The sequence below is a fragment of the Galeopterus variegatus genome, unplaced genomic scaffold, assembly GCF_000696425.1.
Source record: "Galeopterus variegatus unplaced genomic scaffold, G_variegatus-3.0.2 Scaffold529, whole genome shotgun sequence".
NCBI classification, from domain to species: domain Eukaryota; kingdom Metazoa; phylum Chordata; class Mammalia; order Dermoptera; family Cynocephalidae; genus Galeopterus; species Galeopterus variegatus.
In genome coordinates, this window is record NW_007726640.1 from 405222 (window position 1) to 467354 (window position 62133).

The following is a 62133-nucleotide window of genomic DNA, read 5'->3' on the forward strand; positions in this document are numbered from 1 at the left end:
GTGAGACCCGGGCCCGCCGCGCCAGGCCTGGGCCGCCGGGCGCCCGCGCCGAGGACAGCCCAGCCGGGGCCGCGCGTTAAGGGCGAGGGGCGACATCGCAGGGGCCCGGAGACCCCGCGGTACGAACCGACCTGGGCGGCCGGGCCGCGGTAACAGTGCGGGAGACCGTGTGTGCGGTGTGACCTCTGTCTGGGGGAGGGACTGTTCGTGTGTTTATTGGGACTCCCATCTGGTGACCCCTGTCTGAAGGAGACTGTTCGTGTGTTGGTTGGGTCTCTCATTTGCGGGTGACTGCGAGTGTGACCCCCGTTTGGGGATGACTGCGGGAGACTGGATGTGCGACTGGGACTCCTAATTGGTAGAATATGTATGTGACGCTGGTTCTGAGATGTGTGACCCTAGATTTGTGGTAGGTCTGTGCCCTTTTCCTGCGTACCTGGCTGTGTATATGTGAGAGTGTGTGTGGCTCTGTGACCTGTCTGCTGAGAACTGTGCCTGTGTGATGCTGTGTGAGGCAGGCCGCGGGGGGTGGCCCTGTATACATATGAAATTGTTCCCGTCTGTATGCCTCTGGAGTTCTAGCTGTAGGAGTGTGTATGGCTGTGCCCTTTGGGTGCCTGTGTCACTGTGTGACAATGACTGAGCATGCCCTGAGCTCTGTGTCTCACGTGCGTTCGCGGCTGTCTGGGTTTTTCCTTTTCGGAATATCACTCAGGGTTATATGTTTATGTGCATGTGTCGGTGTAGCTGTGGCCCATTCTGGTGTTTTTGTGGTTGCATGGGTGCATGCCGGGGCTGAGAATGCATCCATGCACTGAGCGGGTTTCTGTGGGTCTGTGCAGGACCCGACAATGTTTGCCTGTCTCCTTCTTGCCTTGGGGCAGATTTGGGAACTGGCACTCTCTGAATCTGCAGAGCAGTCTTGACTGCCCTTGGCTGGGCTCAGGCCTTTGAGCAGGTCCCTTCTCTGCAGCTGCAGGGCTTACCTTCTTGTCCCGCAGTCTTGCCCACTTTCTCCTGGAGATCCCTTTAGGGTCTCTGGTATAAACTCGTACTGGAGTAAAGGCTACTTGTTGGCCTGAAGATAGAGCAGCTGGAGGAGGAGACCCTTAACTATGTTTAGAGAAGGTGGGAGGAACAGCCCTGCAGGCCCAGGAAGTTTCACAGCCAGCATCTGGGCTGTTCCAGCCCTTTCTGTGTGGGAGAGATGGGGGGAAGGGAGAGGGGGGAGTTGACCGGTAGCACGGGAAAAGGTCTGTGTGACACAGAGAAGAGGACTTGCATTGGCTCACCAGCCCTGTCTCCTGACAGTGTAGCTCTTCAACCTTATTTTGGTGGGCTGGGCAGGAACATTTTCAGAGTGACTGGGAGGTTGAACCTCCACAGCCCCCTCCTTTCCAAGAAGAGGCCATTTATGAGTTATCTTGCCTACAGACAGAATGTTCTAGTTTCCCCTCTGCACACTGATTAGAAGCAAAAGAACACTGGTGGCCAGTTGCCTGCAACTGAGAAGTCTTTCCTCCCAACAGAGAGGACTGTTCTTCTAACATCATTCCTGTTACTGCTGTCTACGGTTCACAAAGTACTTTCGTGCACTTAATCTCATTCTCTTCACAAAAACTGTTTGAGATGAAGGGAGAGCTTGGCTTCAGGAAGGGGTTGTACAGAAAGCCTCTCAGCTTGGATTTTTTATTCTATACCCCACATTCCTTGTGTTACTTACACCTGATCTATCCTGTCCCATGCAGATGTTTAAAATTTTATTATTTTTTAGTTGATATAACTCATATACCTTAAGTTCAGCATTTTAGAATGTACAATTCAGTGATTTTTAGTGTATTCACAAGATTGTACACCACTGTCTAATTCCAGAATATTTCATCACCCCCTAAAGAAATCCCATACTCCTTAAGCCATCACCTGTAGCCTCCCGCTGCCTCATCTTCCCCAACCTTAGGCAACCACTGACCTAATTTCTATGGGTTTACCTATTCTAGATATTCCATGTAGAATCATGCAATGTGTAGCCTTTTGTGTCTGGCTTCTTTCACTTAGCATGTTTTCAAGGTTCATTCATGTTGTAACGTGTGTCAGTACTTCATTGTTTTTTGTGGCTGAATAATATTCCATTGTAGATGTACCACATTGTGTTAGACATTTGGGTGGTGTTTCCATTAGACACATTTTTAATTATTATATAAAACATTATTTTTACCAAGCACTAATGACCCAATAAACATAGAATAAAACTCAGCCAGCTTTTAATTGACTTGAGTAAATCTGCACTGCGAGGGAGCAGAGGCTGGGAGGTTTCTGGGAAGGCAAGGCTTTCTTCCAGATGTGTTGAGGCAATAAGCAAGATGGAATGGTGAGGATGGCCAGTTGGCTCAGTTGGTCAGAGCGTGGTGTTGATAACACCAAGGTCAAGGGTTTGGATCCCTGTATTGGCCAACTGCAAAAAAACAAAGCAAAACGATGGAAAAGAGGGAGCAGGTGCACGTGGAGTCTGGAGACCTGGGTCCAGGGGCTCTGCTTCTGTCTTCCCTAGATCAAGCTGCTTCCCCTCTGTGTGCCTCAGCTCATCAAAAAGGACTGGATTACCTCTTAAGTGTGTTCTTTGGCATGTGTAGCTTCTCTGGAATAACTGACCTTCTTTTGCCTTTCATCCTGAAAACCTCAGAGAGGGACCAGGAATTAAATGGTTGCAAAGTCTGTGCCCCTGAATCACTTCATCACTCATCAGAGTGCACCTCCTTCCATGAGTCAGAGACACTTAGGGCAGTGGGTTCCCGACACAGCCAGGCATGCTGCATGGTGTGGGAAACGGAGGGGAATCATAGCCCTAACCCTGAAGCAACTCTCTCCTCTTTCTCAGTTTTTTTCTTTTTTTTCAGTCTTCGATTATCTCATTTATGTCATTTTACTGTTAACTTTATCTCAACCCCTTTGTGGGAACAGGCAGAGCACAAGAATAGATAAATCAATAATTTTCAGGAGTGGGTCATAATATTGTTATTTTTGACAAACGTTCAAGATGACTAATTTTCATGGGCAGATCTCCAGGCACTTTTCTGGGTTGGACCAGGGTTTCTTAACCCCGGCACTGTTGATATTTGGGGCCAGAACATTCTCTGTGGTGGGGGCTGTCCTGTGCACTGTGGGATGTTTAGCAGCATCCTGTCTTCTACCCACTAGGTGCCAGTAGCACCCTCCAAAAAAAGTCTCCAGACTTTGCCCAATGTCCCCTGTTGAGAAGCTTGCCCCCGGTTGAGAACCACTGCGTTACACCCACCATTGTCTCCTAAATTTGTTGTTGTGGGAATTGTGTTGTTTGTGCTTCACTGCAGGTCAGAAGCTCATAGGCCTGTGGTCAGCAAAGCCTTCCCTGGTTTTTCCACTTCTCCTTCTGTGTGGGGTGGGGAGCGGGAGAATAAATGGGTTGGCTGTTATGGTATGCCTCTGCCTAATGCCATACGTGCCTTATCTTAACACAGTTAGGGACTGCGGGCCTTCTGGTGTGCTCATTACTGGTTGAAATTGCTACTTCCCGTGTGTGTCCCTTGCTGCCCAGGCTGCTCCCTACATTAGCTCTGGACACTGTTCCCAGCCCTGCTGGCTTCTGCCTCATTTCTGTTCTCGACCAACCTTGCATCTCTCCCAGCCATCACAGCTTTCCAGGTTTCTCTTTCCCGTTCAATGGGAGCTTCTGTGTAACATAAAAAACATGCCAAGTCCCAGCAGTGCTGAACCGTTTGGTATGTGTGTGTTTTCTTCTCATTTCAGTTTTCTCTCCGAAAGAAAAAAAAGAAAGAAAAAGAAATTGTACTTACTTTTGGAGTCCAACCTCTTAGTATTGTAGCTTTTAAAAAATATTAAATATCTCTTTCTTTCATTTATATAAATAAACCAATAATCTAGATGGTTTCATATTAAACATTTAAGTCTTTTTGGGAACCACCAAGAGCTTTTGAGACCCCCAGACAGCCTGATTCCTGGCCACCTTTCATGGTGAAAGACTTGCCTGGAATGGTTTTTTGTTTTTGTTTTTGTTTTTAAATGGTGTTTGTCACTCAGCTGTTGCCCGGCCTGACGGAGGAAATGGCTTCTCTTAAAGCATAGCCCCCTCCCTTAACAGAGAAAAACAGGATAAGGTCCAGAACAACTCTGGAAAGTTGAGAGCTAAGGGCTACAAGAGTGTGTTGGGTAACAGTGCCAGACAGGGAATGTTCACTTTGCAGGAATCGACCCACTAGGCTGGGGCAGGAATGTGGGTGAACGTTTGGAAACCTGAAAATTCCTCCGTGAAAGTTACTCAGAGGAACAGCAGACCAGGATTGGTAAGGAAAGGGTGTGGCTGTTTAGAAGTCGCCAGGTTTCCTGGACATCTTACTTTATCTTTTTCCGACGCCAGGATAGAAAACGTGAGACCGCTGGCTGAGGCTCGTTGATAGTGGGTGTCTGCAGTGTGACATTCTCTTTCTTTCTCTGTAGTTGGAGGCTGGCAGTGAAGAAGAGCGAAAGTTAAACCTCAGGTAAGCAGATTCAGTTGTTCTCCAGTCTTTCTTTCAAGCAGGTAAGAAATACTCTTCCTTTCTCAAAGGAAAACCCTCAAAAAGAATACACTGATTTTTTAGTGCCTTAAAATTTACACATAAGGCATCTTCAAGAGAAGTGTTTTAAAATTATAGATATGTTTAACTGTAAACAGCTTTAATAACATTATGTAACATTTGGAAAAGAAGGAAAATAATTGCTGTTATTCTACCACCCTTTTGCATTACCATGATAAGCATTTTTATGTATTTTATTACAGATTTTCCCTCTGCTTTTTTTTGCGGGGGAGGCAGCTGGCTGGCCTGGGGAACTGAACCTTTGACCTTAGTGTTTCAAGGCCAGGCTCTAACCAATCCTCTGCTTTTTAAAAAAATAAAACCCTTACTTTTTCATCCTGCTTTTGGTAAGGCATTCCTCCTGAGGTAAGCACATCGTTGATTTGAAACGGATACCCAACCCCCTAAGTTTATTAATTCAAGGTGGGTTTTTTTGGAGCTTGTGAAATATCTATGTTCATTTAAAAATTTTTTTAAGATGTAGTCCTCAGTTGCTGTGTTCACTAGTGGACACCAGAAGCATTTTCGTTTTTCATTGCGAAACATTAAGGCCTTCCTGTTGAATATTTTGTTGGTTTACAGAAGATTTATTCCTTCATTATATAATGTATTCCTTTGCACCAAGGAGCCAGTCTTAAACTCTGACCTCAGTTTTAAAAAAGCAAACAAACTGTCAGGGATATTGTTCTTAAAAAAAAAAAAGTCTGTTTTATCTTGTGAGGAGGAGGAAAAATACTTGGAAAAGGAAATATGTGTTCAGACCCTGGGGTCAACCATTCCTTACCAAGAGCAGGACGTTCTCCTGGTTAACCTCTCCTGAAGAAGTGGGAGAAATATGTTTAGCCTTTCTTTGAAGTTTCCATGTGTTTGAGTGAAGGGAGGGAAAATATTCACTTTTATTGTGGCATACATTTCTAAAGATTATGTGAGTAGGGAAATACTAGCCTGCAAAAATCAAAGAAATGTCTTCTTTCAATTGCTGGATTAAAACATTAATCGTATTTAATGTTACGCTCAAGACAAGGACAAATTTACTCTTTCACCCTGGGGTTTTTGGTTGGCCAGGGTCAGGTCAGGGTTCGCAGGCTGGAAACAGCCGGTCTCCCGAGTGGGGGCAGTAAGGGGCTATGCTGCAGCTGAGGCTCTGGTTGGAGGCCGGGAGGGGAAGTGGAAGCCTGGAGTCTATCTGAAGGAGGAGGAACTGAGCAAGGGGCTTGCTGACCACTGTGTGGGGCCCCAGGAACATCTGCAGCTGCAGGTGCCCGGCCCCTCTCCCTGAGCCCCCTTCCAGCTCTTTCCTGGAGTTGGAATCCTTTCCATCCCTTGACCCCATTCTTTTCTCTCTGGGCTCTTGTCCAGGAGATAGAACCGAGCTCTCTCACTTAGACTGTCTTTGGGTCAAAGAACTATTTTTGTTTTTTAATTACTCTTAATTAGCTAACAGCATAATGTTATGTGTTGTTTTTGGTTATTAAGAATTTATAAATGGCAGTGATATGAATACGTAAATGTGGCCCTTTCTCGCTGCTAAAAGGCCCCGTCTCTGCCCAGTTTGGAGCTGGAAGTGACCTAACAAAGAGACAAGAAGTATCATTAGAGCAGCTTTATATATTGCCATGTTTAATCCTCAAAAGAAAATCCCTAGGAAGGGTATTTTCTCAGTTTACAGGTGAGGTACCTGAAGCCCCAGATTGCATGTGGGAAATTCTATATGCAAAGTGAGGCCTCTATTGCCTCTAACACCCAAGTTTACTATACCAGACCACCTTTCTGGAGACCAGTTAGTTGTTCAGGTAAATCAGCTGTCTGGGACATACAGGTGAGGGCACTTGCTTAGGCGCATCCAGGTGGTTAGAGGCAGAGCCAAGGCCAGAGCCAAGGACTCTGGCTGACTGGTGGTGGGTGCCTGCCTGATGTCAAATCATTCTGACTACTGTGAGGCCCTCTGCTGCTCTCAGATGCACAGCACTGTTGATCCAGCCCTCTCTCCCCGTTGCCTGCTTTCTGCCGTTGTGACCACTGGGAGACCATCTGCTGCTCTCAGCAGGGCCCCACGCCATTGTGATACTGGGAGACTGGGCTGGAGTCTGGGACCTTGGTTCTCATTCAGGATGGGGTGCTGGGTTCTAAGCGTGTCCCCTCGGGTTCCTTTTCAGTCCCTCTTCACTTGCCTTGATGTTTCACTCCCCTTTCTTAGGCCAAGGGCGCCATCCTGCTTTCTAACACTCCTATCCAAACAAGAAAAGTTCTCGTGTCCTGGGTTAAGCTTTGACTGAAACTCATTCCCGTCCATCTGTTAATTTGCATTTTCAGGCCTTTTGTCTCTAAGCCTCTCCTAGAGGCAAAAATCATGGAACAAATTGTTTTCGTTTGGCAGCAGGAGAGTTAGGGAGAGGAGATGTCTCTGCTTCAAATTGGTCCTGAAGGTAAACTGCCATTATTTAGTCTCTGCGGGCTGCTGGGAGGGAGAAAAATTGAGGTAGCAGGGTATTCCTCTCTCCTCTTTTCTCTGCTCCATCTATCCTTAATTAATAGTTTCATCTTTTGGGTCATCCAAGAAGTCAACTTTGACTCATCCATATCCAGTAAATTGCTGAATCCCATGGATTGGGTCTTCCAAGTCCCACCCGCGCTCTTCTTCCGAGGTCCCCCTGGTGGCGCCATTGCTCAGGTCCTCATGCCTCCTCTATTCTGTCACGAGTCCATCAATCCCTCTACCTCCGTGGATCTCCCCCGTGGGCCCTTTACGCTCCTTCTCCTGGTCCCAGAGCCTTCTCTGCATTCCGCGTTCACACTGCATTGCCAGCCTTTCCTCCCACCTCGCCTTTGCGGGTGCTGTTTTTCAGTCTGATGGGAGTACTGCCTGCTTCCTGACCATGCTCTTTCCACAAGCCAATGCCTTTTAAGTTGGCCGCAATCCTCACAACCAGCTAAAAGTGCTCCCAGCCGAGCATTGTGACTTCCCTCCCTTCAGGGAAAGCAGGGAGCACTTGGTTCCTCTCTCTGTGACAGGTACCACACCTGCCTTATGTTGCAGGTGCATGTGCTTTTGTGGTATCCCAACTGTGATGCTTCCCTGAGTGACAGAGCCTTAGTTCTCTGCACATAGCATTTAAGCTGTTTAAATAGATTAACTTGTGATCTTGCAGTAAGTTGTGGACGTGTATGAGAAATAGCAAGGTATAGAGGAAGAGCACGGGGTTTGGAGTCAGGCAAACCCAGGTTTGGCATCTGGCTCCTGTACTAGGAGCTGAGTTTCTTTACCTCTGTGGGTCTCAGTTTTCCCACCTATAAAACAGAGATAATAAATACTACTGCCTTTCAGCGTTGTTGAGTAGTTTTTGTGAAGCTCCTTGCACAGATTCAGGTCCACGATGGGCTTGGTGGCTATGTTTGACCTTCATAAGGTGTTATTCACATGCAGTATTAGTTCACAGCATAGAAGAATTAGAGGAGTCAGCTCCTTGAGGGTGCTGTGTCCATGGCTGAGAGGGCCACCACCTTGGACACTCTGTCACTTGGAGCAAGCAGCCTGCTTCCTTTACCCAGTTATATTCCTGTAAGATGCCAATAAGAATGCACACTTTGAGGAATCAGTGTTGTAATTCAGACAGCTTCTCTGAAGGCCTTCTGGGAAATATCTTAAGAACTGATCATCTCCTGCCCAGAATGAAATGATTGATGCAGAGCAGTATAGATGCAGCTCTCTTTCATCCCTGCTTTCTGCATGTGCAGACTGCTGCTGGCCCCTAGCAGTACCTTTTTGGAAGCCGTGCTGTTCCGACTGTGGGAATTGGTGAGCAGATGGCCCTGCTGGCAGCAGCTCCTGGCTCCCTTGCTATCCTGGGAGCCGGCTCAGTCTGGCATGAGATGTAAGTGGTTTTGTGCCAGGCAAGGCACCGGGGAGATAATATGGTTGTGTTGTCCCCAGAGTGTAGCTCAGGAGTGAATGTTGTTGTTTTTTATGTAGCGTTTCCAAATCAAGCTCATGAAAATGTTCATTAGAATTTTTTGATTTTGTTCTTTTCGATTGCCTGCCCAAGTAAATGTTGGGGCCAGAGCAACAGGATTTTTGTCTTCTCTGTTTTATTTGTTTTCATTGGTAAACTGTAAATTCTCTTCCACCTCTGCCTTTCTCTCCACACTTCCTTCCCCTTTGGGTCTTGACCTGGAATTCCCCAGGGGACCCCATTCTCCTTATAGCCATCTGAAGTGTGGTTGTGCCTTCTCATCCTCCCCTGTGGTGTCAGGGTGGGGTGGGGGCTGGCATGTCCTTGCTCTGCAGACCACACTTCCCCATCTTCGTTGAGCACCCCTGCTTTTGCACCTGTTCACCCTCTGGGATTTCTCTCTTTCTTTCTTGATGGTTTGTCTTAGCCTGGGCTTTATTGTCTCTACTGATAGTCCTCCAGTTAAGTCCTGCCAAGAGATGTTAGCACCCGCTGCATCCAGGTTCTGTGTTCCGTGCTGGAGAGGATGGACGTGTGTGCAGGTCACTGTATGAGTAACCATTGCTGCGTAACAAGTTATTCCAAGCTTAATTGTTAAACAATGCATGTTTATTATCGTGCAGTTTTCATGGGTCAAGAACCCAGACCTGGTTTAGCTGGGTCCTCTGCTCAGGAGGGTCTCACAAGGCTACAGTCAGGGTGTTGGCCAGAGCTGAAGTCTCATCTGAAGCTCAGGGTTTTCTTCCAAGCTCATGGGGTTCTTGGTTGAATTCATTTTCTTGCTGCTGGAGAACTCATGGTGGCTTGCTTCTTCAAGGCAAGCAGGAGTGTCTGCTGCTACAGAGTCTTATAATGGAATATAGTCATGGGAATGACTGTCCCATCACCTCTGTCATACAAGGCAACCTAATTAAGGGAGCAACTGTCCCATCTTGTCTGCTGGTCTCATCCACACTCAAGGATAGGGGCTCACCCAGGCATATACCAGGCAGAATTCTGCCTGACAATGCAGTCTGTGTGTGGTCTTGAGATGCCCCAGTCTAATGCAGAGAAAACACAGATAAACAAAAGGTTTCCATTCAGTGTTGCAAATGTAATGGGTGTATGTTATGTGATGGTCAGGATGCTCAGTGCCCATGGGAAGAGGCCAGGAACCAGGGGAGCCCCACAGGGTTTGACCATCTCATCTGTGAATGCTTGGGACCCACATACCTGTTCCTAAATTGAGGCTTGGCATCTCTTGGATTTGCCCCCACTTTGAATATTTTGGCCTCATAAATACCATCTTCGTTGATCCTTACATTTTTTCCCACAAGCTTTGGCCTTAGGGAGGGATAGGCCTAGGTTTGACTCCTGCATCTGTCCTTTGTTATCTCACTAAGCTATTATATGACCTTCCACAGGCCTCAGTTTCAAATGGGCAAAATAATACACAGCTCGTAGGGTTGTTGTCAGAATTAAATGTGATAATGATATGAACCTCTTCTTCCATAGTCGACATTCAACAAATGCCCCCTGTTGGAAATGACCCGTGATTCTTTCTTTTTCTTCCCACAGGCATTTTTCTCTCCTTAGTGTTTCCTTGGGACTTGGGATTGCTTTGTAGTGTATTTACTTAAGTACATAAATGTTCCTACCATAGGACCAGCTGTATAATCTGTAGAGCCCAGTGCAGAATGAATATTGTGGAGCCCCTTGTGAAATAGTTATTAAGAATTTCAGGATGGCAACAGCATAGTATTAAACCAAGCACAGAGTCCTTCTGAGCCCAGGCCTGGAGCGAGAAACCCACCCTGACTGCTAGATGTGAGCCACCCTGAGAACCAGGCCTGCCCTGCCTTGAACCTCACAGTGCCTAGTGTGCGCTGGATGGGCCAGAGAGGACTCATAAATTGAATTTTCTCTGTTGTGTTTCACATTGAGCAACTAAACGTGGTCTTGGGCTACATCCAGGAAACAGAGGACAGAGAGATGTTTCCCCCCCTTGGAGTTTGGTGATATAGTAACTGTTACGTCAGTCTCCGTACCCCTCTGTCCTTATCTGTCTGCTTGTGAGCCATTCATTCAGCAAATATTTATTGAGCTCCTGTGCACCAAGCACTGTTCTAGAAGCTGGGAACATAGCAGTAATCACAACAAATAGAAATCTTTGCTATTGTGGCTGATATTCTGTTGGTGGAGACAAGACAGTAAGTAAGGCAGTCAGGTACCAGGATAGTGTGTGTTTGTAAGTGCAAAGGAGAAAAAACAAAACAGAGACAGAGGAGATGAAAGCCAACACTTAAATCATGCTCCCCTCTGTTAGTTGCCTTATGTGCATTATTTCATTTAGTCTGTGCAAAAGACCTGTAAGGAAGGCTCCATTTCTATTCTCATTCTCAGGGTGAGAAGACTATGGCTCAGAGAGGTAACTGGTCTGATTTTATATAGTAGTAAGTGGTACAGCCAAGACTCCCGTACTCGAGGTCTCATTAACTCCCAAACCTGTGCTCTTCACCCCCAAATTCCAGAGCCATCTCTTTCCCCTCCTCCTGATGTTCCACCTCTCTCACTAGGAGGCAGGGTGGAGTTTATCAGGAAGAACTGGGGCTTTTCAATTCATTCTTCCTGCTCGAGCCCTTGGTGGTGCCACTATGAGCTGTGTGCTTTAGGCAAGTCTTGTCACCTCCCTGAGCTCTACTTAATGCAGAAGTGGTAGTATATCTTCCTTCGCGTGCCGTGACTTAGAGCATCAGGGGGAATAGTGAGGCTAGCTTCTGTTTCCTGGGTGCATGTTGGTGCAGGCATTGGACTTGGAACTTTGTACACTTGGTCTTGTCTTTTCATCATGATGAACCTGCAATATGGGACTGTTCTCATTTTAGGAAACGAGTTTGGAGAGGCTGGTGAGAGGCTGGAGCCAGGTTTTGAACACAGGTCTCTGTGATTCCCTCCTCTCTGCTGCACTCCCTCATGGTAGACATGCAGGTTGTGTTCAGCTTGTCCCTTCCCCTGCCCACCCCCATGGCTGTATAGGCCGTGGCTTCCCATTGACACCAAGTTTAAACATTGGGGTACATGAACTTTTAAATTCTGGAACCATTATACTGTTTTGCCATTCCTTTTGGTTTAACTCAGCTATTTCAGGCAGTTTGTTGGAATATCAGATTTTAAAATCAGAATTTATGTTTAGTATGTATTAATTTTTTTTTTTTAATTAGAAAACTCATTGTAGAGTGGGGAAAAATGAGGACGAGAGGTGAAGAATTAATTTGATTCTGTTGGAACTTAATTAAGCTTATTACTAAGGTTAACTTAAAATGAATTTTGCTCAGAGTCTAGTAGGTTTCATTAAACTTCTGAAATACCAGTACTTAGACTTCAAAAGAATGCCAGGGGGCCTGGTCTCATTCTTCCTACGCGTTGTGCACACACCCAGAATGCTTTTGCAAGCTCCGATCATAGGTGACGAAGGTACCAGTAATCAGCTTCATGAATGGGACAAAGCTATGAGAGGGAGTCAGGAAACCTAGCTTCTGTCTCAAAAAGTGTCATCTGCTGTGCAACCTTAGGCAAGTCACTTCACCTCTCTGGGCTTCTGTTTCCTCCTGTGTGAAGTGAAAAGACAAGATTACATTATGGCTTCCAAATCCAAGAATGAGACTCCTCAGACCCCCCAGTCTGGTTGTGTGTTTATATTGGGCGTCTCATCATTCCATTAGCTTTGTAACAGACTGTCAAGGGTTTTATTCCCATGGTGAGAGCAGGGTCATATACTTGTGGGGCCTGTAGCTGAGTCAGGGCTGCAGTCTGACCCTGAGACAGAGAAAAGTAGTCTGGCCACTGAGAGGAAATGGATCTTTTGCCTGGACCCAGCTGCACTCCCCGCTCAGGAACAGGGCCACATGCACAGCAGCGGCTATTTAGAAAGAAAGGACTCGTCTCTGGCTGATGTTGTGCTCTGGGCAGATCTCTGGACTTGGATGGTTTTGTAGAAAATTCCGAAGAAGAGGAGAATATCCAAACGGATTGCTCCGCCTAGCAAGGAAGGCTGAAAATGAGAAAACAGGATTAATTAGAACAGGATTAATCAATATATGGAAGGGCCATTTTCAAGGCGAGCTGGATGATAGGGCTCAGGGGCCAAGGCTGTGCATCTGGCCTGTGGGGCTCCCACTTTGGGGTCGTAGCAAGTGTCGTTGATGGTTCCCATGGTGGGGGCGATGTGCTGATGAGAAAACCACACTGGCCATCACCACAGTGTTGGGCAAGAATCACAGTGAGATGGGAGGAGCTGCTGCGTAGAGGGTCATGCAGGTGGGGACTGGGTGTGGACAGAGCAGGGCCTCTGGATCAGGTACAGGTCCCACCACTTAACTCACCTGTGTAATTGTGACTTTGGGCCAACCGTCTGCCCTCCCCAAACTGAGGAAAAGCTCTCTTCACTCTCAGGACCCTTTTGCGGCCTAGAGAGGTTCTTGTCTTGTGTGTGGGGTCTGGCCCTTGCCTCATACACAGTAGCCATTATTTTGGTTGGTGGTGGTAGGTGAGGCCACTCCTGCTGCCCTTCCTCCCCTCTGTAGATGGACTTGAGGTGAATTCACCACAGAAGACCTAACTTAACCAAGTGGTACCAAAGAGGAAAAAAAAACACATGTGACCTATTTCCTTCCAAATTCCAGTGAAACTTGTACTAGGTTTTTATCTGGGAAACATCATTCTTGTGTGCCTTTATTTTTACAGATTTTCTTTCTTCTTTCTTTTTCTTTTTTTTCCTGAATGGCTACTTTCGAAGCTATTTTTAAAAAGACTTTGTTTCACAGAAGGCTGTCAGGAGGTCCTATGTTATGAAATGTCTGGTCCCTCCCTGCTGGGGCCACCCTGTGCCTGCAGAAGTCATTCCCAGTCAAGGCTTGGCACATGCTTATGAAGCGTTCTCAAGACGTCTTTCCCCAAATCTGGTCCAGTCAGAATTCCCACAGGGAGGGGACCATTGGTGTGGTCTAGAGAGAGCCAGGCTGGCTGCCATCTGGAAATCATGGTCACTTCCCAGATGCCCAGGCCCGCCTCTGCTGTTCTGTGTCTGTTGCAGATGGAAGTCTGGGAGTGGCTCCTTAGGTCTGGGGTTGAGGCTACTGAGCTTTCAGCTGCCCCTGCAGCAAGAGGGCTCCCTAAGGAACCTGCTCCCCTGGTCTTGGGAATGCCTGGGCAAGCATCACCACGTGGGATGGGAGGAAGAAGTATCTCTTGTGAAGCAGCCTAGTAATGGAGGTCGTTTTAATTTAGTTATATGTCTTACTTATCAATTCAGCCAACATGTATTTAGTGCCTGTATATGGGTTCTGTGCTGAATGCAGGGGATTCCATGTTGAGTAAAAAAAGAGTCCAACGTGTGTGCTGTGTCCACCATTGTTTTAGTCCGTTTTGTGTTGCTATAACAGAACTACCTGAGACTGGGTAATTTATAAGGAAGAGAGGTTTATTTGTCTTATCATTCTGGGACAGCTGCATCTGGTATGGGCCTCAGGCTGCTTCTAATCATGGCAGAAAGCAGCAGGCAGCTGGCAGGTACAAGCAAATCACATGGCGAGAGGAAGCAAGAGAGAGAGAGGAGGTGCCAGGGTCCTATAAATAACAAGCTCTTGCAGGAACTAATAGAGCGAGAACTCACCCATTACTCCCTCCTCCCCCAGGGAGAGCATTAATCCATTCGTAAGGGATCTGCCCCCATGACTCAATCAGTTTCCAACACTGCCACATTGGGGATCAGATTTCTGCATGAGTTTTGAAGGGGACAACACATCCAAACTCCATCAACCATGGTGTCTTCATTTAACATTAATGAGAAAACTGGGGGGAAAAAAAGCAGAGGGAAATAAGATGAAGTCAGGGGAAGGTTTGCAAGTGGAATGTGTGGCCTAACGTTGATAGAGTTATCAGAGTTTGGCTACAAGTCTGACTTTGAGCTTCCTAGTAGTCAAAGTAAAGAAAGAAACAAGATCAACTGCTTGATTCATGGTGTCCTTGAAATACCAGCAAGTCAGTTCCTCTGAAGAACTCTTCCTGCTGAGTACCTGTGGGTGTTCTTAAGGAGATGCAGCATGGTGAATGGAAGAGAAGGTTGTCTTAGGTCTGGCCCTGAGGCCCACAAAGAGAGCTGATGCTGCATGCCCATCCCACCAATTACCCTGGGCAGTTGTGGTCTTAAGAGGTGAAGTCAGCAGTGGTGCTGGTGCCAGAGCTGCTGGCCGCCACAAACATTGAGAACAGGATGCTGAGTCACATCCTGTAGGGCTGCAGCATCCTGGCTTCGCGTGCCCTTCACAATGGGAGGCCCACACAGGCAGGTTGGCCCCTGCCGTTCCAAACATGTGATCTCAGAACAGGGAAATGCTAAAATTAGGTCTTACAAGGGTCAGGGCTATATATGTGAGGGGCCCTCAAAATCAAGACACACAGACCAAGAAGAACTGGGAGAGCAGATCCTGCCGTCATTCTCTGCTGCTTTGTGCACGGAGCAAGTCCGCTTCTGTTCTGGAAAATGCAGAGAGGGAAAATGGTCTTAAGGCGGGGAAAGATTGCTCAGTTGGTGAAGGTAAAAGTATCCAAGAGACACAAGGGGGAAGCCATGAAATATGCCAACACTAACCATCAGTAAAATGAGCTGAAGTTTTAACTAACTACCAATAAAGAAAAATTACAAGTAGTGTTTGGCCAAAATCTAAATAAATAGAATTTTTAAAAATAATTTTTAGAATTTTGAGATAATTTCAAACTTACAGAAAAGTTACAAATAGAGTGCAGAGAACTTTTTTTCTGAACCATTTGAGAGTAAGATGTTAACCTGATGCCCCACCACTCTTTGAATACAGGCAAGGCCCCAGAACCACAATACGGCCAACACAGACCATCAACCTGGTTCATTGCCACTGTCTCATCCTCCACCCCATTCAAGATTTGCTATGTGTCCCAATAGCATCCTTGGTAATGAAAGGATTCAGTTCAAGGTTGAATGGTGTGTTCAGTTATTCTATCTTTTGAGGCTCCTTCAGGCTGGAATATTCATCAATCTGAATATTCCTCAGACTCTCATGACCAGGACTGTCATTTTGTAGAATGTCTCTCCGTGTGGTTGTCCCTCATGATTAGATTCAGGTTGTGCATCTTCGTCAGGAATAGCACACAAGCGTGCCGTGTCCTTCTTGTTGAATCCTGTCAGGTGGCACGTGGGTTTGGTTTGTCCCATTATTGGTGACATTAACTGTGGTCACCAAGGTGGGCTTTGCCTGGCTTCTCTACTGTACAATTATTCTTCTCCCCTTTATCATTAAGAAGTATAGTCAGCCCTCTTATCTGTCGGTTCTGTATGCATGGTTTCAACTAACTGCAGATTGAAAATATTCAGGAGAAAAAAAATGTGTGGTTACGTCTGTACTGAACATGAACACTTTTTTTCCTGTCATCATTCTGTAAATAATACAGTATAATAACTATTTACATAGAATTTACATTGTATTAGGTATTATTAGTAATCTAGAGATGATTTAAAGTATGTGAGAGGATATGTGTAAATTATGTGCAAATACTATGCCATTCTATATAAGGAACTTGAGCGTCCATGGATTTTGTTATCCAAGGAGGGACCTGGAACCTATCCCCTGTGAATACTGAGGGATGACTATATTTCTTGGGGAGATCCTTTAAAATTATGTTAATATTCTGTTCCCCATCAGTGTACTTTTCATTGTATTTGTATCTGTATGAACTCGAGTTTTTCTGGTTTATAATCTTTTAATTATACTATTGATTTCCATGTTCAAATTGTCCCTAGTTTGGAGCCAGCCCCGTGGCTCACTCGGGAGAGTGTGGTGCTGGTAGCGCCCAGGCCGCAGGTTCAGATCCTATATAGGGATGGACAGTGCGCTCACTGGCTGAGCGTGGTGCGAGGGTTGCGATCCCCTTACTGGTCAAAAAAAATTGTCCCTAATTTGGCCCATGCAATCTCATTCTGGCTGGTTTCTATATCCCTTTAACATGTCTTCATCATTATTTAAGCGCTTCCTCGCTGTCTTGTACCAGATGTTCGAGGCCTTATTTTTCATTTTCCCTATCCACCTCCAGAATTAGTCATTTCTCCAAAGAGCCCTGGTTCCTTCCAGTGGAGAATAGAATTTAGGAGCCAGTGTACGTATGCTTATTGCTATTGGGGTCTTGCTAGCCTCTGGCATTCTCAGTGGGCAGAATTAGTAAATATGTCTATGTACGTGCATGCATGCCAGAAGACAGAGAGGCCAGGGAGGCCCCTGCCCTTATTCTCATTAGGCTAAAATCTTCAGGAACATTGCTATCCTATACTATAGCTGCTAGCCCTATGTGGCTAATTAAGATTAAATTTAAATTAACTAAATTTAAATAAAATGACAAATTCAAATTCACACTTACCGTATTTTAAGTGCTTAGAAGACTCATGTGGCCAGTGGCTACCATATTGGACAGTGCAGGTAGAGAACATGACTATTCTCTCAGACACCTCTGTCCTGCAGGAACATTCTGAGCACCCAGCACAGAGCCGGGTGCACAGTGGGGCTGAGTGGGTGTTGCAGGGCTCATGGGGGTGAGGAGGGCCAGAACTGGGTGGTGACAGAGAGATAGGGAAGGAAGGGGCCCCTGAAAAAGTTAGGACTTGGTGACTAATGAACATGGGATGGGCTACGTACCAAAGAAAGGGCTAAGAACCTGGGACAGTTGAGATAATCTGTTCTTGGAATTTTTGAGTTGTTTCAAAACATTTCCTTTGTGTGCCTGTTATTTCTGGCTGACTAGGTTGTCTTTGCTGCCATAGCATTTCCCGCACAATGCAGCCTTTATACCTTTTGCCCTCATTAAGGGGGCTCAGATCCTGGTATACCAGATGCACAGAGAAACACAGCACTTTGGCTTCCATGGGGCCTGAGGGCTCTTGAGGACCATCAGGGAACTGTCCTAAGGTTTGCCGAGCTGATTCAAGGCATACCATCTGCTGTCCTATGTATACAGGGGAAAAAATCCTTTTGCAAGCTTGCTGGTAGATTCAGCTGCTTGCTCCTACCCGGTGGTTGAAGGAGAGCTGTGTAGCCAGCTCAGAGAATGTCTCTTACTGTCTGAAATACTTTTGGACATTCCTTCTCTTTGAGAGAAGCCCACGCCTTCTAGCCAAACAATACATGCCCCAGCAGCAGCGACATTTGTAATGAGCCCTGCCAGCATTTCTTGCCTGTGACCTCTTTCCCTAAGTATAATACCCTGCACAGCTGGAATTTCCCTGTGCATTCTCAGCATTATGTGTTTTGGGGAGCAATTTGGGAGCTCTGGTTGACAGGTGTGTCCCCAGAGTTACTTGTTTTTTTACACTCTGAAGAATGGCGTTTGGGGCAAGGCCCAGCCCAATTGCACGAGAAAGCACAAAATTAAAAAGAACAAGACCTTGTTACAACTCAAGGTCTCTGTGACTTTTAAACATGAGTTCAAAATGAGGGAAGAACCTGTGGGAGAGCAATGGAAAGGATTTTCCATTCCACTTGCAGTCTTCACTGAATCTCTCTCCATATACAAGTAGTAAGTCTTCGATCTCCTTTCCGTGTTTGTAAATTAACTTTGCTAGGAATGGGGTTCTGAGTCTGTCCAAACCATCACCAGCAGTGGTTCTGAGGTCATGGTGTCTTCATCAGCTTTACCTGCTGCTACAGTCAGATCGTCCTGCCCTCTGACCTAGGGATTCAGCAGGAAAGGTGCTAAGCTTGGCACCTTTCGATCCTGCTCTGCCTCTTATACACCGTATGACCACAGACACACCATTTATCTTCTTTCGGTCTTGGTTTTTTCGTCAGAAGAATGGAATTGTAAGAATTAAGTGAAAGTATACAGGCAAGCTCTCTGTAGACTATAAACTACCATTTAGATTGAAGCTGTCATTTACTTGTTTAAAACAGTATTCAATGAGTGCCTACAGTATACCAGGCGTTTGGGTGCTGAGAACTTGTGATGTTGACAGCTTGATGGCTCAGCCACAAGCCCACAGTTTGGTTCTTAGCTTTGTATATTCTGAAACTTGTATTTATAAGGTCACTTAGGGATAATCAACTTCTGAGAAACCAGCTTATGCTAACTAGACTTATAAGGAACTGATGTATAGAGCAGAATTTATGAATTTACATTTGTGAATCCACATGGGCCTTTTGTGACAGAGGCCAAATCTTCCTCTATTCACTGTGGGGTGCATGTGATGTAATCTCACTCCCTTGCTCCCCACACCCCCCCATTTACTGATCCTTCGAGGTCCAGCTCAGCATCATTCCTTCCAGGGAGACCTCCCTGACTCACGTACAGCACTGTGTACGTTCTTCTGTGTGGAACTTGCTGCATTATATTGAAGTTATTGGCCTGGGCCTGTCTGACCAATAGACTGCAATGTTGCTCCAGGGCGGGAAGCGTGACTGGCTCATTTCTGAATTCCCAGGGCTTAGCACTGACTGGGCACAATAGAGACTTAGTAAATATTTGCTCATCTAAGCAGAATTAACAGAAGCTCCTTATTGGAATGCATGTTGGCACCCATCTTTTCTGTGATGACAATGTAACATTAGTTCCTTTCCGTAGTCACCATCAAGTCTGCTGGACAAACCACAGTCTCCTCCATTATCACCATGCAGAGCTGAGTACAATTAAGGGTTAATTCTATCCGTGTCAAAGTAATTCAGTTTGTTTCAGCCAGTTGAGTCAATGTGGGACCCTTTCTAGGAGCTATACTTTAGGCTCATATTCTCTGATTTTTTGCAAGATATAGCATCAGAAATCCTAAAATCATTCCATTTAAGTAACTTCCTGTTTCCTTAGGTATAAATTAGTATAATAATGCCTGCTTGGTCTGCCTCAGAGTTTTGTGAAGATGAAGTGAGTGGACGTTTGCCAGAATGCTTTGTCAACAGCAGAGCTTATCAAGGTCTGATCTGTTGTTATTGTTCCTGTAATCATCAATATTGTAATGCAGGGCCTCTGTTAGAGGTCAAGAACATTTGTGATTCTGAAAGTATTTGGTAGACTAACCTCTCTTTTGCTGCTTCCATAGAGGGTATTATTTTGTTTTTTGACCCTAGTAGGACCTCTCTTCATTATACCTAGTCATGCTACTCCCCTTCTGAAGGGACCATGCATTTTTATTGGGGTTATCTTTTTACCAGGAGAAAACATTTATATGCACCTATGTGCAAGGTATTTTTACGAAGCTCACGGGGGGTGGGTGGGTAGCCAGTTTTCTCTGTCTTCTCTTATCAATTCAGGGGTTTTTAAGTTTAGTTGTGCATCAGAAGCACCTCTGTCTGGAACAAATCTGATGCCCAGAACTCATTACAGATCTTTCCAATTAGACTCTGCTGGGGTTGGACCTGGGCATGAATGTGCTTTGTAAGTTTCACAGGTTGTTTGGATGTATAGCCAGAGTTGGAAATCAATAATATTCTGTAGTGCCGTGTTTCTACACCTACTGTTTTTGTTCTTCAAGGAATTGTGTTTCTAAGTGGCGTGGCACCCACCCAGATCACCCATGCGTATATCCCTTCCTTGAAAAGGATACTTCTCTTTGCCCCTACCAATGCGTGGGCTGGCTTGGCTTAGCCCTGTACTCCACACTCTGCAGATATTTCGCAACTTCATTGAACAGAACCCTGTAAGGGAATATCAGAACAGTCATTAGTAGAACATAGATTAGAACCCAAAATATGGATTCCCAGACCAATGCTTTTTATTTTCTTAAACTTTGATGTGCATCAGGGTCACTAAGGGAGTTGCCCAGGCTATCCCTGGAGATTCTGTTTCAGAAGCTTTGACTGGCTTCCTTCATTTGCCACATGGAGAAAATAATACCTATTCTGCAGAGCTGCAGGGATTCGATGACATGGCATAGCTAAGCACAGTGCAGTCTCTGCCACATGGTAGGTGCTTGGTAAATAATAGTCTTGTTGATGAGAAACACACCCTGAGAGTCACTTCTTGATCAGTCTGCCTATACTGCTCACAGAATGCCTCCTCAGTATTCCCATTCAGTGCAGAAGGACCAAATGATGTATCCTGTCCCATAACTGTAATGGTGGCAGTGGGTAGGGGAATGCCATGGGTCCCTCAACCCTTCTGATTGTGCCTTGGGTAGGTGGGAAAACTCTGACGCCAAGTCTTCCTGAAGTTCTGTTGAATCGTTCCTTCTCTTTTTCCTGTGCAAAATGCATTCAGATGTTGGGAAGAAGGACTGGAGACGTGATCCGTATTCTGACTTCTCATTGACATGTGTTTTAGCAGAACCAAAGCAGCCAGAGCAGGGATGCTGGCAGCAGAAGGGCTCTGATTTCCACTTGGCCAAGAAGGAATGGCATTCCAGGGGTTAAGGAGGCGGGCATAGGACATATAGACATGATTCTAGTCCCATCTTGTAAAGATGTGTTCTCCAGGGCAAGCTGTGGTTTCCTCATCTGCAAAATAAGAATAATGATTGTGTGTGTTTCCCTTAATCCTTTGGGGAGGATTAATTATCATTTGGGAGCTGGGGGAAGCTTCCAGACAAGGCCTTCCCAGAAGCCCCAACTCAGTGCCACCTCCTTCATGGAGTGTTCCAGAATCCACAGTTAAACCCTCTGTCTTCCCTATTCTTATCCCTCGCAGGGATCCTTTCTTAAGGTACTTACCCCATTCTGCTCTGCGTTATGGTTATCTGCATCCTTAATTTGTTTCACCATCTGAAAGTTAAAAACAGACAGCTCTCGACTGGCTCCTGCCAGGCGGGTTTCACCCTGGGCCTCCTTTGCCTTTGCAGCCTGACCTGCCCTAGGCTCTGTGCATCTCTCAAAGCTCCTCTTAGGTGCATCTGTGGGTCCCTCCACCTGGGATGTCCTCCTGCAGCCGGTCACCAGGCCCTCCAAGTAGCTATTAGCACGACTGAAGAATTTTCAGAATGTAAAAGTACTGTTGAAAATGCAGAATAAGGTGGCAGCTGCCCACAATACTGTTGGGTGAATGGATGGTGATTTGAAAGAAAGAGACATCCTTCCATATGTTGATTTTAACCAGAATGGGGTCCTCCTAGCTTGGGGTTTGCTACTTGGTGGCCAGCTGTTTTCCCTCACGATTTCTAATGCACATCCTATTGCTCATTCCTAAAGCCTACAGGGGGGAAAAAGCCCGTAGGAGTAAAGTGATTAGAGGAACTTCAGCTGTTTTGCTCCCTCTGAATGGAACTCTTTCATCAGGATATGCTGGGGACAAGGGCCTTTTTAAGACAAAATATCAGGGGAAGACTGAGAGTTCCACAAGAGCCATTTGCTCTTTGGGTGGGAACATCATCCAAGGAGGAGGACTCCAGCCCTCATTGAAGGACTCCCAGCCTCTTCCTGGCCTGTGTTGTTGTCTGTTGGGAGAGGACGGCAGGAGCTCGGCAGGCAGGTGGAGGGGCTGGTGAAGATGTGAACACAGCAATCATGAACCTTTTTTATTTTACTGACTTCTGCATCTTCCTTCGGCCGACACAGTACTTCTGCTGTTCAAAGGTTTCCAGCCCAAATTAGTATGTATTTCCAGCACTGATTTCTATTTTCCTACCATGTATTGGTTTCTGGATGACACTGGCTGTTTATATTCTGAGGGTTGGGGTTTTTTGAGGAACACTGATTGAGGTTTTTGTCTGTCTTCAATGCTTTGTAGAAACTTTAATCTTATGAAACCTTCCCGAATGGCAGTAATCAGTGTCTGAGAACATATTTGTATTGTGGAGATAAAAGCGTTGAGCATGGAGGGGGGGAGGGCGGTGGCTTGGCCTTTTTTTTTTTTTTTTTTTAATCTCTTGTCAAGTTTTCTCTGAAAGCAGTGGAGGAAAACGTTTTCGCTTTGTCTGGGTCTGACCTTCTGAACTTAAGTTGCTCTCTTTAGGACACTAACCTCTTGGGAGAAGGCTGATTGTTCTGGAGCTGGGATGGCTGGTTTGTGGGTTGGTTTGTGCTTCCTGGCCCTGGTGCCTAGTAAAGTGCGTGTGCCATCGCCAACGTGGATTTCTTAAAGAACCTCCCCACAGGGGCACTGTGAGGCTCTGATGACTCGGAGTGCCGTGCCTCTTGGTATTAGAAGTCTGGCCAAGAGAACCACATGAAGCCCTGGCCGTCAGTGCTAGTGTTCAGTTCAGCCACACAGAGCGCATGAGGCTCTGGTTTTTCAGGGAGCTCAGAGCAGAAGCCGGGAAGTGGGTCACAAAGAATATTTGCATCTTGTTTCCATAAATCCTGTGACTGGCCATGCTCTGTGGCTTCGCACCCCACCCCTCTGCATCTCAGCCCCAAAAGTCATCTTGTGTGATTTTCCTCTTGCCGTACCTCTTTTCTGTATTCGCAAGACACAGAGTGATCTCACGGCCTGGGGATAATGTGCTCCTTGGGCTTCCCTGAAGCTTTCAATCTTGCTCCTTACAGTAAATGCCTGCTACTGATTGTCATGGGGAACAGAGGCAGAGTGTTACCGGCTCCCAATCAATACAGCCACCCTGGCTTCATGTGTGAGAGGTGGGGATTGACTCTTATCAGTCTGAGGAACAACCGGCCTTATAAGTGATCACAGGGTAACACCAGCCTGTTCTTTTGCATTGTTCCCTTTTTTTCTAAAGGAAATGTAAGGGAAACCAAGGGGAATTTTTGACCATGATTTCCAAGGCAAAGGTCACCGTTAATGGTTGGCTGTTTCCAGAATGCTTGGGTTTCTGGGCAGTATGGATTTTTTTTTTTTTTTAACTCATGAACAAAGGAGGTTGATGTTGCCTTGAGAAGATTTCCCCAGCTGCTTTGATGAACGGATTCTTGTTTTAAGTTACACATTGGGTTTTGGAGTCCTTTCCACAGCTCTTTCAGATTTTGGTGACAATAAGTAAGTGATTTGTGTCTGAAACAGAATAGTTCTGAAAATAGACTTGGTTGTAAAATTCTAAGGAAGGAGAGGGTGATAAGTTTCAGGGGTAGAAGAGTGTTAAGTGATTCTGGAACCTGCTAAAATGAGACAGCCTGGATCTTAAATTGGCCAGATGGGTGTTAAAAAGCTTTTTGCTTCCCGGCGTTGAGGGTGAAACTGCAAAGAAAGGGTGTTTCTCATTTCTTTCATTATTTATAATCCTGGCCTCCTCAACACTTGAAACTTGCAACACAAATATGCAACTATAATAGGATGGGAAGGATGACTTGGTGCAGGACATTTATAATAACAGATGCAGTGCTGTACACATGTAACATATTGGTATTATGAAATACATAAAAACAATTGTCCATAATTCAAAGGCCCGAGTAGGAGAGGCAGAAATATGCCTTATTATTTAATTAGAGCAGTCATTGTTTTTAGCATGAGAATTTAACCAGAAGAAGTAGCAAATTTTATTGTGGACCTAACATCATAGAAAATAACAGTTTTCTTGATTTCAGGAGCTGCTGATTTAACATGCTAGTTTATGAGGCATTTTCTTAACACCTAGAGTTATATGTCAGACTTAGATGTATTTTTTGTTCCAGGATTAGAATGTTTAACTACTGACGTTAGATGTTTGGGACAAAAGTGATCTTGCTTTTTTATATTACAGAAAACTTCCTTGTATTTCTGTCAGGAATTGATTTGCTTAAGTCCAGGGTTCTGTTTTAAAAAAAAAAGGACTGCTTTTTCTTAGTTTCCCTTCAAATCAGGTATATGTTAATTAGTTGCTCAAGAGAGAATTATTTTTATAGTTCTATATAATTTGAACTGTGACTTTCTTTCACAAAATTATTTTATTTTTATTTATTTATTTATTTTGAATAAAAATTGATTATACATATTTTTGGGGTTCAATTAAGATATGTTGATCAAATCAATATTACTAGCATATACATTGTTACAAATCGTAATTATTCTTTATACCCCTTGTTCAATCTCTCCCCATCCCCTCTCTCTTCCCCTTCCCTCTGCTAAATTACCCTAGATTTCTTCTCTCCTTCTGAAAGAATAATGGTTACTCTGTTGATTTGTTGCCTAGATGATCTGTCCAATGCCGAGAAGTGTGATCAGGTCCCCCAGTATTATAGAGCAGATGCTTCTTCTGTCACTCTGAAATGGCTTTGTGGAGAGAGACATCCTCCTCTTTTCTTTCTCTCTGCTGGTGACTCTCCTAGCGTCAATGCACTCCAGTGGCTGGCGGACCATCTGTGTGGTGGTTCTAGCATCTAGCCACTTTCACAACAGCTATGGTTATTGTGGTGGCTGTGGTGGGCCACCCACATGGAGGTGATGTTTTTGGCATGCTACTTGGTGCTGGTGGTGTGCCTGGTTGTAGGGAGTGTCTGGTCTCCAGCTCCATACCTTGAGTCCCCAGCGGGCCCCGAGGCACTGGCATGGTGTGCCTGGTTGTGGGGGGGAGGGGTGTCTGGTCCCTGGGTCCATGCCTTGCTTCCCTGGGTGGGCCCCAAGGTGCCGGCGTGGTGAAAATGGCTTTTTAAATGATAAAGTATAGGGCCGGCCCCGTGGCGCACTCGGGAGAGTGCGGCGCTGGAAGCGCAGCGACGCTCCCGCCGCGGGTTCGGATCCTATATAGGACTGGCTGGTGCGCTCACTGGCTGAGCAGGGTGCGGGTGACTCCAAACCAAGGGTTGTGATCCCCTTACCAGTCACGGAAAAGACAATAAATAAATAAATAAATAAATGATAAAGTGTAGTATGTGTTTTATAGTACTTTGAAAATCAAATAAAAATAGCCATTTTAAAAAGTTAATATTTGTTCAATATAGAAAATGTGGAAAATACTAAGAAGTAGAAAGAAGATAAATCATAGATGATCCATCCCCCAGAAACCATTGTTAATAATTTTGGTATATTTTATGGGTAATTTTCAGAGTTGATGGTATTTTTTAATAATTGGTAGTAATTCATAGATGAGGCTTTCTTTTTTTTAATGTCTTAAATTTCTGCATAAGCTGAAGATGTTTTTTGATAACTAAATCATGAAAGCAAAACTTTTTTAATTGTAATTTTTTAAGTTTTAGTTTGAATATAAATGTTATTGCTAATTAAGATAACAAAGGCCAAAGATTCATTCTGCTGAGAAATTTATTGGTCACCTTGAGATTTTCTGCAGGAATAGTGGATAGAACATTCTTGACTAAGTTAGACCACAGATCAGTAGCCACCCACTTTTCTTAAGATGCAAGCAACTAGTGAAAGTGTAATTTCATCTTTCTTGGATACCATCAAGAGGAGGCACCAAGAATCAGTGAATTTGTTAAAAGTCAGGGAATTAGAAGCAAAGATCAACAAGAGTATGAAAAATTCACAAAATGGATTACCCTCTCCTAATCAGGGTGTTGTTCTCTATTTTTAGAAAATGTACTACAGTGAAATGTACTACCATGAAATCCCTTTCTAGTATTCTACAGGATGGAGCTCTTGGCCCTGGGAGAGCCCATAAAGAACTTTGGGTGTTTTAGCAGATATGTTATTTCATCACGAAAACTCTCCCATTAGCAACGGCAAGGTTTGGGAAGAGTACTCTGTGAAATTATTATAAAAATGATTTCATCCCATTTGCATTTTATATGCCATTTGTCCACTCTAAAGCTTTCCCTCTGCAGCATGTCTTTACCCATTTTCCTCTCTAAATTCCAGTCTAACTGTGCTCTGGTTTTATTCTTCCCAGCTTAAGTGAGAGCTTTTTCATGGTGAAAGGAGCAGCTCTCTTCTTACAACAGGGAAACAGCCCTCAAGGCCAGCGGAGTCTTCAGCACCCCCACAAGCATGCAGGTGATGGCTCTAAGTTGTTACTCTTAAATTGGAACTTCTTTTCTGTACAACACTGGAAGCTTTCATCATCAGTGGTGAGCAATTTACTGGGTTTCAAGGCCAGAGAAATAGTGGAACACCAGTTTGTAATGACTAGTGCAAGTAGAGACTTAGATGCTCTTTCCCTGAGCAGGCCATGCATATTTTTCCGGTGGCAGTGGGAGCTGGTGAACCTTTTAAACTATGTGTGTCTACGTGAGAGGTAAGGTGGTCAGCAACGTCCTTTGGGATATATGCAGTTGATTGTTAACTGCTTATTTAAAATTATAGTATGACTTTTTTTTTTTTTTTTTTTTTTTGTCTTTTGTCTTTTTCCGTGTCCGGCAACGGATTGCAACCCTCAGTGTTGCCCCCGTACCGGACCGGGGACCGGCAACGGGATCGCAACCCTCGGTGTTGCTCCCGCGCCTCACTCAGCCAGTGAGCGGGAACCGGTCTGTATGTGGGATCCGAACCCTCGGGCGGGAGCGCCGCCGTGCTTCCCAAGCGGCGCACTATCCATTGCGCCACCGGGCCGGCCCTATAGTATGACTTTTTAACAAATGCACCAAAATGCATTATAGCCAGATGTCCTCTTGAAAATAACCACTTGAGGTGGTATATACCTTGTCTGGGGAGCCTATCATTTCTCTGAGCATTTGAAAAACTCTCATGTGGGGAATTTCTTTAATAAAGAGCCTTTGGCTTGCACTCTGACATAGTTATTGTGGTTGGAAGTCTTTATGCTGTAGTAGAAAGTCTGGTTTTTGGAACTAAACAGAAGTAGTACAGTGGGGATCAAACAGAGTGTTAAAACTTAGGTCCAAAAGCAAACAGATAAGAAATGTCTTTAAAGTAGTAAGACTGGTTTATGTAGATGACTTGACCCTGAAACTGAAGGCAATTTGAAAAGAGGAATTCAAACAAGGTGTGCATGCAAGTGAATTTTTGTCATAGGTCAGTAGCCTCTCAGGGCACTTCTTGGGCAGGCAGTGCATGTCTGGATGTCTGAGCTGGGAAAGTCTTTACCTTTCAGAACAAGTGAAACCAACTAGCAATTGGGGCCAGTTTTCTTGTCACCTGTGATCGTCTTGTTTGTTTAACTTCAAGCCATTCCGCTTCATTTCAGATGTAAGTGCTTAGGTTAGAGTTTCATACCTTACAGTTTGTAGCCAACACCAAGACTCAGTCAGTATTTTCACATACTGATATTTATAGCCAAAATTTAGGTCTATCATAAGCTAAGAAAATAGCTGTCCTGCCCAAAGAGGCAGTACTTTTTGTGGAAAGAATATTGCTTTGGAGCCAGACAGACTTGGCTTCAAATCACAGTTCTATGACTTACTGAGCAGTATTAGGTCAACTTCTGAGCCTCAGTTTGCTAATCTTTACAATGGGCATCAAACACTACTACTTCAGACAATGTGGAAATTAAAACTCATGCATGTAATATACCCCCCTTCTAGTAGGTACCACATGTATGTACACACACACACACACACACACACACACAGCTATAATTATTACTACAGTGACTTTTAGTACAATAAAACTATAAACAAGGGGCTGGCTGGTTAGCTCAGTTGGTTAGAGCACAGCCTGTAACACCAAGGTCAAGGGTTTGGTCCCTCATACCGGCTAGCCATCAAAAAAATATATGCATAAATAAAATTAAATTAAAAATAATAATATTGGGCCGGCCCGGTGGCGCACTGGAGAGTGCGCCGCTTGGGAGCGCGGCAGCGCTCCCGCCGAGGGTTCGGATCCCATGTGGAGACCAGTTCCCGCTCACTGGCTGAGCATGGTGCGGGCACAACACCGAGGGTTGCAATCCCGTTGCTGGTCCCCGGTACAGGTGCGACACCGAGGGTTGTGATCCCGTTACCGGTCAGTAAAAAAGACAAAAAAAGGAAAAAAAATAAAAATAAAAATAATAATATAAACAGACCCTTCATTCTTGAATTTGCTTGTAGTTCTGTCCTGCTCAGAATTTAGTCATTGTTCACATCTTAACTGTAACACATACAACAAAGCGAGTGCCCAAGCATTGCTCACTAAGCATAAAATGTCTCCTTCCTCTGATTCAAAGAATATTTTCATACTGTGTGAGCTTGGGGAAGTAAGTGCAAAACCATTTTGTAAAAGAAAACTGAAGTAAAGCTGGCTCCTGTGTCTCTCAAATGCACACAAGAGTAGGAAGAAAGCTGGTTGACCCTTCTGCCCCTGAGGTCTGGAATGGATGGTGAGCTCAGGAGGCAGAAGGGCCACTGGCTGTCCAGGGATGTTCAGTAAATGACCTTGGGGCAGGCACAAGCTAGACTTGACATTAGTTTCCTTTTTCCCTTTTCCCATCAAGTCCGCTGGATGAACCACAGTCCCCTCTGTCCTCACCAGAGCTGAGTGCAGTCAAGGGTTAATTCTGCCCGTGTCAAAGCCATTCCATTTGTTTTAGCCAATCCAGTCAATTGGAGGCCCTTTAGAGAGCCTGTACTTTCAGCTCATATTCTGTGATTTTTTTTGTGTGTGTGGATGTCAGACTGGGGTTTGGATTTCTGTCTGTCAGCAGTTCCACATCTCAGCAGACAATTCCACTGACAGGAGTTTATCTGTGTGGAAAATGTCCCTTTCATTTAGGCATTTGTCAGACAAGGGCTTTGGTTCTGCTTTCATCTGTGAAGTGTGGTGACTTGGGGTGGATGGTGGGAGGGCCCAGGCCAGTGAAGACCCACCCATGGTGTTGTGCGGCGTTGGTGACATGACAGGTGGGGTGCTGCTTAGGTGGAGGAAGGGGAGCAAGAGCTGTACATCCTTCTTTAATGTGAACTATTATCTTCAGATCATTCCTTATAGAAAGCAGTGTAGGGTGTTTCACACTGTGAAGTCCTATAACTGGAGAGAATAGTTAAGTGAATTTGTTAAAAGTCAGGGAGTTAGATCCATTTTTTGTTTTTTTAATTTTGTTTATTGTAGGAAGAATACTTAGCATGAGATCTGCCCTTCTATGTAGTGGGGCAAGTTTCTAATGATCCGATTCCTCTGTGAGGCAAGAAGTGCAGTTTGGACATCCTATGTCATTCTGCCTTAAAATGAAAAAGATACTTTTGCAAAAGGAACCAGTGCGATGCTGTCTCTTGGAGGTTTGCGTATGTAAGCAATATGAATCCTTCTGGGGTTCTAATAGTGATTCATAGGGTAATTTTTTTTTTAAAAGATAATTCTCTGTCTTGGGGGTGTTGCACAAAATTGAATTTGATACACATTTTCTGAGTTTTTCCCTGCACCTTTTTCTAGGTCCACATCTTTACAGATGAACCTTTGCTTCAGAAAGAAACCTGTGCAAACATTTTTTAAAAATGTATAAGCTGGGAAAAAGGCGCGTTAGAATCATACCCGTTACTTCCTAATTATGCACCTCATTTAAGGCAGTCCCCTCCTCCTGGAACACACAGTCCTCCTTCAACTGGGTTGTTTCTGCTTGGCTGTGAAAACTCGCTCACTGCCTTTAAGAAACTTTCCTTTCCTCACTCCAGCCCAGAGGTACTTCCTGTATTCTGGGGCAGCTCAAGGAAGTCTGAAAGCTATTTCTGGTTTACTGCCTCTTTTAAATGGTGAAGGGAAAAAAAAAGTAGATAATTTTTAGCAAGCAAAAAATAATGACAGATTGTTTTCTTTCTTTTTTTTTCCCTTTTTTGTCTTTTTTTTTTTACTGACCGGTAACGGGATCGCAACCCTCAGTGTTGCGCCTGCACCGCGCTCAAGCCAGTGAGCGGGAACCGGTCTCCCCATGGGATCCGAACCCTCGGCGGGAACGCTGCCGCACTCCCAAGCGGCGTACTCTCCAGTACGCCACTGGGCCGGCCCATGACAGATTGTTTTCTATTCAAATTACTTTTCTAGGCATCCAACGTACAGCTGCTTTCTATAGAGTCACTTAAACATTCCCTCCTCCGGATGTAGAAATAATATCTGACTCTCATGGAAGCTGCAGAAGAGTTTGAAGAGGTTAAAATGACGGACCTTTTTCTCTCACATTAACTCAGCAAATGCCTTCCTCTAGCCACGGCTGTGGTTTCTACCTCCTACCCTGCCAGTTAATGTTCGCTTGAATGACATTATATTTTTCTCTAGGCTTGTCTGTATTTTCCAAATTTTAAATTAAAAAAACAAAAAGTCCCATATCACAAATATTTTAGAAAATAAGAGCAACTTTTAACAACATGATAGTAAGCTATTATTCACTTGTTGCCATCACTCAATATTCAGGAGCAGAGTAAGAAATTGAGACTTTAAGTTTTTGTGATGTTTCTCCTGTGGTGCAGGTAGAGAAATTTTAACTTCTAAATCTTCTTCCAGACTCTCAAAATCAGTCTTCCAGAGGTTTCTTCCTGGAAAGTACATGGGCAGCCTTTTAAAACTTTCTTTATTGGTCTGACAGGGGACCTGCCCCAGCATCTTCAAGTGATGATCAACCTCCTGCGTTGTGAAGACAGAATCAAGCTGGTAAGAAGAGACAAGAGTGGCAAGTTTTATTTTTTAATTGTGAAACTGGGTGGGGAACCATTCACGAACAATAGGGGGAAAAGCTTTTACATTGTCACGGATTCTCCAAAATTGTTCACAAAAGCCAAAGCCAGGTTTGCTCCTCAGTACACCAGAGGGGCCAGGGGAGGGATGCATCAGGTCTCCACAGTGGTCTGCGCTCAGACCCCATTTGTGTGTGCACAGTGCACATTTTAGGTGCCTCCTCTGAGCCAGGCACTGTCCCTGGTGCTAGGGATATAAATGAGAACTGGCTCCTGCTCTTGAGAATGTCATCTTCATTCTTTAACTCACAGAGGGACAGGTAGAAAACTAAAGCTCTTGATCTTGGTTTGGCGAAGGGGGGAGGCACCACCTGGAAAGGTGGACCAGTGAGAGCATCTATGCCCCGTTCCAGGCCGTGCGCTTGGAGAGTGCCTGGACAGACCGGGTCCGGTACATGGTGGTGGTATACAGCAGCGGGCGCCAGGACACTGAAGAGAATATCCTGCTGGGAGTTGACTTCTCCAGTAAGGAAAGGTGAGTCTGATGGGATGGTGGTTCCCTTTTGGGAGGGGAACAAGAGTTGCTGCTAGAAAATGGTTTGCATGGTCCCATATCCACAGGAGATGGAGGGGGAGCGGCAGGGTGCTCCTGATAGAGGGCAGGGGCTAGCCGAGGTTCTGGGAAGAGTAGGGCATGCTGTGTCTGCCCTTGTGTGCCAGGCACCTGCCAGATCCAGTCTCTGCTCTCAGGGAGCCCAGAGTCAACTGAGAGGATAGAAAAGTTACACTGTGCTTAGACATTTAACACTGGGTAATAGAGAGAGGGGTACCTTAGCCAGGAGTGCTTCCTGGAGGAGGTGGCATCAGTGGCGAATGATAAAGACAAGCCAGAGTCAGCCAAGTGAAGCAGGGAGGACAGGCTTATACAGAACTATGTGCTTGTTAGGCTTCGTGTCAAGTGCCTGATCCAGTAGTGATATTCCATGGATTCCCAAGTACTTTTTGGCAGGTCCTTGCTCAGAGGCTTTAAGAGAGGCTTAGAATTCCCCAATAACTGGAGGCCAAGTTAGTTATATCATAGACCCTATTATGTGTGTGAAATGAGGGTGAATGGCTAACCTTACATCTAAGATAAATTAATCCATCTGAGATTATTGTAAAATGTGGATTTGCTAAAACTAGATTAAAGTAGACTCCCTGTATTCATCATTCACTAATCCGCTCATTCAATAAGCATGTAATGTATAATGTATTTGCATTCTCCAGTGTGAGAGGCAATGGGATAGGCCCAGGTAAACAAAGAAGTGACAGTACACACAGTTCTTGGCCTCCAGAAGCCTACGAGCTCAGCACAGAAGACGCCATAACCAGCCCCAAGGGAGAGGCTCAGGGGTGCAGAGACTCTTGTGGGAAAGTGGAGGTGTGGGCTTAGAGAGCACATGCCAGAGGCTTCCTGGAGGGCGTGACACCTAAGCCGAGTCCTGAAGTTCAAGTGGGCAGCAAGGCAAGCTCAGGGGCAGAGGCAGAGCAGGGAGCGTTTGAAGAGCATTTCAGGCAGAATCGATAGGAAAAAGAGTCACGGAGCCGTAAAAGGCTTGGTGACTGTGCTGCCTTGTCTTGTTCTTTTGAGAGAGCTGCTGTGAGTCACGTGCCTGTGACCAAGATTTTGTTGCTTGTTAGACATTAATGAACGAAAAGGGCAGGACATTTCTTTTATGATTCCTTCCTCCCCTGGTACATAACAGCATCATGAGAAAATTTTCTGCGGCACACTTAGGGACAACAGAGTGTGAACTGGCACCTGTGGCCTTGGGTGTAGAGGAGTGTACAGCACACCATGTCTTAGGAGGGGAGTTCTGAAGAGCTACTGGGAGACTAGGGCTTGTACGTTGTGTTGGGAGAACACCAGGCAGGTGCTGTCAGCAATGGTCAGAGCCCCATCTTTTTGGCCATTCTCCATATGGTTGTGAGTCAAAGAGGCATTTAGTGATTAACAGTGTTGCGGTTATAGTAGTTCTTCAAATGACAGTCCAGCCTTTCTGAGTCCTTTCAGGGGCAGGAACTTCCCTCACCAAGTGTGGTCCAGTCCTATAACACTTTCTGATCCCCAACCGCAACCTGCCTCCTATAGCCTGTACCCATCATTTCTACTCTAACTCCTGAAGCCTCGCAGAAATCCATCCCTTTTCCCAGTCATCTCTGTTGCTTAAGTTGCCAAGCACAGTACACTTAACAAAATGCCACCACGAACACCTCATTTAATGCTTAAATCCCCCTGCGGGGTAGGCAGCCCTAACTTGCGTTTTGCACACAAGGAATCAGAAGCTCAGGAGGCTGAAGTGATTACACCCGGGTCATCACAGTGAGTTGCTGAGCTGGGACTCACACTTGGGGCCTTTACTGTGGACCTGCTGAGTGAGGAGGCTCCGCTGGCTGCAGCTGTCTTCTGTACAGAGCCTTGCTCGTTCATCCATTCGCACGTTTATCATGTAAGGACTTGTTAGCTCTTTCCTTAGGCCAGCGCCCTGCCAGGTGCTGGGGCTGCATCAGTGTGCACAACAGACCTGGCTCTGTTCCAGCAGAGCACAGTAAGAGGTCGTGGACGCACATTAGACGCACACATGTGCACTCCACGTTGATTCTTTACCAGCTGGGGCAGACAGGCCCATGCACTTGTTCCCCCCACTCTGAAGTGCCCTTCCCTTACCCTTTCCCTCCCTGTGCCCCTCCTGGGCACCCCGGCATTGTTTCTCAGGGGGGCCCCCCTCCCTTTGGTCCTCTTGCCTCCGCTGCATGCTCTGCCCCTAGACCCGCATTTCTCTGCTCACTCTGAGCTGGAGCCACAGCCTGCCGCAGGCGCCACTCCCAAGGCCAGTGCTGGTCTCCTGTGGTCGGAGAGAGGGGTCAAGAGGCTACAGAAGGCAAGTGACAGGGAGCAAGTACTAAGCAGGCCTTGCTGTTGTTGGGCCTGATGTAGCTGTCCTCCATGCCTGGGCATGTGGAGTTGTGGGTATTAGTGTCCTGTGGCTCCTACACTGCCCGGCACCAGGCTCTCATGTTCTCCCCTGGCTCAGAAACAAAGCTCTGGTCCTCACCAAATCTTTGGCTTGCTGAGGGCATGATACGCTTGCTTTTCTAAACTCCTGCCATGAGATTTTGTTTCCTTATTCCAGAAAAAGAGAAAGCAAGGTGAGCATTGCCCCCAAAGGGTGCCTTCATTGGGTTCTAGTGAGAGAGAGTCCAAGTGCGGTGTTAGAAAAGATAGTGCTGGAATGAGGGCTGGCTGTGGCAGGCTCAGGCGTTCCCCTTCAGAGTTTTCTATCTGCATATGTGACCTTGGGAGGCCTGAGCAGCCACACATTCCCAGAGCACCCTCTGATCCAAGCTTTTTGCATATCAGATTTGGGCTCCAAAGGGGCCCCTTCTCGGCAGTGACACAGTCTAGTAGCTATGAGAGCTCTGTGAGACTCAACATAAATTTTATTTTGCAGCTCTGGAAAGGAAATACTGTACAATTAGTCCATCAAGAATAGGTAGGACTGTAGGGTAGGACCTGAGATTTTGTTCAACCCAAAAGACTTAGTCTAATTTGATCTGAAGGGCTTGAAACTACCTTCCCCACAGATACAGAAGTAGAGGTTGGAAGAGAGCACCATGGTGGGTGAAGCTCTGGAGAAGGAGCTGGTGCATAAGCCTCAGAGCTCCCCGTCCGCACAGGCACACAGCGAGCCCTAGGCAGTACCCCCTGCAGGGGCTGCTAAGTGGTAGCAGAGATGTATGCCCAAGATTCCTGACGGTTGTCGGAGCTGGCCCTTGGCACAGTTACAGCAATTTGTCACAAACTGTTTTTTATGTGCCTAAAGAATTTTCTTAATAATCTGAGGAGCCCCTCTGATAAAGCCCTTTCTTTCCCTGTTTTTCAGTGGCGCCAGTCTCTAAAGTTGATAAGTATCATTTCACTGTTAGGATGGGCAAAATGAAACCAGATTAAGCTACAAACTGTAAAACTGTAGCTACACAAAAGATACAAAACAGAGTCAGAAAGTGATCTCCAACAATGGTATGAGCACCTGTCCCTCCCCCGTCACCCTGGAACAGTCGAGGCTGGGGCTGGCTGCCACTCCTTGCCTGTGTACCACAGAGTGCCATGGCCTTCCACCAGCAGGCGCCAGCCATCAGTGGTGTGGAGGTGTGGTCAGCTGGCCACTCCATATACCCCAGGAGCTTCTGCTGAGTATTTATGGAGTTGTGTCCACACCAAAATGGTTTAGTCACTTGGGACTTCCTCTAGCAGGGCCATCAGGACCCGTGTTTTCTAGAATGCAGTGGTGAGTGGTCCCTACCCCAACAGTCTAAGAGCTTCACCCAGATGCCCAGCAGCCCGTCCTGGGTCAAGTGGTGGTTCCCTGTGAGCTGGGAAGGCTGGGCAGAAACAGAGGGAAGACTGGGTGGACGCTGACTCCAGACATCTTGTCTTCCCCTGTGTAGTAAAAGCTGCACCATTGGGATGGTTCTCCGATTGTGGAGCGACACGAAAATCCACCTTGATGGCGACGGGTAAGGAGATGCCTTAAAAAGAGATTCTTTCTCTGTAGGCTTTGAAACACCAGTTGGTTTGGGCATCGTTGGATAATCATTAGTAATAGAAGCACGTGTGTGAGAGGTTGGTTACATTAGGAGAAATCATGTTGCCCTCCAGTGAGCCACAGCGGAAGAGTACCTTTTCGACCTTCTGTAAGGTTGTTTAGGTCATGAGGTATCAATGGAAGCCTGTTACAGGAGATCTGCTGCTATGTGAAGTTCAGGAATAGCAGTAAACTGACATCCATTTACCCTGACTTAGTAAGCGGATACTCATTAAGTGCCCTCCATGGAGCTGGTTCCTGAAAGTTCACAGATGAATGTGATCCAGCAGGAACTCACTGTCTGGGGGCTGCATGGTGAGATATGCAACTAACAGTTACAAGATGTTTCAAGTGCTGTGTTTGGGGCTGCCAAGGAGGAGTTACCGAGTTTAGCCTGGGCAGGCAGATGGTGAAAGGCCATCTGGTTCCTCACGCATTCACTCCCAAGGAAATGCATGGCTCATGTTATACATGGAAAGAACAGAATAGGAAATTGTTTCTACACTGGGATTCCAAGCAGGTCAAAGTTACATTGCCTCATCGATAGGACTGGAAGGAAAAAATAAATATTTGACTTGTGGAAGTGGTGGGATTATCGGGATATTGTTCCTTTTTTAAAATTTTGTTTTCTATTAATACATTTTCATGCAATTACAAAAAAAATAGGTGGGTAAGTGGGGTAGGACATAGCAGATGGGCAGGGACAGCTGTGGGAGCATAAAGGAGATGCTGTCAAATACTGTTTGTCCTTGCCTCGTGCACTTTGCCAGGCTTTTCAGTTTTTTGTAGAACTCGCATTGCTGGTTTAAAGACAGGTCTTCCTGGTTTGAGGGTGTATCTTTCTCTGCTTTTGCCCTCGTCTCTGATGCAGTGGGTTCTGTAATCCCTCATCAGATGGCAGGAGAGATACCTGTTCTCAGTGTCCACGGTGGGCATGCTCCCTGTGTCTCAAAGTGATTTGATTAAAGAGGTCAAACTTCTCACCACAGATATCTTTCTTTTTGTTTTCATTCTCAGTGGATTCAGTGTGAGCACAGCAGGAAGGATGCATATATTTAAGCCTGTATCTGTTCAGGCCATGTGGTAAGTGTGGTTTTAGGACTTATACTCCTTAGAAATATTTTCCTAGCTGACCGCATGAACAGAAAAACCTCTTCTTAGAAGCTCAGATAGGTGTGTGAGTGTGTGTGTGTGTGTGTGTTGCAAAATATACAGAACATAAAATTTACCATTTTAACCATTTCTTAAGTGTGCAGTTCAGGGGCATTAAGTACATTTACAGTGTTGTGCAGCCATCACCACCATCCATTTCTAGAAATTTTTTATCATCCCAAACAAACTCTGTACCCATTAAACAATAACTTCCTCTTTTCCTTTCTCCTCAGCCTCTGGTAACCTCTATTCTACTTTCTGTCTCTATAGATTTGCTTATTCTAGATCCCTCATGTAAGTGGAATGATACACTTGTCCTTCTGTGTCTGACTTCTTTCATTTAGCATAATAGTTTCCAGGTTCATCCATGATGTAGCATGTATCAGAACTTCATTCCTTTTTTAAGGCTGAATAATATTCCATCATGTGTATATACCACATTGGTTTATCCATTTATCTGTTGATGGACATTTGGGTTGTTTCCACCTTTTAACTATTGTGAATAATACTGTGAACATTTGTGTACACGTATCTGCTTAAGTCCTTTCAATTGTTTTGGGTATGTATCTAGACATGATATTGCTGGATCATATGGTAATTCTGTGTTTAACTTTTTTTTCTTTTTTGTGACTGGCCAGTGCAGGGATGGAACCCTGGACCTTGGTGTTATCAGCAAGCACACTCTCACCAACTGAGCTAACCAGCCAGCCCCTCTATATTTAACTTTTTGAGGAGCTGCCAAATTGTTTTCCACAATGGCTACATGATTTTACATTCCCACCAGCAAAGCACAAGAGTTTCAATTTCTCCATATCCTTGTCAAATCTTGTTTGTTCATTTTTTTAAGAATCACCATCCTAATGGTGGTTTTGATTTGCATTTCCCTAACAACTATTAGCGTTGAACATTTTTCCATGTGTTTATTGGCCATTGGTACATCTTTGAAGAACTATCTATTCAAGTTCTTTGCCTGTTTTTAAGTAGGATTTTACTTTTATTGTTAAGGTGCAATTTTACATATCTACAGCTGACAAAAATGTCACTCCAGCATAAATTCACATGGTCATTGTACCTGGTACACAGTAGGTACTCAGATTACTGAGAGAAGGGGACAGCACTCTGCTAGGCACTGAACAACTAGGGAGCCATAAAACGGATGTAATTCTGTCCTCATGGCATTTAAAGTCTGTGGAGGTGCCTGAGTAGGGGTAAGGCTTCCCCTGGGCTACTCTGCTCTGCGGAGGAGGTAGCTGTGGGTAAAGGCTACACTGGGTGAAGGCGTCACGTCCATGGCTCCTCTGAACCTGGCTCATCTTACAACCTTCCTCTTCCTTGGAAGATGGCACAAACTCCCCCTGCAGCAAATTCAACCCAGTGGTCTCTCAAATAATCTGGAAAAAACCCAGGCGAGCTGGTGACATCTCATGAGAAGAGTTCTGGCCAGTGTTTCCTCTGGGATAGTGAGAGTTATGCAGAAATTTCCCTAGGCTACAGGCTTAAATTGCATTTCTTTTTTATGTCCTCTGTTACTCCATGCCGCAGTCAACTTAGGATCACTTTGGGGAAAATCATGATATAATTCTGGACAGTGAGCCAATAGCTGTCTCAGATGTTTCTTTGTGTCCCTGAATAATTTGTTGTCTCTTTCTCTCCAGACAAGTAAAAAATAGGCCCACGTGTTTTTCCAAAAAGTTTGGAACCAGGACTAAATTTAAATTTAGTTAACATTCAGCTCAAGTTTATCTCCTCAACCAGTCTAGAAATAGGACAGATATGTACAGTTGGGGAATTGAAATAGTTTGCAATATTTTTTATACCATTGTTGAGCCATTCTCTGAAAACTCCCTCCATTCCAGGGTTTCACTTGTCCATCTTTTGTTGATAACTAATTCACCCCATTCACTGAGAAATTTTCACTCTATATGTTTGTAAAAAGAAGTAAAGGAGGGTGATTAAATAAAGCATATACATTTTCTATATTGTTTCTTCTGCTCCACTCTGCCCCAAACCTCTTTTTGAGTTAATTTCTGTATTAAAATGAGTTTCTAGAACTCATTTCCTTAAGAAATCTAAGCATCTAAGCTATTAGATTGTTGATGTGGGTGAGGTTAGAAATTTAATTATTTAGAATGCAGTCTAGTGTCTCTACTGCATATGAAGACTTTTCCTTCTAGCTGCTAGGCTTAATTGTGGTTCCTACGTTCATGGTTACCACGTCCTCAGAAGTAAATCTTAATGCTTTGGAGTTAATTGATGGAATGTAAAATAACATGGGAACCAACCTGATTGGGAGAGTTATGAAGTTGTTGTTCTTGGACTCAGTCGATGCATGTGTCAGAGACTAGCTCTGGGACCGGCAGGCCATGAGTTTCGGATGTGGCTGCATGTCCCCCACATGCCCTTATATGTCAGCATGGCTCCAGGAGGGGATCCTTTATGAGCTACCCTTTCCCTTTGGGGGAAGGGAAGACCCAGCACTTCCTGCACCTCCCCAGTCCTGACCCTGTCCCCTCCTCACCCCAGGTCTGCCCTGCAGGTGCTTCACAAGGCCTGCGAAGTGGCCCGAAGGCACAACTACTTCCCTGGGGGCGTGGCTCTCATCTGGGCCACCTACTACGAGAGCTGCATCAGCTCCGAGCAGAGCTGCATCAATGAGTGGAATGCCATGCAGGACCTGGAGTCCACGCGGCCCGACTCCCCAGCACTGTTTGTGGACAAGTAAGTGTGGTGCCGCCTCCTGTGTGAGCCTCACCCACACGCACCCAGTGCCAATGCCCAGTCTGCACAGGGTCACCCTCCTCTGGAGCTCTTTGATTGAGAATCGCCCAGAAGTAGCACTTCAAGCAGGGGTTTCTTACCTGGGCCCTTGGGTAGTCTTTGGCTGCCCTTAAAAGTCAGACAAATTTGGTGCATACATTTCTGGGGAACAGGTTTATAACTTACATCAGATTTTCAAAGGAGTGTGTGGCTGTGTGTTTCACCAGCTCCTTGGCAGTGCTCCATGGTGTGGCCTTTCCTCTTCAGGTTGCCAAAGACTTAATTTCCAGAGCCTCTTCCTGTGCTCTTAGGAGAATTATGAATGTGGCCTCTGCTTCCTTGGGGCCCAAAACACAAGTGTTGAGGGCAGCCTGCCTTAGTAGCAGCAGCGGTGAAGCATGTAGCCTGTGTCACATGGCTACCAACAGCACGTGTCCTGAGGCCACATCATTAAGTCTAGTTTGAGAAGAAGCTGTTCTCCCCTTCTCTCTTGGTCAGGACACCACTCCTCACAAAGGGTTGTGTCCCACCAGGACAATGCATCTTAAGGCGACTGTGGATGAGCTACAGTGTGTTCAGAGGGGAGTGGGGAAGCTACATTATGTGAGGCCTCAAAGAAACCGTGAAAAGGGTTGGGGAGAAATGGCAGTTGCCTTTGCATATTTGAAGGGTTGTGATGGGGAGGAAGGGCTGTCCTGGTCTCTGTGTGTGGCCTCTAGAGGTAAAAGTAAGGCTACTGTGCACAGGTTACAGGGAAGCACAGAGATATTAGTTCTGTGGAAGAAATAGAGAGTGGGAGCTGGCCACAGCTTGGCTGGGCTGCCTTAGGACGCAGTGAGGTCTTCACATCCCGACCTGTTCCAGCAGAGACTGAAGGGCTGGTGGTGTGGGGGTGCTACACTCCCAGCGTCCTGCCCTGAGGGTCTCTGACACTGCAGAACCTGAATGAGGAGTGAGTTTCCAAACTGTTGTCCGTCGTCTCAATCTCTTCCCCACTCTGCTGACTCGTGAGAATTCTAGAGGTGGAGCAGGTTTTCTGTGCAACTCTTCCTCCCCCTTAGAATGTGCACACCAGCAAGTGAACTCTGCATGCCCAGGCCACAGAGTGCATGGTGTTCCTGTGACCTCTAACCTCAGGCTTCCCGTAGTTCCGTGCTTTCCTAAATAAATGTCATTTCTTTCCAGGCCAACTGAAGGGGAAATGACTGAGCGCCTCATCAAAGCCAAACTCCGAAGCATCATGATGAGCCAGGATCTAGAAAATGTGACCTCCAAAGAAGTAAGAGAGCTCTTCCGTTCTTAGCAGGCCAGAGGTCGTGTGCTGTTCACTTGTCCTGTTGCCAAAAGTGCAGTGGAAGCAGGCCTGGACCCTGGTCATCTTTACCAGTCTGTTGACCAGCTTTCAGAGGCTGATTTCTGCCTTGTCTACAATGGCAGCAGGGCTCAGTCAAAAGAGGCCTTGGGGTCAGACTCTAGTTTGATTCCAGATCTGCTGCTTACCAGCCGTGAGACCTTGTGAAAATTTCTTGATCTCTTTGAGCCTCACCTGTATGAACTCTGGTGAGAATTCCATGAGATCTGTAGATTGTACTAAGAAGCATTTATCTGTTAATGCCCTTTCCTCCTGTCTTCTGCCCCACATTGCCTTGCGTTTTATGTGAGAGATAGCAAACAATTCTCCACCTGATTCCAACTGACCAGCAAGCTGCAAATTCTGGACAGCCTTCTTGCTGCCTTTTAGTGCTTTCTTGGATCACTTTTTTTTCTTTTTTCCATTGCTTTTTGTTCAAGGAATTCAATGAATATTAAAAACAATTTAAACTAGGTGGATCTAAGAGGTTGAAATTGCCATTTAAAAAAGTCATATACAATCTTTTTATTAAATACATTTATGAAATCATATTGTGATACCTTCCCAAGCAAGATGAAAGTGATTTTAGATTCTCACTGTGATGTATTTGACATTTAATTGTAAAAGTGTAAGTGCTTTAAACTCAGTAGAAAAGTTCTCATGAAAATCAGATTTCTTATTTGAAATAATAAATGTCCTCCAGTTGGCTTTACTTTTAGGTAGAGTAGCCTGCATTCCTGCCACCCACACATTGTGTGCTGTGTGTGTCTAAATGCTTTCTCTGAGGGGAAAAAAAAAGAAACACGTTGGGCCAGCCCGTGGCTCACTCGGGAGAGTGCGGTGCTGATAACACCAAGGCCCCGGGTTCGGATCCCATATAGGGATGGCCGGTTTGCTCACTGGCTGAGTGTGGTGCTGACAACACCAAGCCAAGGGTTAAGATCCCCTTACCGGTCATCTTTAAAAAAAAAAAAAGAAACACCTTTTCTGGAAACAGCCACTGTTTGAATTGTAACTTTTATGCTTTGGAGGTGGACAGCTGTTTTCTTTAACAAATTGCTTTTCCTGATATTTTCCACTCCACAGATCCGTAATGAATTAGAGAAACAGATGAACTGTAACTTGAAAGAATTCAAGGAATTCATAGACAACGAGATGCTACTTATCTTGGGACAGATGGACAAGCCCTCCCTTATCTTCGATCATCTTTATCTCGTAAGAGGCACAGCCGATGGCAGTATCTGGTTTGGGGAACATAAATCAGACCTTGATTGTTTGGAGCTTGCAGCAAGTCAGAGAGGAAAAGCAGGCAAAAAGCTTGAGTTACTGGAACCTCCATCCTGACTCTGATGGGACCTCCCCTCTTTGACCCCCTTCTCTGCCTGCAGCCTAAGGTCTCCTCTGGAGCCAGATGTGTGCGATGGGGCTCCCAGCTGAGCTGCGGGGAGTTGTTTGGAAGCTATTTGGCATAGTCACCTGGCAAGTGTTTTCAGACTCTCTCTACCCTTTGTCTTCTTCAGTCGCTAACAGGCCCCATCCAGTTACCTCCAAATGGTTTGTGGGCTAGAAGACCCCAGTTACTAAAGGACACATACTTACCAGGCCCCAGAATTATGCCTAGGCATCCTGAGACATGAAAAAAAACAGGGAGGATCACACAACTAAAACGAGTTTCCCCTCAGCCTGTGCAGACAGCTTCTCTAATGCCCTGCTCCTAGAGCCCACTGGAAGAATCTGCCCTGGTCATGGAACTGTGGGTGGGTTGTCCTGATTCTCTGCACCTCTATCTCTTGCTCAGATTGTCTTAATGCCGTAAGTCTCCATAGAAGGCAACTGGCAAGTTTTCAAAGTCAGAGACTGCAGAGGAAGGCACGTTACTAAAATTAGAGTGGCCATGTGGTGTAATGAATATCAGACCCACCAGGGCCCAAGTTCCCACTCCTCAGCCTCATCAGCCATGTGACAGGGAGCAAGTCACTTTGCTTCTCTTTTCCCTTCATTCTGTATCCTCTGATTATGAGGATTAAATAAAATACATGTTTAAACACCGAGTACAGTTTCTGTAGGTGCTAATAAGTGGTAACCATTGTTAAAGGAGACACTGCTTCCTGGGAAAGCTGAGGGAAGGGTGTTTGCTGCTGAAGACATGAATGACTTTGTTTTCTACCTGTAGGAAGTAAATAAGAGTTCTCCAAATGTATATGTAGTGATAGACATTTTTAATGTATTTATATATCTGTGTCTATCCATATATGTATATATTTATACATTAAAATGTATGTAAGCGTGTGGATTGCAATGAAAGATATCCGGGAAGCACTGGGCACTTATTGTCTCCCTGGGAAATTGACTGACTTCCCTGGTGAGAATGAACACAAGCCATCCTGGTCCTGGCTTTCTCCACTAGGGGGTGGTCACAGCAAGACAACACTCACAGCTTCAGTGGAGTTGCATTATTCTTTCGGTGTGGTTTGGTGCTCTATGTCACTTTTTCCATGAGAGATACTGAAGGAATTTTTATGTTTGAACCTCTCCCTCAAATATGAAACTTCAGCGAGCACCCCCACATTGCCAGCTTGATCATGGCTCTGCAGCCCTGGGTCCTGAGGGTCTGCCCTTTTGGGAACTGGGGAAAGGAAGTTAATATGGAGACTAGGACAGGTTCTTTTGCTCTTTGTGACTCTCTCGTTTGCATTTCCTAAGAGTGAGGTGATCATTTTTTGTTTTTTTCTCTGTTCCACGTTCTTTGAATTGCTCAGGAATGAAGGGTTTGTTTCTTAATGATGCCATTTTAAAATGCATTAAAATAAAACATGTTGTAGAAAGTCTGGAAATACAAATAAGTATGTAGAAGAAGTGGTTATTCCCAATCTCACAAATCCAGAGGTGGTCACTGTTAACATTTTGGTATATTTTTCCCCCATATTTTTTTATTTTTTTAATGCTTCTTAAAAAAGAGAGAGAAAGGAAAGGATCATAGTTTTGTATCCTGCTTTCTTTTTAAAAATTTTTTCCTTATGTGGTGTTTCCCTGCATCATTAAATATTCTCCGAAAGAATGAGTTATTTCAGTGACTCCATTGTAAGGATCCATCATCTTTTATTTTACTACTTTCTTCCCATTGAGCCTTTAGGTTGTCTCCATCCTTTTGTTATGAATAACCATAAATATCTTCATACCTAAATCTCTATGAATTCTGATTATTTCCTCAGGACAGATTTTTATAACTGGAATTACTGGGTCAGAGGGTGGGGACTTTTTAAATATTGCCAAAATACTTCCCAGAAAAGGTAGAGGGATTCCTGCCTTAACTAGTGTGTGGTGAACGTGCCCTTCCCTGAGTGGGAGGTCATAGGTCTCTGGCTATGGGACCGTGGCAGAATCTTAGGAAAGAAAGATGTGAAGTGGGGAGCGGGTTTTCCTGGACTCACTCTTTCCCTAAAGCCAAGGGGCCCGTGAGCATGGTCCGTCTTCTTCCTTCCCTGTCGCACACGTCAATGATACTGTAAATACCTCGGAACCTACTTTGATACCAGCCTCTCAGTTCTCTGTTTTCTGAGGCCAAGGGCCCATGCAATAAGGCCTCACCATCAGGGCTAGGATAAACCATGCATCCCGTAAACAGCTCTGAGGCCGACATGTGACACTCACGGGGGTTTGTGTGATCTGTCCCCCAGGGCTCTGAATGGAATGCATCCAATCTGGAGGAACTGCAGGGCTCAGGGTGAGTCTGCTCCCCTTGTCTTCCCCTGTCCTTCCAGGCAGCCCAGAAACCCTCCGCTGTGCCATCGAGGTTCAGACCTTGGGCTGCCTGCCTTTTGTTGCCTGAACCCTGGTCTCCGAAGTGGCTGGGGGGCTGATTTGCATAGCTAAACAGATGTGCTTCAAAATGCCACGTCCTGAATAATTCATGGGTTTTAGATATTGCTGGAGTCTTGTGTGATTGTGTGTGTCGGGGGAAGGTTTCTAAATCAGACTCACATGGGATAGAGCAGCCTGAGTGCTGACAAGGTTTGGAGGCCCCTCCCACCACCGGTTGCTGAGACTCCTAGCATGGACACAGAGATCCAATGGCTGATTTGCCAGTCAGCAACCCTGATCCCTGGACCACTCCTGGCTCTGTCTGAGGCTATACTTTGGGTCATGGTGGGAATCTTGCAACTAAATACTCAGTGTTGGCCAGAAACATGCCTGTCTTAGTATCAGAAGTGCTCAATAGCAGGAATGAAAAATGTTTAAAGCTAGACCTTCAAGAACAGATGTCTGGACTCTTTTATTTATTTATTTATTTTTTTGACAACATAGCCACAAAATCACCATTCTGTGGATCTGACATAATGGCATTCTTGAATTACTAAATTTAAAAATCAAGACTAAACAAATCTCAAAATACATCTTTAGAGCTACTGGTTAAGATGTGTTCTTTCAAAAGAAAGTATTCTTACAATGTAGGGTGGTACTCTGTGCTTTCCATCTTGCTGGAATAAATAAAATGACTTTTAAAGGTATTTTTTAAAGCATAGATAAATATTCTCTTATGGAACCTATTTGAGATGTTTTCTAACTCCTGAAATTATTTTGTCCTTCCAGAAATAAAAGTACTTATTAAGTGTAGAGAACTACAGAACCTGGGTTAGCAGAACTTCTCAAATATTTATTTATATTTTGCCTTGTTTCAGAATGGATTTAAGGCAGTTCCCAAGGACATAAATAGTGGATTGGTATATTCTGCTTTTTAACTGTTTAAGTGTGGAGACTTTTCTTTTAATCCTCTGTATACTCGTAACAGTTATGAATTTTGAAACTTTAAGGAGCTTAGATATGTATTTAAGTAATACTTATCTTTACTTTCCAGAAGTAACATTGCTTAGCAGTACTTTGAACTGAGTTATCTTTTTTATACTGTTTTCTAAATAAAGAAATTTGGTTTTTTAGTATAAATATTGGGCAGTTAGGAAGTATTTTTTTTAAATTGCCATTATGAAAAACAAAGGTTCCACCACAAACATATATCCTTTATTAATGTGTATTTAATTTTTTTTCTTGGCTAGTGTTTTGTATTTTCTCATTCTGATTCTCCAAATTTGTTTTTTATTTTTTTCTCATTGCAGGGTTGACTACATTTTAAATGTCACTAGAGAAATAGATAATTTTTTCCCTGGCTTATTTGCATATCATAACATCCGAGTCTACGATGAAGAGACAACAGACCTTCTAGCCCACTGGAATGAAGCATATCATTTTATAAACAAAGCAAAGTAAGTGGGCAGGGGGACCGGTCTGAGGAAGAAACCAGCTGCTGGGGGTGCAGAAATCAATGGCAGTCAGAGACTCAGAAGCCAGCTGGCTTGAGGAAGCTTGGATGTCTGATGGACCTTTGTTTTCAGCTGCAGGACCCCAAGCACCAAAGGGTTATTGGTCTTCACCAGGTAGAGGCCCTGATGAGCTTGTTCTGCCCCCCATATCTGTGATTGTGACATTTGACCTCAGTTTTTGACATCGGCACTGGTTCCAGAGAAAGGTGCAGTACCAAGTGGACACTCTTGGGAGCTGTGCCCCTGTAGAGTCGCTGAGCTGGGGGAGAGCTGGCGTGTTCATGAGCTTAGACCTCCTTTGGATTCTCAGAGAATCCAGCCTGTCTTCTCTTCCCAACTTAGTGCGATTTTCCTGTTAGCGTAGACAGGGACAGACCACCAAAGGGTGTGGCCAGCCTCACTGCCCTGAGTGGTGGGTTGGTTTTGCCCATCTTTTGTCCTCACTTTATTCTCCTGCAGAACAACTCTGTCTTATTGAAGTCAAGAACAGAAAGAGAGAATCCTCCCAGATGCTATCTGGAGAAACACCCTTCTCTGCTTTGTAACCCTCCAGGTCAAAGCTACATAAAGTGTCCTTAACCAGATTTTAGTTTTCTTGTGCTCCCAGGGGACAGACTCAGGGCTCCCTTGATGAAGACTTCAAGACCAGCAGCCAAAAAAAAAAAAAAAATTGCAGATTTGGGGAGGAATTTTAAGCATGGAGTATAGGAAACTCGAGCCTCCTCCCACCTGGTGGGTCTCCCTTCTGTATGAATAAAGTTTCACAGGTGCTGCCTTCACCAGTCAACATTCTTGAACAAACGATACTTAGAGAAACACTGTCCCCGACCTGGCCTTCTCTGTTAAATCAGCCACGCCTGGGCCGATTCTGTCTCCTTGCAAGTAACAGCTCGGCCTCATCTTCCGCCCTGTCTTCTTTCTCCCTCAGCCAAGTTGGCTGTGCTGTTGTCCTGCTCTTGCGCTCCAGCCCTCCTGTCTGAGTACCTCTCTCTCTCCCCAGGGCCACGCAGCTTCAGTCCACTGACCTCATTTTTCTACAGTAACTCATTCACTGGCTCCATCAGCTGTAGCTGCTGAGTAGCTTTTGCAGAAATCCCTTTAGCTGCCCAGTCACTTCCCAGGAAAGGGGTTTGGGTCCCTAGCCTATCCCACTGATGTGGAAAGATTCCCACTTTGTCCCTAAAGGCAGCCGAATTTTGGAGTTCTCCCTGCAAAACTTGGCTAAACAGGGACAGATTTATCTTGATTTCCCATTATGTGCTAATTGATTTTACAGCAAAGTTATTTCCTTTAGAGGGTGTGTGGACATCTGCTCCGCTTTTAAAGTTAGGACATAGGAGGGTTTAGGCAATGAGATAACTTCAGGGTTTTAAAGAAAATCAGGTGGGTAAAAGCCTTGAGAATGAAGCTATTGAAGCATTTTAACTCTTTCTCCTCTCCACCCCAACCCTTTCAGGAGGAACCATTCCAAGTGCCTGGTGCATTGCAAAATGGGCGTCAGTCGCTCTGCTTCCACGGTCATAGCCTATGCCATGAAGGAATTTGGCTGGCCTCTGGAAAAAGCGTATAACTACGTGAAGCAAAAGCGCAGCATTGCACGACCCAACGCGGGCTTTATGAGGCAGCTGTCTGAGTATGAAGGCATCTTGGACGCAAGGTGGGTGCCTGCCCAGAGAGAAGGGCTGGCAGACGGAGCTGGAGAGCCCTGCAGCCAGGCATCCAAGCGTGCTCCCATTTGGCCTGGCAGTGGCTTCCGCAGCTAAAATTCTGCCTCTCTGGGAGAGCCGGTTTGAGGAAAACAACTATTGTTTGGGCTTTGATTAGTAGTTTCCAGGAGGGATCTGTTTTGATTTTGTTGGCACACACACAAAGCTTGTTTTCCTGCTGCAGGGAACGGTGCCTAACTTGTAATCCAAGTCAAGACCTTGTGTGTGATATGGGCATGTGTATATCCCGTGTCCTGAGCATCTGCTTTGTGCAGAGCCTGGTGCACAGCCTGTGCAGAGCCTGCTGCAGGGCAGGTCCCAGGACTGCAGAGACAAACCTACCAGTCTACCACTTATGAGCTGGACAATTTAGGGCAAGTTCATCAGTCTCCATGAGCCTCATTTTCCTCTTCTGAGTTAAGAATTAGTGCCTACCTGAGTGTGGGTATTCATGGTGCAAGTGCTATGGAAAACAGTGTTATGATTCCCCCCCAAAATTAAAAATAGAATTACCGTATGATCCAGAAATTCCATCTGGCTGTATACCCAAAAGAACTGAAAGCAGAGTCTTCAGGAGATATTTGCACACTCATGTTCACAGCAGCACTATTCACAATAGCCAAAAGGTGGAAGCAACCCAAGCGTCCATCGATGGATGAATGGACAAACAAAATGTGGTATATTCATACAATGGAATATTGTTCAGCCTTAAAAAGGAAGAAACTTCTGACATGTGCTACAACATGGATGAAGCTTGAAGACACTGCTAAGTGAAATAAGCCAGCCACAAAAGAACAAATACTGTACAATTCCACTTATATGAGGTACCTAGACTAGTGAAATTCATACAGTCAGAAAGTTGAATTATGGTCGCCAGGCTACAGGGAGAGGGGACCAAGAAGTTATTGTTTAATTAGTACAGAGTCTCAGTTTTGTAAAATGAAGAGAGTTCTGGAGACGGATGGTGGTGATGATTGCATGACTTTATGAATGTAGTTAATAATATACCACTGAATGGTGAAGATGGCAAATTTTATGATATGTGTATTTTTTCACAAATAATTGAGGTTAAAAAGAATGCCCATTTGATAGGACTCTTATGACATTCGAATGAATACCGTACACGTTTACCTTTACAGATTCTTTGCCAGACCTGGTTCATAGTAAATACTCAATAAATGTAGCTTCTTTTAAAATCTTTAACTCCCACCCCAAAAAGGTCTGCAAAGTACAGGCTATCCCCCTTTTGGTGGGGGGTGGGGGATGGAGATAGGGAACTGACACTGAAAGGTTAGTTTGTCTCACATCCCACAGCCAGCGGACGGCAGAGGGGAGGTACACACCTCTGTCTTTCAGCCTCCGAGGTGGGGGGTGCTCCATGCATGGAGGCCTGAGGTTATCCAGCCTCCCTCACTCGGAGTGGTGCAGGGTCCTCCAGTGATCCCAGGCAGATCCCCACTGTGATTCCAGAACCCCAGGCTCCATAATCAGAAGCCAACAGCTGGGGACTCACCTTCTCCCTGTTTCCTTTCTGTCCAGTCTGGATGAGAAGCAGGCCTCTCTGGGCCATTTCTGACCAGGGTCAGGAGGAAGTCACAGGCTAAGTCCACTGGCTTCTCGGCCAAGTTTGGGAAAGCAGGAGTGCCCTGGGAGGGTTGAACAGAGCCCCGAGAACAGCTCCAGTCATCTCTGGACTCTTTCACCGTCAGCTGGAGAAGGTGGGACAAGTTCCCAGGCAGGGCCCAGAGGAGGAACAGCGAGTGTCCTGCTGTCCTTGCCTGCAGTCTCTCAGTCTCTTGCGGGCACCAGTGCCCTTTGCAGCTGAACCAGGCCACAGTCAGAGCAGCCGATGAAGCGTGCACACGAAGCAGACAGTAACAGACACTTGCATTGCCGCCTTGCATCGGAGAGCCGCAGCAGATCCCTGCCTTCCACTGTGCTTTTACCTGCACTAACACACGGAAGCCCATGATGTTGCTAGTACTCTAAGAACCACAGGGGTGACATAGTTACCTTATTTCAATATAAACCCTTTTCTCTTTTTTTTTGTATTACATTTTTTAAATGTATTATAAAAACAAATATCATAGTAATAGAAAAAAAATTTTTTAAAACTTACCTGTAATCTCTCTGACTCGAACAAATATTTCCAGTTTTCTGGGATTTTCCCAACTTTTATTCACATGCATTAACATGCCTACACAGTGATATTAGTGTGTATAGATTTGAATATACTGTCTGCTTTGATCCTCTTAATTTCCTTACAGCATTGGTATGAGAGGGTTATTCTCATTTGACAGAGAAACAGATGGAATGTCACTGACATGACTAAGTTCACAAAGTGAAATAAGATTAAATACAGACACACAGACTACAAGTCTAGACTCCCTTGGTGGATCTGCCACCTCGTCAGCACGTGGCACAAAGTCATGTAAGGCTTCCTATGTGAGCCATGATGATTTGGGATCCTGATGCCATTTCACATTCTTATGTTTCTTGCGAATAAATAAGCAGAGAGGCTTTACCTAAGCAAGCCATAGAGTTGTCCTTGTCCCCCTCCCTGACCTTGGCTGTCCCTAGTTTGCTCCCCCAACCCTGCTGTCCCCTGCTCACTTTGCTCTGCCCTATCTCCCCACAGCAAGCAGCGGCACAACAAGCTGTGGCGCCAGCAGGCAGAGAGCAGCCACCAGCAGCCTGTGGATGACCCCATAGGACTTGGCGACTTCTTGCCAGAGACCCTGGATGGCCCCCCAGACACCCGGCTGCCCTGCTTGGAAGATGTCGCCCAGTCTGGGTTCCCAGGTGGCAGGGCCCCAGCAGGGCCTGCTCTCCCCTGTTGCTTCCGTCGACTCTCAGACCCCCTCCTGCCTTCCCCTGACAGTGAATCTGGTAGCTTGGTCCAGCTCGAGGATCTGGAGAGGGAGGCTCTGCTGGAGGAGGCAGCTCAGCCCACAGAAGTGCACAAGCCAGCCAGACATGCCCAGGAAGGTTCTGGACTCTGTGAGAAGGACATAAAGAAGAAACTAGAGTTCAGAAGCCCCAAAGCCCAGAGTTGCTCCTTGCTGCAAGTGGAGGAGATGGACAAGGAAGAGGGTCTGGGAGGAGGGCAGTGGGGGCAGATCCCAACCCAGCTGGACAGAAACCTGCTCAACCGGGAGAACCTAAATAACAACAACAGCAAGAGGAGCTGTCCGGATGACTTTGAGGTAGGCATGGGACCAGCACGTGGGGCGACAAACCACATCACTCCCATCCAGCCCTGTGGAGCAGCCCCTTCCTGGCCATTCCTGCCAATTCACTCTGCTAGGCCGGCAGGTCTCATCTCCAGCAATCAGAGGCTTTATTTCAGAGGGAGCTTCTGCTGGCTGGTTGGGAATGTAGCGTGCACATGTGTAGTGGGCTGTAGATCTTTAGGCGGTAACACAAATCCCTGCATGCTCCTTACCCCATGCACCTTATTCATGACGCGTGCAGGGCTTCCAACTCAATTTCTTTTTTCTTGTGTAAAATGTAAAACATAGACCTTATCACCCAGCTTCAGCCTTTATCAATATGGGCCCGTCCTTGTTTCTCACCCTCACCTGCTTCCCCACACCCTGGATTATTTTTGAAACAAATCCCAGATCTATCATTTTACCCATAAATGCTCCAGTATGTAACATAACCAAAATACCATTACCATGTTTATAAACTGATAATGATTCCTCAACATTATCATGTATCTGGCAGTCTTTCAACTCAGATTTTAATGCTTAACTCCGTTAGTCTCTTGTAGCTGTCATATTTGGTGGATTTTCAGCAACAAGGTTTTGCCTTCCACCTGGTGCATACCCAGAAAATGGCTTATTCCAGCTAGGCTTTTCCCTGTTCCATCAATGGGAAGTGGCCCAGGAGTGGAGGCTGGTTTTGTGCGGGGGTGTGGTGTGCAGCCTGGTCTCAGGTTCCCCCCTGGCTCTGCCACTGCTCACCAGGCCCTAGGGTGAGGCGTCCCAATTCCCCTAGCCTCGCCTCCCCATCTCACAGGACAGCTGTAGTGCTCAAGTGAGAGCACCTGGGATATTGACAGGTGCACTCAAGTATAAAGCCGGTTTTTATTAACATCATGTCATTATAGTGCAAATAAAACTGGGAAGTTAAATCTCCCAACCTCCAAATCATAAAACATATTCCAAACCCAATGTTAATTACTCATGAATTTCCCCTGCAACTTACCACTTCCCTCAAAGAGCAGATAATCCTAGAGACAGATGACATAAAACCTCTTTGTCCAGGACAGTGTTGCCATGGTTAGTTCACAGTGGTTTAGCCATGAGTCACTGGACGGTGAACACAGAGAAGATTGGATAAGAGGACAAGTGCAGGACAAGGCCTCCTTCTGCCTGGGCAACACCTGCTTGTCCCGGAAGTCTCAGCTGAGGTGTTGATTCCTTTGGGAAGCCTTCACTTCGTGGAGACTTGGAGCCCATTCCTCTCTCCTCTAGCACTTTTCCACACAGCTTTCTGGTCCTTTCCAGCTTGTATACAGAAGGCTTCCAGGGGAGGGGCTGTGTCTTGTCTGCTGTCCCTGCTTCTGGTGCAAGTCCTGGCATGAGGCAAGTGCTCCATAAATAATGTGTTGAATGAATGAATCCTCCCCCACCCTGTTACCCCGTGGGCTGTGAAAGGTGCTCTCCAATGCCTCACTGTGGTAGGTTTCAATCCAGGTTTGAGAAAAAATGAACACGTAGACACTTTGGTTAGAGCTTCAGAAACATTTCTGGGTCAAGAATTTAGGCCTTAAAGAATAGAACAGTGGTTACCAGAGACTGGGGAGAGAAAACAGAGGTTGGCCAACGGGTACAAAATTCAATTAGGTAGGAAGAATAAGTTCTGGTGTTTCATTGCACAGCAGGGCAACTGTGGTTAACTGTCAAGTTTTGTATATTGCATAATAGCTAGAGGAGAGGCTCTTCAGTGTTTTCGCCACAAAGAAATGATAAATGCATGAGGTGATTAATACGTTAACTACTTTAACCCAATTATTATATACATATGTATGTATCAAAACATCACATTGTACCCCATAAGTGTGTATAATTACAATGTGATAATTACAATTAAAAAAAAAATTCAGGCCGTAACACAAGGGTAGCAGGTGGACCCAGAAGCCAGCCCTAGGGTTCCTGACAGAGACCCTGCAGAAGACCCTGTTTCCCCGAGGAGCGGCCGAGAGCCCTTTTGACTCTTCCATTGTTGGACAGCCCACAACTTCTTACCTTGGGGGACACAGGATGGTATTAATCCTTGACAGTTGGGAGGAGGGGGGAAACCCAAGCTCCGCCTGTGGGGAGAAATCACAAGAAACCTACATCAGCCCTTTGCCTGGAAGGCTTCCTTTTAGACCAGCTCAGGAATCTCACAGCCGAACAACTCTCGGAGAGTCAGCTGCCCTTGCCTCCCCTTTTGCTTTCCTTGCCTCTTTCTCAGCCCAGGAGAGCAGTTCTTGTGCCTGTCGATCAGGCCATGAGGGAGGGGAAGGGTCGCCCTGCCCGGCAGATGGGGGAGTGTGTAGAGGTGCATGCTGCCTTCACTTAGACCCCAGTGACCACAGGGCAGGGGGTTTCCTTGGGAAACAATGGAAATGTGTTTTCTCTCAGTATATAAAACCCACTTCTGCCCAGCTGTCTCGTTGGGGCCTGTGGGCACCTGCATTTGGGTGTGTGTTGGAGTCTTTCCGAAAACCATTTTTGCCCTTTGCCACCTCTCTAGTGAAGACTATGGCTAGATGATGGTTCTGGAGCCATGCAGTACTCTTGCTGGACAGGGGGTGCTCCCTTGTCGGGATGCTCCCTTGTCAGGCTGCAGACTGCCCAAATGCAGATTCCTTCTGAAAGGGAGAGACCACTTTCTGTGTTTGTGTGGCAGACACGCTGTTTCATTTCATTCTCACAGTGCTGTGAGGCTGGGGTTTGTCACCTGTTTTCCACATGAGACCAGATCCTGGAAAAGATCATACCACGCAGATGGCAGAGACAGGGCTCAGAAGGGAGGTCCCTGGAAGCACTGCCCTGACCATGCTGGTTGTGTGGCCCAAGGGTTGCCCGGGACCTTGGGCAGTTAGCTTCTGCAGAGTTTGGTTCACTACCTCTTACTCCTCTCTAACCTGCACTGTTACGGTCAAGTGAGTTTTGAGAGATCTTTATTCCTGCACCAAACGAAGTAAGAGCACTGCCTGTCCAGTGCCCACCCCCAGCCCCTCTTTGCCCTCTTCCCTACCTGCATTTCTCACATTTTTGGTCATTAGCTCATTATCACATTCTCTCACAATATTCTTGTCCCCTTGCAGCATGATGCTATATTTGGGATCCTTAACAAAGTGAAGCCTTCCTATAAATCCTGCACCAACTGCATGTACCCGACAGCCAGCAGGGCTCCTGAGGCCTTCAAGGAGCCATGTGAGGACCCTCGTGCTCCTGCCATCTGCACTCAGCCAGCCTTCCTACCCCACGTCACATCTTCCTCTGTGGCCCACACGGCCAGCAAGACCCGAGCTCCAGAGAAGCTGGCTTCTGGCCCAGCCGAAACTCCCCCATTCCTACCACCAGCAGGCTCAAGGAGGTCAGACACCAGTGACTGTGGGGCTGGGGCTGCCCCAGAACTACCTGCTAGCCTATTGGAACCTTCCAGAGAGACCCCAAAACTTCTGCCAAAGTCCCTCCTTTTGAAGAATTCTCACTGTGAAAAGAGCCCTCCCAGCATGGAAGTGGTGAAGGAAGAATTGTCACCTAAGAGAGACCCAAAGCCAGCCAAGGACCGCAGGCTTCTGTTCAGTAATGAGTCTGAGAAACCAACAACCAACAGCTACTTGATGCAGCACCAGGAATCCATCATTCAGCTGCAGAAGGCAGGCTTGGTCCGCAAGCACACCAAAGAGCTAGAAAGGTTAAAGAGTGTGCTCCCAGATACGGCATCTGCCTGCAGGGACAGCCCTGCCAGCAGGCTGGAGGCCAGCATACCCGAGGAGAACCAGGATCTGGTGGCTGTCCATGAGCCAGGGTCCCCAGCTTCACCCAGCCAAGCTGGGAGGGATGAGAAAGCAGAGGCCGCCCCTTCTCTGTTGGAAGGAGCCTCCCTGAAGAGCCCCACTCCCTTTCTCTACCGCCTGGATCACACCAGTCATTTCTCAAAAGATTTTCTAAAGACCATCTGCTACACCCCCACCTCATCCTCCATGAGCTCCAACCTGACTCGGAGCTCCAGCAGTGACAGCATCCACAGCGTCCGTGGGAAGCCGGGGCTGGTGAAGCAGCGCACGCAGGAAATCGAGACCCGGCTCCGGCTGGCGGGCCTCACCGTCTCCTCCCCACTGAAGCGCTCCCACTCTCTTGCCAAGCTCGGAAGTCTCAACTTCTCCACGGAGGACCTGTCCAGTGAGGCCGACCTGTCCACCCTCGCTGACTCCCAGGATGCCAAGTTGAGCGAGTCTTCCCTCTTGCATGAGCCCCAGGCAGCCCCAAAGAACCCAACTGCAACCTCCAAACCATTAGGGAAATTGGCCCCTGGAAACTTGAAAAGCCCCTCATGGATGGGCAAAAGCTGACCCACCTTTTGCTGCGTTGGGACGTATATTTTCATATGATCCCTCCCGTAGTTTCACTGTGGATTTTGGTCAGCCCCTTACATCTTGATTTCCCTTCGACAATTGAAGTCATCCTGCTCTCCCCCCGTCCCCCACCTTGGAGAGGAGGAGGAGAAGAAAATAACTCACATGCAGCACAAGAAGAAAGGGGAGATGCGGTTGTGTAGCCCGGGAGAACCAGAAACTTGGCCAGTGGACACCACATTCTGGTCCTCAAGTTCCATGTTCTCAAGAAGAGTCATGTTTTAAGAGCACATACAGATATGCACACACATCCAGAATATTCCATGTGCAACATGTGAAAGAAGAGCTGTGGTGATGACATCATCACTGTGGCACAGGTTCCTAGCTCATCCTGGCCCTTGGGGGAAATCTCTTGGATGGCAACATAAGTCCTACCTCTGTTCTTGCTGTGCTTTTTATTTTTAAAATACAAGAATGAGGCTCACTGCAGGGAATAATGCTGTTTCAGAAAGGGTTTTTCCAAAAAAAGAATTTTTTTTTTTTGGTTGGGACCCCAGAAATGTCACGACTTTTAGCTCGATTGCACCAAGCATGGCTAGGTAAAGTCATCAGTGTAAGGCATCCGGTGCCATTGTTGAACTCACTGTGTGCCGAACAGCAGTCGTCTATGCCGTTAAAGTTCTCTGTCCTCGTTTTTTTGTTACAGCTGAATGATGTGTGTTTGGCCAGTACTGCCGTCAGGTGGGTAGCATGTATGAGGTGTTCTCAGTTGTTGCTAATGGTGAGGTTTAAATCACCCCCAACTTTGAGGGGGAAGCACCTCAAAGTACTTTTGAGCCTCAAATACTGCTGAACCAGATGCAGTTGTGTTTAGGTTTCAAAAGCACTCAAGTGTCCAGCAGGGGCAGTGATTCTGAAACATGATCGCCCTGCTGGGAGCCCCAGCACTCAGGTTCACAAGGTCCCATCTGTTCATTATGGGGAGAGAAAGGAGATGTCAGCAGTGAGGAACTTGTAGATCCCTCTCCAGCAGCAACTCAGCAGTAGTTTCTCTGAGGAATGAGACTGTTGAGCAGCATCACAAAGCTTTACAGTCACCCCTTCCTGTAGCGAGACTTCTGCTCCCTGTTTCTCTCCAGCTCTTCCCAGTGGTAATGGTGGAGTAAAGGAGGCATCTGTAGCCTGAGCCTCAGCTCTGTGGGTAGCACCCATAAGAGGCAGGTGAGCCAGAGAGACATACAGCTCTGGGCTGTCATTCAGCAAGGTTATTAAAATATCCTGAAGAGAGAGAAGCAGCAGCTTGTTAGAAAGGCAGAAAGACTTAATTTAGGGAGCAGCAAACTATGGTGTATGGCCCCATGAGCTAAGAATGGTTTTTACATTTTTAAGAGGTTAAAAATAATAATAATAATAATAATATGCAACAGAGACCATGTAGCCCACAAAGCCTAGAATGTTTACTGTCAGGCCCTTTGTAGAAAAAGTTTGCTGACTCCTGATTTTGTTGAACAACCAGCAAATCTGAAGCCCTTCCCTGCTTCTTCAACACCTCAGGCCACACCCTTGCCTCTTCCCGACCCCAGGCCTTGCAGGGCACTCCAGCTTGCCACTCCTGTGCAGGATGGAGCAGTTGTGTATGCGGGGGACACTATTGGCTAAAGCTTTCTCACAGTTCCATCTTACTTCACAGCTGGGTCAGCCAGATTAACTTAGTGAAACCAAGAAGCCTTCTAGGGCCAGCCAAATTCTGAAAGTGGGTAAATGAGTTGCCATTTTACATTGCATAGAACTGGGCCCCTAAAGGAGCCATTCTGTAGGGCACCCTGGGCAGGGTCTTCAGAAACAGCTTCTTCATATTTCAACCAGTGGGTAGAATTTTTGCAAAAACCCTCTCTCTGGGAACTTTTTCTCTGATGTGATTCTTTTATATATATACACACACACATTTTTATTAAAAGGAATCTGTTTTCCCACTAGTGTCCATTGAAATTACCTTAAAAGGTGATTATCCACTTATTCCTGAAACCCTATGGGTTTCCCCCTCCCTCAGCCAACAGAAGCATATTTTCAAAAAAATACCAAGTTTTGCCAAATTAAATTTCATATGGTAGATCAATTTTTGTATAAAAATAATCCTTTAAATTTGGGAATGACAGGCTTATGTTGGTTTTAAACCATGTCTGTGTATGAGAATGACATCCTGTTGAAACTTTAATTTTGAAAGTCATAATTTTTCTTACCCAGTTAGTCAGGGGTGTGTGGGAAGATTACAAATGCAAGTGGGTCTTTGGCTTTTGGCAAACATCTATTCATTTCCAGAAGCCCAGTTAACATGCCAACATCTAAACAGACCAGGACACGGGTCCTCATCACCACAGCAAAATGAAGCATTCTTGATTTGATGGTTCATACCCTGGCCTGGAGAAAAGGATAAGGATTTTTTCCGAGACCCAGACCAGTTGCATGTAAACATACGGCAAATTGCTATTTAAAATGTTATACTAACAAGACGAACATTCTGCCAGGCTTGGGGGTACCTTGGCAAGGACGAATTCATACTGGTCTCCGGAAAGAAAAAGTTTGCTCTGAAAGATATGCCATGTCCTGGCTGATGCTTTGTATGTCATCTTAGCTGGTAGGGAAAATTCCAAACATAAGTGACACAAGAGAGAGGCAGGCAGAGGTTTAGGCTGCGCAGGTCAGTGATTTTGGTGACTGCCATTTTGACTGAGCTTTTCTACATCTTTTTTTTCGCATTGATACAGTAAGGTCTTCTCATCAAGTTTTGAGTATAAGTGGATACTGGTCATAAGGAGGGGGAATACTAGGCTGCCCTCTGATTGTAATTTGACAGTGCAGATTTCCATTTCTTTGTCTTATAGCTACTTCAGGGTCTTTGAGCAATGTCCCTGGTTGCATGAACTTCCTTAGAACAAGGTTTCTTTCTCTTGCATTCCCTGCCTCTTTGCTCTGACCTTTGGGTAGGAGCCCTTCTCCGGGATCCTGTTGCTCATGCATGTAGATGACTCAGCACGTGTTCCAGCTAAAGAGCATTCCAGTCACTTCTAAAGCCCTTTACCCCTGGATAAGCCCAGAGGAGGTTGCAGGATGGAGCTGAGGTTGAATAGAATAGACCTTCAGGACAACCCTGTGATTGTGTGCTCTTGTCTCAGGGCCCATCCTGGAAGGTGAATGAATCCTCTGCTCCCCTGGAGACCATTTCTCCCCGGTGGGAACAAACACTGCATCATTTAGTCAAGATCATATTAAGTAACCCCGCCCAAGGTATGTAAAGAGGGAATTGCTTCCTGTTGGCTGGAAATTCTTGGTGCCAGAATACATTTCACCTGACCCTACTCTTTGGTTGGCCACCTAACAGGGCTCCCCCAAACACACAACCCAGTGAGGGCATCCACTTTACCTCTGGCAAGAGATCTAGGTAGATGGGAAACTTGGTGACACCTGGACAGCCAGTGCAGGTTCACTTGTCCTGGTCCCTCCACCCAGTTCCTGCTGACGTTGCAGGCAAAATGGAGGTCATTGAATTACCATCATATATAGCCCTTGTTCTGTCACTTTCTGCTCTGCAATTGACCACCTATGAGTATGAGTCCATCTACATATATATATGAGTATATGTAACGAATCAAATTATCATGTGCTTCACTTCTCTGTCATCCACACATGTGCTGTGTCACCTGAGCTACCAAGCGAGTCCCTTGGCCGATCTGGAGTAGTGCTATGCAGTGCAGCCCCAGTTCAGTCTGGAGATGAGTTCCTTGTTTTTGTTTTGCAGTAGGTGCTATTGCCCCAGCTTCCGTCACTCCCTTAGACAAGAGTCTAGAAGCAGCTCACCAGTCCTCTACTGCCCTCTCTGTCAGCCTTGCTGCATGAGAAGATAGCTGCTTTCTCCCTCTTTTCCGACACTGTAATTATTGTTTTACAATTGAGTGCCTTAATAATAGTTTACAAATACTATGTATTTGTGCGAAACTGTTAAACTCTCATCTTTTGTGATTGGATACTTTGTCTTGTCAGCAGTGGTTGGTATTAGGACTTGAGCTTGTCTTACTCCAGACTTGTGTTTATTCTGCTATGCAGTTTTTACATTGTGTGTTCACAGCTATTCCAAGGAGTCTTGCTAGAAACAGCCCTGGTAGTTCCTGCCAACGAGGCAGGCATTGGCCCATGCCGTGTTCCATAGTAGCCAATGAAAGAATGTAATTTGGTTTGCTAGCCAGCTGGGGGGTGGCATAGGCCAAGTATCCTCTGAACCACAGCCCAGCACCTCACCCATTGCCCTGATCACACAATTGCACTCTTGTTTAATAGAGATTTTATTACCACCTAGGCCACCCTGTTTTTCTGCTTTGTTTGTGTCCTGAGCTCTTTTGCAACAAAATGTAGGTACAGGTTCCCCCTGCCCTCCCCCACCCCCCCAAAATCAGGAGCTCCTCAAGACAAGTTGATCTTTGGTCTTCAGAAGCTGCCAGTGGGTTCCCGTGTGTTATGTTACAGTATCAATGACTTTTTTATTATATTGTTTTTCCTCTTGTTTTTTTTATATTATGTATTTAAAAGGCAGTATCTTTTGTACTGTGAATTTGCAGTAGAATACGCATAATGCACTTTTTTTTTTACTTCTGTTGGTGTGTATTGTATATAGTGTGCGTGCTTCTTGAAAATAAACTTTTTCTTTATAAATGCCTGATGACTATGAACTTGTACAAAAGAAAGCTGCCCCTTCAACCCTTGTCAACGCTTATGGATATGTCATCATCATCATAATGGCCTGTCTTTACTGAGCACCTACTATATGCTAAGCTCCATGCTAAAAACCTGAACAAGTTAGACCCAGGGAAGAAACATTAGCACCTCCCAGGACTAGTCTTTTTTCCTCCTGATTTTGTCAGGGAGGAAGAGCAAGCACGTCCACCGCTGGGTGACCATTTGTATACCAATAAAACTGTTATCCACCAGGATGGGACTTGAGCTTTGGTGGTTTCTCTTCCTGTGCAAGTAGAAAAGGTAAAGCCAGAAGTGTGCTCTAGACAGGAGGACTGTGGAGGCTAATCACTGCTAACTGCTCAGGCAGGAGTCCCAGGAATTCTCAGTTGCTGAACACAGCAGAGGCTTGTGTCATGCTCATGTCACGGTAAACACCAGGCCGCTTTTGGTAGCTTTCCTCCCATAGTGACTCAGGAAGCTGAACTGCTTTTATCTTAAAATTCTGCCACCTTGGTGTTCTTTGCTTCTGGGTTATAGTCAGTACAGTTGGGGTAGGACAGGGAAGACTCACATTCACTCTTAACTATCTTTGTGCTTCTCATATGCTAATGGGTGAATCATGTGGCCCCAGCCCAATGGCCCAAGACTGGGAGATGTATAGGGCACACACAGTGTGGTGAGCACTGACTGTCCACTACATGTACCGAGGCATGACCACTGAATTCTAGTGCCTGCGGATCCAGAGAGTATTTTGTTCAGTTTACCTAGACTTACTCTGTCTCTCAACTGAACTCACAAGAGACTGATGAATAAACTAGAATGCAAGTTTATTACTTTACCACAAGAATTATAACTATCAAACAGACTAGATTAGCACATTCAGTCCTTTGAGATAAATCTACTTGTGAAGCCAAATTTTGGTTAGGAATTGCTTATTGAGTATGAAATCAAAGCAAAATGTTTGTTATTTTGTGGCTGGCTGGTAAGGGGACCAGAACCCTTGACCTTGGTAAAGCAAAAGGTTAGTGGGACGATTCTAATGGTTAGTGTTACCAAGCTGTAATATGGCCCTCTCTGTAAGATGCTTTTAAAAGAGAAAAACTAAGGGTCCCAGTTCAGGACACTTCCCAGACAAGGCTGGAGATACCTAACAAATTCTCTTTGGGCTCCAAATGTGAATCAGAGTCTAGGGTTGGGGCCCAGCAATCTGTACGTTGCTGATAGATTCCCTGGGAATTCTGATGGCCAAGTTTACAAACCACCAGAATAAGAATGTGATGCAACTGAGGAGACTTACACTTTGCTAGTTACAGTCACATTCTACACGTGCTTTCTGGAGACAACACCCACATCACCCTGACAGACTATGGGTGTTCCCAAAACTCATTAGATACTTATATACTCAGGGCCCAAGAAGAATGATCCTATGACTGGCTGCTTCTACCCTGATTTTGTCTCACAGTAACCATCCCAAGGATGAGTGTCATCCCAGATCATACCTGCAGGGGGGATGGTTTTGCAGGGGAGGATCCATATGCTTGTGTTTATGTCTGGGGAAGCCCCTCTTGGCAAGATGCTTGAAAGAAACTCCAGAAGGCAGAGAAGGAGGATGACTGGAAATTTCAAGAGGGAATTTCATTGCAAGGAAGTCCTTTCTAAAGGAGATGTCCACTAGTAGTGCACAAAATGAGCCCAGCCCTGAAAACACCTCCCACTCTTCCTTGCACCCTAAAGCCGGGGTGCAAAACTATGCTTAACATGTGCCTTCTATGCGCCCTACATTAGGAATCCCATTGAATCCTCCAAAGGACCCTGTCGGCGTTATTCTCACAGTTCACAGATGAAGAAACAGGCCTGCAGAGTGTAAGTAATGTGCCCACAGTTACATCTAAAATGTGGTGGAGCCAGATGGGTACTGCTCCCTCCCCGTCTGAAACCCCTCCTGGAGCTCTTACCCCAGAAGTAGAAGGAAGCAAGCTGAAGATGCATCTTTTTTTTTTTTTTTTTTTTTTTTTGTCTTTTT

The 62133-nt window shown here is 45.7% G+C and overlaps 1 protein-coding gene and 1 non-coding gene across 3 annotated transcripts; both read left to right on the forward strand.

Moving 5' to 3' along the window:
- The first annotated feature begins 2376 nt into the window (after positions 1–2376).
- Positions 2377–2451, forward strand: TRNAI-GAU. The gene has a single exon. It is a non-coding gene; the product is annotated as a tRNA-Ile (tRNA).
- Positions 2452–26224: 23773 nt separating this feature from the next.
- On the forward strand, positions 26225–60079 carry SSH1 (slingshot protein phosphatase 1). Of its 2 annotated transcripts, XM_008569793.1 has the most exons (12): positions 26225–26353; positions 30807–30871; positions 31308–31429; positions 36537–36602; positions 39195–39389; positions 40614–40707; positions 41866–41994; positions 44457–44503; positions 45891–46037; positions 47551–47751; positions 50439–51006; positions 54126–60079. In XM_008569793.1, exons 1-12 carry the CDS (start codon positions 26269–26271, stop codon positions 55377–55379), a joined length of 2973 nt encoding a protein of 990 aa, XP_008568015.1. In that variant the 5' UTR covers positions 26225–26268; the 3' UTR covers positions 55380–60079. The 2 variants fall into 2 exon arrangements, with proteins under 2 accessions (XP_008568015.1, XP_008568016.1); XM_008569794.1 differs by lacking the exons at positions 26225–26353; positions 30807–30871; positions 31308–31429 and adding an exon at positions 35372–35451.
- Positions 60080–62133: the final 2054 nt, after the last annotated feature.

Bases quoted from the DNA above. Each gene is read 5' to 3' on its own strand.
- SSH1 (XM_008569793.1), top strand. From the start codon at position 26,269: ATGGTGAAAGGAGCAGCTCTCTTCTTACAACAGGGAAACAGCCCTCAA. The intron at 46,038-47,550 runs GTAAGTGGGCAG...CAACCCTTTCAG, and splicing joins CATTTTATAAACAAAGCAAA to GAGGAACCATTCCAAGTGCC. The intron at 47,752-50,438 runs GTGGGTGCCTGC...ATCTCCCCACAG, and splicing joins GAAGGCATCTTGGACGCAAG to CAAGCAGCGGCACAACAAGC.